A 72,089-nucleotide genomic window follows, 5' to 3' on the forward strand; every position below is an offset into this window, starting at 1 on the left:
CTAATATCAAAGACCCACACCGCCCTACCAGTGTGAAAAGCCAACAGAAGCAGGGAAACTGACCTCCATGTTTAAGAGCAGCTTCTTCCCAGCAATTACAAGCCTCTCGAACACTGCACAACATGAACCACAACGATGAGATATTATGGACTGTGTCTTTTGCTGCCCGACAGATATTTTTAACACTAGTATTTAATTTATAATTTCCTGTATTTTTATTTCATTAGTAATCTGTGTCGTTGCACTACGCTCCCATTATTTTGTTCAGAAGCTCAAAAAACGTGACCTCCAGGTTCAGGAACAGCTTCTTCCCAGCAACCATCAGGCTCTTGAACACTGCCCGACACAAACCACATCTATGAACTGTGAAGAACTATGGACTGAGTCTTTGGTTGCATTACAGACATGTTTACAGTAGTATCGTGAGTATAAATTTACCGAAATGTAAATTAATGCATTTTTGTGTTGTTGCAATTACAGACTTGTTAATCTACAGCAAGAAATACACCCCCCCCCCCCACACACACACCCTCTCCCCCACATATCCCTCCGCCCACCCCCCCCCTCCCCTCCACAACGCCCGCTGCCCCTTCTCCCTCCCACAGACCCCCTCACTACCAAACCTCCCGTCACCCACATCCTCCCTCCCCTGCACCCCTTCCCCACCCCTCTCCCCCCCCACACACACACTCTCTCAGTACATAAACCCCCCCCCACCACACACTCTTCCAGTACATAAACCCCCCCCCACCCACATACCCCACCCTCCCCCCCACACACCCACCCCCCCCCCCCCCACACACCCATACCCCCCCACACCCCCCCCCCCCGCCAACATACACTCCGCCAACACACAACAACCCTGCATTTACAGTGTCGCTTCTAGTGTGAAGATTCACTCCTTCTGTGTCAGTCGTGAAGGACAGAGGGCAGATAGGAAGATGCCAAACAACATGGGAGCTGGGACACAACCTTGCTTCAATAGGCAATAGGTGCAGGAGGAGGCCATTCGGCCCTTCGAGCCAGCACCGTCATTCAATGTGATCATGGCTCATCCACCACAATCAGTACCCCGTTCCTGCCTTCTCCCCATATCCCCTGACTCCATTATCTTTAAGAGCCCTATCTAGCTCTCTGTTGAAATTATCCAGAGAACCGGCCTCCACTGCCGTCTGAGGCAGAGAATTCCACAGACTCACAACTCTCTGTGTGAAAAAGTGTTTCCCCGTCTCTGTTCAAAATGGTTTACCCCTTATTCTTAAACTGTGTGTGGCCCCTGGTTCTGGACTCCCCCAACATCGGGAACATGTTTCCTGCCTCCAGCGTGTCCAAACCATAAATAATATGATATATTTTAATAAGATCCCCTCTCTTCTTTCTGAACTCCAGAGTGTACAAGCCCAGCCGCTCCATTCTCTCAGCATATGACAGTCCCTCCATCCCGGGAATTAACCTGGTAAACCTACACTGCTCTCCCTCAATAACAAGAATGTTCTGTTACCCCTGGATTTTGGAATGTTCAAAATCCAGGGGCAACATCTGGGTATCTCATCATATCGTGCACCCTGTCACATGGTGACGTATGCTGTCCTGTGGGTGACCCCCGGTTAGGGTTAGGTTTGGGGTCAGGGGCCACAGATGAGCTGTAAAATATTCTTCCTTCAATGCATGGATTTTAAACATTCATATATTAAAATTAATACAATAAAATCAATTGTGCAAATGAAAAGATGTCTGAGTCGTTCAGTTTTATTTACAGATGTATTGGTCCGCTTCCAGATCCAATCACCGTCTCTAACTTTTCACTGGGAAAGCCCGCTGCCTTTGGGGGTTTGGAGAGACCATTGGAAGAGAGATCTGTCCTCTGGGACAACTTGTGGCCAACAGTTTAGTTCCCATGAGGAGCCGGCAGAACATTGGGGGTTCGAGTCCAACCCCTGGGGCCCCTGTGTCACATTTAGTTCAGAGATACAGTGCCCTTCGGCCCATCGAGTCCGCACCGACCAGCGATCCCACGCACACTATCCCACACACACTAGGGACAATTTATACTTATACCAAGCCTATCAACCGAGAGTTAGGGTTAGTGTTAGTGTTAGGGTTAGGGTTAGTGTTAGGGTTAGTGTTAGTGTTAGTGTTAGGGTTAGGGTTAGGTTAGTGTTAGGGTAGGGTTAGGGTTAGGGTTAGTGTTAGGGTTAGGGTTAGGGTTAGTGTTAGGGTTAGGGTTAGGGTTAGGGTTAGGGTTAGGGTTAGGGTTAGGGTTAGGGTTAGGGTTAGGGTTAGGGTTAGGGTTAGGGTTAGGGTTAGGGTTAGGGTTAGGGTTAAGGGTTAGGGTTAGTGTTAGGGTTAGGGTTAGGGTTAGGGTTAGGGTTAGGGTTAGGGTTAGGGTTAGGGTTAGGGTTAGGGTTAGGGTTAGTGTTAGGGTTAGGGTTAGGGTTAGGGTTAGGTTTAGGGTTAGTGTTAGGGTTAGGGTTAGTTTAGTGTTAGGGTTAGGTTAGGGTTAGGGTTAGGGTTAGGGTTAGGGTTAGGGTTAGGATTTGTATAAATTGTCCCTAGCGTGTGTGGGATAGTGTGCGGGTATTTGCTGGTCACAGGCTGGGTCCACAAATGTGGGGCATTGGGGAAAATGGGGGGGAGGGGTTGGGGAATGGGTTAGGGGCGAGGGGTGGGGGTGAGGGGAGGGGGGAGGGGAGTGAAGAAGGGGGAGGAGTGGAGTGGGGAGAAGGGAGGAAGATGGGGGAAGGGAAGAAGGGGGCGAGAGGGGGGAGGAGGTAGTGGAGAAGGAGGGATCGGGCAGGAGAGGGGAGTTCCACTGAATTCATCCCTGTGAAAGGTTAGAGATGATGATTGGATCTGGAAGCGGACCAATACATCTGTAAATAAAACTGAACGACTCAGACATCTTTTCATTTGCACAATTGATTTTATTGTATTAGTTTTAATATATTAATGTTTAAAATCCATGCATTGAAGGAAGAATATTTTATAGCTCATCTGTGGTCCCCGAAACCCTGATCCTAACCCTAACCCTGACCCCAACCCTGACCCTGACCCTGACCCCAACCCTAACCGGGCATCACCCGCAGGACAACATACATCTGCGTGTTTGTGTACAACTTGACGGTTTTACGGACGTCAGTCACTGACGCTCGCAGTCGCCAAAACAAACACAAAGTGGGACGGGCCCTGTTACTGCTATCCAAATGTGCTGATAGTTCATCTTTTATAATTGACTCCAGCATCTTCCCCACCATGGATGTCAGACTAACTGATCTATAATTCCGTTTTCTCTCTCACGTCTTTCTTAAAAAGTGGGATAACATTAGCTACCCTCCAATCCACTGGAACTGATCCTGTGTCTATAGGACATTGGAAAATTATCACCAATGCATCCACAATTTCTAGAGCCCCTTCCTTAAGTACCCTGGGATGCAGACCATCAGGCCCTGGGGATTTATCAGCCTTCAGTCCCATCAGTCTACCCAATACCATTTCCTGCTTAATGTGGATTTCCTTCAGTTCCTCCATCACCCCAGATCCTCTGACCACTAGTACATCAGGAAGATTGTTTGTGTCTTCCTTAGTGAAGACGGATCCAAAGTACCTGTTCAACCCATCTGCCATTTCCTTGTTCCCCATAATTAATTCACCCATTTCAGTCTTTAAGGGACCAACTTTGGTCAACTATATTTTTCTCTTCACATACCTAAAGAATCTTTTACTGTCCTCCTTTATATTCCTGGCTAGCTTACCTTCATACCTCATCTTTTCTCCCCGTATTGCCTTTTTAGTTTTCTTCTGTTGCTCTTTAAACGTTACCCAATCCTCTGGCTTCCTGCTCATCTTTGCTATGTTCTATGTTTGCTTTTGTTTTTACACTGTCCCTGACTTCCCTTGTCAGCCAGTCGCCCCTTACTCCCTTTGGAATCTCTCTTCCTATTTGGAATGAACTGATCCTGCACCTTCAGTATTATTCCCAGAAATACCTGCCATTGCTGTTCCACTGTCATCCCTGCTAGTGTAACTTTCCAGTCAACTTTGGCCAGCTCCTCCCTCATGGCTCCATAGTCCCCTTTGTTCAACTGTAACACTGACACTTCCGATTTACCCTTCTCCCTCTCCAATTGTAGATTAAACATGACCATATTATGGTCACTACCTCCTAATGGCTCCTTTACCTTGAGTTCCCTTGACAAATCCGGTTCATTACACAACACTAAATCCAGAATTGCCTTCTCCCTGGTAGGCTCCAGTACAAGCTGCTCCAAGAATCCATCACGGAGGAACTCCACAAACTCCCAACTTGAACACTGCCCAACACAAACCACATCTATGAACTGTGAGGAACTATGGACTGAGTCTTTGGTTGCATTACATACATGTTTACAGTAGTATCGTGAGTATACATTTACTGACATGTAAATTAATGCATTTTTGGGTTGTTGCAATTACAGGCTTGTTAATCTACAGCAAGAAATACCCCCCCCCCCCCCCCCCCCCCCCCCCCCCCACACACACACCTCTCTCCCCTCCCCAACCCCCACCCACACCCCCTCTCCCACCACAACACCACACTCTCGCTGCCCCCATCTCCCTCCCCACAGACCCCCCTCACTACCAAACACCCCCACCCCCCCCGTCACCCCCTTGCCCCACACACACTCTCCCTCCCCTCCCCCCACACACACTCTTCCAGTACATAAACCCCCACCCACACACATCCCCCCGCCCACCATTCTCCCCCCTCCCCCACTCATCCCCCCCCCCCCCGCCACACACCCCACCAACACAACAACACAAGAACGCTGCATTTACAAACTGAGGCTTGAATAAAGGCACCAAACCTGGCCTCTGTGTCCACTATCTCAATCTACTAGTTATACACTTGTACCGTATCCGAGATGCTTATTTAAGATTTGTCAGTGATTATGTATGGTGATACATGTATTAAACTGTGTACAGAAATTAATTTCACTTTAGCTCGGTAAATATGACAAATACAGAACCATTGGACATTTATAAACACAGTTCTTACCTTGGTCTTGGCTTTCAGCGTTGCTGGAATGAAGAGGTTCCTGTCGCTTCTAGTGTGAAGATTCGCTCCTTCTGTGTCAGTCGTGAAGACAAAGGACAGAGGGCAGATAGGAAGATGCCGAACAGCATGGGAGCTGGGACACAACCTTGCTTCAATAGGCAATAGGTGCAGGAGTAGGCCATTCGGCCCTTTGATCCAACACCGTCATTCAATGTGATCATGGCTGATCTTCCCCAATCAGTACCCCGTACCTGCCTTCTCTCCATATCCCCTTGACTCTGCTATCTTTAAGACCCCTATCTAGCGCTCTCTTGAAAGTATCCAGAAAACCGGCCTCCACCGCCATCCGAGGCAGAGAATTCCACAGGTGTGGTCTCACCAGGGCTCTGTACAATTGCAGAACGACCTCTTTACTCCTTTACACAACTTCTCTTGTTATGAAGGCCAACATGCCATTCGCTTTCTTCACTGCCTGCTGTACCTGCATGCTTACTTTCATTGACTGATGACCAAGGACCCCCCAGATCCCGTTGTACTTCCCCTTTTCCCACCTTGACACCATTTTGATAATAATCTGTCTTCCTGTTTTTGCTAACAAAGTGGATAACCTCACATTAATCCACATTAAACTGCAACTGCCATGCATCTGCCCACTCCCCCAACCTGTCCAAGTCACCCTGCATTCTCATAGCATCCTCCTCACAGATCACACTGCCACCTAGCTTTGTGTCATCTGCAAATTTGCTAATGTTACTTGTAATCCCTTCACCTAAATCATCAATATATATTGTAAATAGCTGCGGTCCCAGCATCGAGCCTTGCGGTGCCCCACTAGTCACTGCCTGCCATTCTGAAAGGGACCCGTTTATCCCTACTCTTTGTTTCCTGTCTGCCAACCAATTTTCCATCCATGCCAACACTCTACCCCCAATACCATGTGCCCTAATTTTGCCCACTAATATCCTACGTGGGACCTTATCAAATGCTTTCTGAAAGTCCAGGTACACTACATCCACTGGCTCTCCCTTGTCCATATTCCTAGTTACATCCTCAAAAAATTCCAGAAGATTAGATAAGCATGATTTCCTCTTTGTAAATCCATGCTGACTCGGACCGATCCTGTTAAGGGCCAGTCCCACTTGGGAGACATTTCTGTGTTGTTGCATTTATAGGTTTGTTAATCTACAGCAATAAATAATTTAAATTGCCTGTTGCCTGTACATATGACAATTAAATAATTAGAACAGAACAGTAAAAGGACAGGTCCTTCAGCCCACAATGTTTGTGCTAAACATAATGCCCAGACCAACTGCACAAATTCAATATACCTCTATTCCCTGTGTATCCATATATGTATCCAAAAGTTGCTGAAATGCCACTATCGTGCCTGCATCAACCACCACCCCACCCCACAGTGTATTCTAGACACTCACAACTACGAGATATTATGGACTGTGTCTTTGGTTGCACTGTGGACAATGTTCTACAGTAGCATTTAATTAATAATACAGGACATTTTATCAGTGTGTTGTTGAATTTACAGGCCAGTTAAGATGCAGCAAGAAATAATTAAATAATGTGCCAGACATAATGGACTCGCCTGCACAAGTTCCATGTCTCACCGTACCCACACGCATTGTAAACGTCACTGAAATGCCACTCTGGTATTGGCCTCCAGCACCGTGCATTGGTGACCTCCCTGTACACCACATCTCTGGGGATGCATCCATTTCCCATCCTGTGGACATGTCCAAGCCAACGGAGATACTTCTGTTTGAGGGTCGCAGGGATGCTGGGCATGTTGGTCAGGCAGAGGACAGATTCAAAGATGGTTTTGTCCAACCGAGAATCTCCCAGGATATGACGTTGACATTTACAGTAACGTGTTCAACACGCACGCTTTGTAGACAGTTATCTTGGTCTTCATTGTGAGTTTCCTGTTCTTCCATACAATGGATTCCAGGCACTCACCACCTTCTCTGTTAAAACAAAACTTGCCTCACACATCTCCTCTGCTCAATCCGATACAACTAGATCTTCAATTTCCTCATCAGCAGACCACAATCAGCACAAACGGGCAACACCTCCTCCTCTATAACCAACACAAGACCAGCTCAAGACTGTGAGCTCAGTCCCCTGCTCTATGACCAGGGGTGTACACCCAGACCATTCCAATGCCTTCTTTAAATTTCACTGACGATACCACCGTTGTTGGACAAATGATGAGTAATGAAGAGTCATTGTACAGGAGAGAGATTGATAATCTGAGGGAATGCTGCCAGTGCAGACGTGTTGTTCTCAATGTCCGCAGGACCACAGAGCTATTTGTTGACCTCAGGAGAAAGCCGCAGATCCACAAACTTGACCATTGATGGGACAGTGGTGGAGAAAGTTATGTTCCAAGATCCTGCTTCAAGTTCCTGGGCGTTCATATCTCTGAAGACCTGCCCTGGTTCCGACGCGGGTCCCATTTTGTTCTCCACTTCACTCCTCGTCTGACCTCCGGCACCCACCGCGGGCCGGTCCTAGGCTGCCCACAGCCGGGTCCACTCTTGGTCCTCTCCCATTCATTTACCGTTCTTGATGGAGGTAAGTTGCCGGAGCTTCACTGCTGTACAGTAACGTGTTCAACACTCACGCATTGTAGATAGTTAGCTTGAACTTCATTGTGAGTTTCCTGTACTTCCATGTCCACTTGCTTGGTCTCCTGAAGGTGGGTGCTGTAGAGGAAGGTGGTTTACTGTACGTGAATTGGTTTCCTCATCCAGAGAGTGGCTGTCAGTCACCGTAGATCCTGGGTTGGTGAATTTAAAACATTTTCCAGCCCGAGTGGTGTTTATGGTGATTTCAGAGGGGAGCGGAGTGCCCTGACCCATGACAACAGTCATCTTAACGCTGATTGCCAGTTGGTCTTTGGTGCAAGCATGAGATCTGTCCATCAGCCCCTGAAGTCCTTCTTCTGTTGGGGAACTGAGTGCAGCATCATCAGCGGGCTGGAGTTCCCTTACAAGAACAGTTCTCATCTTCGTCTTGGCTTTCAACATTGCCACATTGAAGAGCATCCCATCACTTCTGGTTTGAAGATACACGTCTCCCATGTCTGTTGGGAAGGCAAAGGGCAGAAGGGCAGATCGGAAGATGCCAAACACCATGGGAGTTGGGACAGAGTCTTGCTTCACTCCACTTCTCATGGGGAAACTGTCTGATGTAGCTTCATCAAATTCCACTGTAGATGCATGTTCTCATGGAAGGACCAAGTGAGGTTTAGAAGACATGGTGGACATCTAATCTTCTCCAGTAGCTGGTAGAGGCCGTGTCTGCTGACAGAATCAAAAGCTTTTGTAAGATCCACGAAGGCGATGAACAATGGGGTTTGCTGCTCCTGACATTTTCCTTGGATTTGACGCAGGGAGAAGATCATGTCCATTGTGGATCTATCGCCATGGAAACCGCATTGTGCCTCAGGTCAGCGAGTCTGTGTAGTCTTTGTAGGATCACTCTGGCAAAGGCCTTTCCTGTAACACTCAGACGTGAGATGTCCCTGTATTTGTTGCACTCGCTGTGATCTCCCTTGTCCTTGTGCAGTGTGATGATGTTGGTGTTACACGTGTGTTGAGGGACACCATCCTCTCTCTGATGATTGTCAGTCGGTCTTTGTTGCGAACTTGAGACAGCCTGTCCATCAGCCCCTGGTCCTTCTTCTCTTGGGATGATGAGTGACCAATGTGGTCCCGATGGTCCCTCTTCCTTCTCAGCGGCACGTCCTCGACCGATGTCAGGTATGATGAAGCTTCTGCGGCCACCCCTGGTCCATGGCCGTCTCTTCAGATCTGTTTGCGAGGAACTTTCCCTCTGATCACCTGCAGGAAAATGAAACTGAGGCAGATGATGAGTCGGAGCCAGACGAGTTTGACAAATTTCTTAAACGCTGTGGATTCTCATGTGCAACAGATCGCTGCAAGTTGTACTGGGAAATGTTGACGATGAAATCCCAAATGCAGATGAGAGTGTGGGTGGGGAAGAGGTTGTAGCTCTTTCTAGAAGCGGCTCTTAAAAGGGCCTTTGTTGGACAGAGTGAGAAATTCTGGTGCGGTCCCCACCGATGTGGCTTCATATCCGATGGTTTTACACAAACGGCATTCGGGTTCCTGACATCCATTTTCAGGCTTTTCTTTCGTGCTCTCCAATCCCTCTTGGGGTCACACGGGAGAATCCACAGCGTTTAAGAAATTTGTCAAACTGATCCAGCTCTGACTCATCATCTGCCCCAGTGGCATTTTCCTGCAAGTCTTCAGAGGGAAAGTTCCTCGCAAACAGCTGGCGACCACATCAGTCGGCAGATGTTTCATTCTTTCCCCTTCACACTGTCTGGAGGATATCCGGGTTGACAAGAAGTCCCACCAAGTTGTTCCTCAACAGCTTCTCCAGCTCCAGGTGTGGAAGGTCACATTGAACATGGAGTAGGATTGGCCTTTGGGATCTTCAATGTTCTGTCATTCAAGTCCACGGTGATTATCAAACTTGGCCATTTCCTGTCGTCAGAAACCGACCTGGTAAATGGAGACAAGAATGGAGTCTTGAAGGATCCCGATCCAAACGTCATCTGTCCATTCCCTCCGCAGATGCCGTGGTCTCTCGGCGGCACGTCCTCGACCAACCTCCGGCACTCACACATCTTCATGTTTGTTCCTTCAAACAATCTGGAGGAGAACCATGGCCACAAGAAACCCCACCAAGTTGTTCCTCAACAGCTTCTCCAGCTCCCAGGTGTGGATGGTCACAGAGAACGTGGAGTAAGATTGGGTCTTCAGGATCTTCAATCATCTGTCATTCCAGCCCACGGTGATCATCAATCTTGGCCATTTCCTGTCATCATAATCCAACCTGGTAAATGTAGACAAGAATGGAGTCTTGAATGGTCCCGATCCAAACATCATCTGTCCATTCCCTCCACAGATGCTGCCTGACCCACTGAGTTCCTCCAGCAGTTTTCTGCTCCACCTTCGCTGACAGCCGAGCTCTATAAACACATCTCCATCACGGTCTTCCACTGAGGGCAGTTTACAGAGGATCAGCTCCACATTCCCAGTGACACCAGATCTTCCTCAGCAACACAGCAGGGTCAGGTGTGATGAAGCATCTGTGTGCCAGCCCTGGTCCATGGCCGTCTTGTCAGATATTGTCCTCTGGTCAATCACAGGAAACACGGCAGATGGTCGATGACCTCAGGAGGGGAAAGCCGATGATCCACAAACTTGTCTTCATTCATGGGACAGTGGTGGAGAACGTTATGTTGCAAGTTCTGGTTGTCCATGTCTCTGGAGATCTGTCCTGTGTCCAGCACATCAATGCAATCACACACAAAAACATGACCACCTCTAAGCTTTCGTAACATCCACAAAGGCGATGAACAATGGGGTTTGCTGCTCTTGACATTTTCCTTGTATTTGACGCAGGGAGAAGATCATGTCCATTGTGGATCTACCTCCATGGAAACCGCATTGTGCCTCAGGTCAGCGAGTCTGTGCAGTCTTTGCAGGATCACTCTGGCAAAGACCTTTCCTGTAACACTCAGAAGTGAGATGTCCCTGTAGTTGGTGCACTCCCTTGTTCTTGTACAATGTGACGATGTTGGTGTTACGTGTGTGTTACGCAGAAACTGCTCAGTCCATCACAGGTGATGATCTCTTCACCATCAAAGGGATCTACAGGAGATGCTACCTGCAAAAGGCAGCTAATATCAAAGACCCACACCACCCTACCAGTGTGAAAAGCCAACAGAAGCAGGGAAACTGACCTCCATGTTTAAGAGCAGCTTCTTCCCAGCCATTACAAGCCTCTCGAACACTGCACAACATGAACCACAACGATGAGATATTATGGACTGTGTCTTTTGCTGCCTGACAGATATTTTTTACTCTAGCATTTAATTTATAATTTCCTGTATTTTAATTTAATTAGTTATCTGTGTCGTTGCACTCAGCTCCCATTATTTTGTTCAGAATCCCAAAAAACGTGACCTCCAGGTTCAGGAACAGCTTCTTCCGAGCAATCATCAGGCTCTTAAACACAGCCCGACATAAACCACATCTATGAACTGTGAAGAACTATGGACTGAGTCTTTGGATGCATTACAGGCATTAATGCATTTTTGTGTTGTTGTAATTACAGGCTTGTTAATCTACAGCAAGAAATACACCCCCACCCCCCCATACACCCAGAGGGCAGATAGGAAGATGTAAAACAGCATGGGAGCTGGGACACAACCTTGCTTCATTAAACAATAGATGCAGGAGTAGGCCATTCGGCCCTTCGAGCCAGCACCGCCGTTCAATGTGATCATGGCTGATCATCCACAATCAGTACCCCGTTCCTGCCTTCTCCCCATGACTCCACTATCTTTAAGAGCCCTATCTAGTTCTCTCTTAAAAGTATCCAGAGAACCGGCCTCCACCACCCTCTGAGGCAGAGAATTCCACACTCACAACTCTCTGTGAGAAAAAGTGTTTCCCCATCTCCGTTCTAAATGGCTTACCCCTTATTCTTAAACTGTGGCCCCTGGTTCTGGACCCCCCCAACATCGGGAACATGTTTCCTGCCTCCTGCGTGTCCAAACCCTTAATAATCTTATATGTTTCAATAAGATCCCCTCTCATCTTTCTATATTCCAGAGTATGCAAGCCCAGCCGCTCCATTCTCTCAGCATATGACAGTCCAGCCATCCTGGGAATTAACCTTGTAAACCTACACTGCACTCCCTCAATAGCAAGAATGTGCTTCCTCATATTTGGTGACCAAAACTGCTGTACCTGCATGCTTACTCTCAGTGACTGATGAACAAGGACCCCCAGATCCCGTTGTACTTCCCCTTTTCCCAATTTGACACCATTTAGATAATAATCTGCCTTCCTGCTTTTGCTACCAAAGTGGATAACCTCACATTTATCCACATTAAACTGCATCTGTCATGCATTTGCCCACTCGCCTAACCTGTCCAAGTCACCCTGAATTCTCATAACATCCTCCTCACAGTTCATATAGCCACCCAGCTTTGTGTCATCTGCATAATTTACTAATGTTACTTGTAATCCCTTCATCTAAATCATTGATGTATATTGTAAATAGCTGCGGTCCTAGCACCGAGCCTTGTGGTACCCCACTAGTCACTGCCTGCCATTCTGAAAGGGACGTGTTAATCCCTACTCTTGTTTCCTGTCTGCCAACCACTTCTCTATCCATGCCAACACTCTACCCCCAATACCATGTGCCCAATTTTGCCCACTAATCTCCTACGTGGGACCTTATTAAATGCTTTCTGAAAGTCCAGGTACACCACATCCACTGGCTCTCCCTTGTCCATATTCCTAGTTACATCTGCAAAATATTCCAGAAGATTAGTTTAGCATGTTTTCCTCTTTGTAAATCAACGCTGACTCGGACCTATCCTGTTAAGGGCCAGTCCCACTTGGGCGACATTTTTGGCAACAGCCTGAAACGAGGTTGCCGGGTCGTGACGTGGCGTGATGCGTGGTCAGGCACGTAATGACGCACGGTGACGCGCGGTGTCTCCCTGTCGCCCCTGGATTTTGGAATGTTCAAAATCCAGGGGCAACATCTGGGTGTCTCATCATATCGTGCACCCTGTCACACGGTGACGTATGCTGTCCTGTGGGTGACCCCCGGTTAGGGTTAGGGTTGGGGTCAGGGGCCACAGATGGGCTGTAAAATAATCTTCCTTCAATGCATGGATTTTAAACATTCATATATTAAAATTAATACAATAAAATCAATTGTGCAAATGAAAAGATGTCTGAGTCGTTCAGTTTTATTTACAGATGTATTGGTCCGCTTCCAGATCCAATCACCGTCTCTAACTTTTCACTGGGAAAGCCCGCTGCCTCTGGGGGTTTGGAGAGACCATTGGAAGAGAGATCTGTCCTCTGGGACAACTCGTGGCCAACAGTTTAGTTCCCATGAGGAGCCGGCAGAACATTGGGGGTTCGAGTCCAGGCCCTGGGGCCCCTGTGTCACATTTAGTTCAGAGATACAGTGCCCTTCGGCCCATCGAGTCCGCACCGACCAGCGATCCCACGCACACTATCCCACACACACTAGGGACAATTTATGCTTATACCAAGCCTATCAACCGAGAGTTAGTGTTAGTGTTAGGGTTAGTGTTAAGGCTAGGATTTGTATAAACTGTCCCTAGCGTGTGTGGGATAGTGTGCATGTATTTGCTGGTCGCAGGCTGGGTCCACAAATGGGGGGCATCGGGGAAAGTGGGGGGGGGGGGGGGGGGTAGGGGTAGATGAATGGGTGAAGTGAGGGAGGGGGGAGAAGAGGATTTGAGGGGAAGGGGGGGAATGAAGAAAGGTGAGAAGAGTGGAGTGGAGAGAAGGGGGAGCGGAGGGGAAAAGGGTAGGGGGGGTAGTGGAGAAGGAGGGATGGGGCGGGAGGGGGGAAGAGGGTGGTGAAGGGGAGAGGGAAGTTCAGTCGACTCACTGAATCCATCCCTGTGAAAAGTTAGAGATGATGATTGGATCTGGAAGCGGACCAATACATCTGTAAATAAAACTGAACGACTGAGACACCTTTTCATTTGCACAATAGATTTTATTGTATTATTAATTTTAATATATGAATGTTTAAAATCCATGCATTGGAGGAAGAATATTTTACAGCCCATCTGTGGTCCAAAACCCAAACCCTAAACCTAACCCTAACCACAATTTCTAGAGCCACTTCCTTAAGTACCCTGGGATGCAGACCATCGGGCTCTGGGGATTTTTCAGCCTTCAGTCCCATCAGTCTATCCAACACCATTTCTTGCCTAATACAGGCCCTGTTACTGCTATCCAAATGTGCTGCTATTTCATCTTTATAATTGACTCCAGCATCTTCCCCACCATGGATGTCAGACTAACTGATCTATAATTCCGTTTTTCTCTCCCGCCTTTCTTAAAAAGTGGGATAACATTAGCTACCCTCCAATCCACAGGAACTGATCCTGAATTTATAGAACATTGGAAAATTATCACCAATGCGTTCACAAGTTCTAGAGCCCCTTCCTTAAGTACCCTGGGATGCAGACCATCAGGCCCTGGGGATTTATCAGCCTTCAGTCCCATCAGTCTATCCAACACCATTTCCTGCCTAATGTGGATTTCCTTCAGTTCTTCCGTCACCCCAGATCCTCTGACCACTAGTACATCAGGAAGATTGTTTGTGTCTTCCTTAGTGAAGACAGATCCAAATTACCTGTTCAACCCATCTGCCATTTCCTTGTTCCCCATAATTAATTCACCCTTTTCAGTCTTCAAGGGACCAACTTTGGTATTAACTATTTTTTTCCTCTTCACATACCTAAAGCTTTTACTATCCTCCTTTATATTCCTGGCTCGCTTACCTTCGTACCTCATCTTTTCTCCCCGTATTGCCTTTTTAGTTATCTTCTGTTGCTCTTTAAACGTTACCCAATCCTCTGGCTTCCCGCTCATCTTTGCTATGTTATACTTCCCTTTTATTTTTATACTGTCCCTGACTTCCCTTGTCAGCCACGGTCACCCCTTACTCCCTTTGGAATCTTTCTTCCTATTTGGAATGAACTGCTCCTGCACCTTCTGTATTATTCCCAGAAATACCTGCCATTGTTGTTCCACTGTCATCCCTGCTAGGGTAACTTTCCAGTCAACTTTGGCCAGCTCCTCCCTCATGGCTCCATAGTCCCCTTTGTTCAACTGTAATACTGACACCTCCGATTTTACACTTCTCCCTCTCCAATTCTAGATTAAACATGACCATATGATGGTCACTGCCTCCTAATGGCTCCTCTACCTTGAGTTCCCTTGTCAAATCCAGTTCATTACACAACACTAAATCCAGAATTGCCTTCTCCCTGGTAGGCTCCAGTACAAGCTGCTCCAAGAATCCATCACGGAGGAACTCCACAAACTCCCAACTTGAACACTGCCCAACACAAACCACATCTATGAACTGTGAGGAACTATGGACTGAGTCTTTGGTTGCATTACAGACATGTTTACAGTAGTATCGTGAGTATAAATTTACTGAAATGGAAATTAATGCATTTTTGTGTTGTTGCAATTACAGACTTGTTAATGTACAGCAAGAAATACCCCCCCCCCCCCCCCACACACCTCTCTCTTTACTCACTCGCCAACACCACCCCCCCCCCCACACACCCTGCCAATACCCCTCCTCTCCCCCTCCCACATCCTTCCACCCCCCCCCCAACCCATCCCCCCCCACCCCCCCCCCACAACGCTCGCTGCCCCCCCCCCCCACACAACCCCTCTCCCCTACACACCCACTTTCACGAACACCTCTCCTCCCCCTCCACATCATCCACCCCCCCCCAGCACCCCCTCACACACCCCTCCCCCACCACATACCCCCCCCCCCCCATCTCCGGCTCCATAACGCTCACTGCCCCCCCTCCCCTCCCACACACACCCCCCCCCCCCCATACACCTCACCAACACACACCCCTCTCCCCCTCCTAGATCCTCCCTCCCCCTCCCACCCACCCACATACCCCTCCCACACCCCTCCACCCTCCACAACCCCCCACTCCGGCTTCACACCGCTCGCTGCCCACCCACATACCCCGCCAACACAACAACCCTGCATTTACAAACTGAGGCTTGAATAAAGGCACCAAACCTGGCCTCTGTGTCCACTATGATCTCAATCTACTAGTTATACACTTGTACCATATCCGAGATGCTTATTTAAGATTTGTCAGTGATTATGTATGGTGATACATGTATTAAACTGTATACAGAAATTAATTTCACTTTAGCTCAGTAAATATGACAAATACAGAACCATTGGACATTTATAAACACAGTTCTTACCTTGGTCTTGGCTTTCAGAGTTGCTAGAATGAAGAGGTTCCTGTCGCTTCTAGTGTGAAGATTCGCTCCTTCTGTGTCAGATGCCGAACAGCATGGGAGCTGGGACACAACCTTGCTTCAATAGGCAATAGGTGCAGGAGTAGGCCATTCGGCCCTTCGAGCCGGCACACTCAATGTGATCATCTGCCATGCATCTGCCCACTTCCCCAACCTGTCCAAGTCACCCTGCAGTCTCGTAGCATCCTCCTCACAGTTCACACTGCCACCCAGCTTTGTGTCATCTGCAAATTTGCTAATGTTACTTGTAATCCCTTCACCTAAATCATTAATATATATTGTAAATAGCTGCAGTCCCAGCACCGAGCCTTGCGGTACATCACTAGTCACTGCCTGTCATTCTGAAAGGGACCCGTTAATCCCTACTCTCTGTTTCCTGTCTGCCAACCAATGTTCTATCCATGTCAGCACTCTACCCCCAATACCATGTGCCCTTATTTTGCCCACTAATCTCCTACCTTGGACCTTATCTAAAGCTGGAGGAACTCAGCGGGTCAGGCAACATATGTGGAGGGAACGGACAAGCCCTTGAAGACTCCATTCTATTCTCCATTCACCAGGTCAGTTGACGACAGTAGATAGCAGGAACATGTCACTGCGGCAGATGATGAGTCAGAGCCAGTCGAGTTCGACAAATTTCTTAAAAGCCGTGGATTGTCAGGTGCAACAGATCGCTGCCAGTTGTACTGCGAAATGTTGGCGATGAAATCCCAAATGCAGACGAGAGCGCGGGCGGGGAAGAGGTTGCAGCTCTTAAAAGGGCCTTTGTTGGACGCAGAAATTCCCGTGCGGTCCCCACCGATGTGGCTTTAAATCCGATGGTTTTACACGAACAGTTCTCGGGTCCCTGACGTTAATTTTATGTTTCAGTTTAGTTTAGATTAGTTTACTTTAGTTTAGTTTGGTTTATATTGTCATGTGTACTGAGGTACAGTGAAAGGCTTTTGTTGCGTGCTATCCAATCCCTCTTGGGGTTGCCCGGGAGAATCCACAGCGTTTAAGAAATTTGTCAAACTCGTCCGGCTCTGACTCATCATCTGCCCCAGTGGCATTTTCCTGCAAGTCTTTGGAGAGAAGGTTCCTCGCAAACAGCTGGCGACCACATCTGTCGGCAGATGTTTCATGTTTTACCCTTCACCATCTGGAGGAGATCCAGGTCGACAAGAAGTCCCACCAAGTTGTTCCTCAACAGCTTCTCCAGCGCCAGGTGTGGAAGGTCACAGAGAACGTGGAGCAAGATTGGCCTTTGGGATCTTCAACTATGTGTCATTCCATCCATGGTGACCATCAACCTCTGCTACCTGCTCTCGGAAACTGACCTGTTAAATGGAGACTACAAGGGTCACCATCCAAATCGGCGTCTGTCCATTCCCTCCACAGATGCTGCCTGACCCGCTGAGTTCCTCCAGCTCTTTTTCTTCTTACCGAGGAGATTGAAGCTCACCGATCTCCGGCAAGATCTCGGTCGCGGTCTCCCTCCCACGGCATCGTCTTCAAGGCTGCTCGCAGAGCGGTCCAGGGGCGCTGGATCTACTCGGAGCCAACCTGACCTGTAGATGTTTGCGCGGAGCTGGACTTGCGGGGACTTAGCGCCGGTGAGTTTTGTGTAACCGCGAACACCATCAATGGAGCAGAATGACACAAGAAAGAGACTCCCCGCCCTCACCCCCTTCATACTCACCCCTCGCTCCTCTGGACAGGGCGGGTGGGAAGGAAGGAGTGACCCCTGAGGGGATATTTTATTAAATTGGGGAAGAGGGGCGATGTCTTTGGTCTTGACCCTTGGTCGTGTCCGGAACGCAGATCCTGTCCGGCTGCTGACCAGTGGGATGACCACACCGATGGGTTGTCTTGAAGGATGCCTGGCGTGGGCGCGCGCGTCGAGGTTCTTCTCCGGCCACTGCGGACGCTGCCTGGACAGCGCCGCCTTTTATAGACACCGCCATGTCCCGCCCCCCTCGCTGATCATTGGACCTCGCTCCGGCCACGGGGTTGGGCCATGGGGTGGACAGTCCATCCGATTGGCGGAGACCGCTGTCCGTCAAACCCGCCAAACTTCAGCGCGCAAAGGACAGCTCGTGCCAAGCGATTGTCCGCTCGCTTCGGCCACGAGCCCCCCCCCCCAAATTGGCGCCAAGTCGGACACTGAGGAAAATGAGGGACATTTGAGGAAGTTTTGAGGGACAATTGGTCACTGAGGGAATGAAGGACACTGAGGGTCAGTTGGTCACTAAGGGAGCACTGGACACTGACCGATGTTGAGGGACACTGGAGGGAATGAGGGAGGACAATAAATGAACACAATAAGTTATCGTTCCCTTCAGAAACCAGCAGGACACGAAATAAAATGATTTCCTGCAGGAACCTCTTACATATTTCAATCACTGGTTTTCTCTCCATCTGGAATATATACACTTCTTCAGCGGTATGTTTTTCAGAATTAACCATACAGCATGGTGGTCATTTCTCACAGCCATTTTCCAACAAAGCCGCCCGCTCACTACAGGTGAATTCACTGTTCTAACCATCACAACAGCAGGCTACTTTCTCTTGCAGCAGGTGTTCCTAAACCATTAACTCTTGCATCCACTTCAAAGTTCAGTTTACTAAGCTATTGATTAAACTCCCTAATTTTGGTCACCTCGGTAGCTATAATGTTCACAAAGCTGTTACTAAATTCCAGTTGTCTTAGACGGCTAGATAGAGTTATATTTATATATTTTAAATCAGTCACCTGAGATTTCAGATTATCAAAAACTGAAACTTTTTGAGAATTGTGAAATTTAAATGAATCGGAAATTCCAGATAAAAATGAGCAAGTTTTACTCTGAGGAAGGGTTTCAACCCAAAACGTTGCCTATTTCCTTCGCTCCATTGATGCTGCCTCAACCACTGAGTCGTGCCAACCATCTTGGGCAGAGGTTGTTAAAGATTCCCATCAGGCTCTCCCTCGATGGGTGGTCTCAGAATCCAATTTACATTTTAATCTGATGACTCCTGACCTGAAACGTCACCTATCCATGTTCTCCACAGATGCTGCCTGACCCGCTGAGTTACTCCAGCACTCTGTGAAACGTCACCTATCCATGTTCTCCACAGATGCTGCCTGACCCACTGAGTTACTCCAGCACTCTGTGAAACGTCACCTATCCATGTTCTCCACAGATGCTGCCTGACCCGCTGAGTTATGGTGCAGCAGCATCTATGGAGCTAAGGAAATAGGCAACGTTTCGGGCCGAAACCCTTCTGGAAATAGGCAACGTTTCGGGCCGAAACCCGGAAGGGTTTCGGCCCGAAACGTTACCTATTTCCTTAGCTCCATAGATGCTGCTGCACCCGCTGAGTTACTCCAGCACTCTGTGAAACGTCACCTATCCATGTTCTCCACAGATACTGCCTGACCCGCTGAGTTACTCCAGCACTCTGTGCTTCTGTTTGTAAACCAGCATTTGCAGTTTCTTGCGTTTAACATTTCAATCTGCAGCTGATGGCTAAGGACAATTATAAATTCCTGAGAATATTGACAATTTGTCTGATGCACCAGAGGATAGAGAGGTTTTCAATGCTGCTCTTGAGAATATAACGATTGATAAAAATGTCTTGCGGACTTTGATTTGTCAGTGGCTGAGTAAAATGAATGCTTCAGTTCTGAGAACAATGATCTAATGATAAGACTGCTCTCTAGTAAAGGGCGCAGACTCCTATGGCAGTCCCAAGGGCACCGAGACAGTCACTCCAATGGCTCGGTGGGTATGCTATGTTATGGTACAATAGTTCTTAAACATTGGGGGAAATGTATTTGGTACTTTAAGAATTTTGACTTCATAAAGAGTGGCTGGCTGCCATTGGTCAGTGAGATGTAAATAATGTTTGAACATTTGATTAAACTTTTAATTAGGTAACATAGAAAGTCAGGCAGGGAATGCAGCAAATCCTGTCTGTGGGAATTTTCAGAATCACGTGAAAAGTTGTTTAGAAAAAGCTTTTAGCCAAGCTCCCACACGGCAGTTTCTTGTTAGGTCATAGATTCAGCCTGTTGGTTGGGTCATCTACCTTCACTGGCAATACTTGTTATTCCCACAATGTCAGTTTACCAGGACATTCACCAAGGATGGCACCAAGACCACATTATTATTCCCCATTAGCAAGCTTAATGCCTATGATGTAAAATAATCAATCACAGATTCTCAGCTTCATCAAGAAGGTCATATAAATGTAAAAAAGTTAAATTCCCAGCAAGCCAGGCTGGCGTGGCCCAATGGAGAGAACACGAATCAGGTATCAAATGATATTTGACAATTAACATTTTTCACCGCCATTCTACGCAGTAATTAATTAATCACCAAAACATCCTCAAGCAAAGCTGCCAGTGAGAGGACTCAGTCCCGAATGATGTTCTTAAAAGTAGTTTTGAACTTTACCTATTTTGGCAAACGGTAATAGGTAAAGTTCCAAACTTTATTTATTAAAATGTACAGGATACAGCAAACACACAAACCAGATTATAATAGAAAACACATCGTACCGTCAATGAATATCTGTCTTCCAATCAAATTATTGTAGTCAAACAAGTTCGGTCAGGTAACATAAGATTATTTACAGTTTAAAATATTATCTTATAAATAATCAAGGTTACGCACTTAAGCTTTCAAATCCTGGCTTTATATATGCAGCTGTAAACAGAATAAGTGGCAAATCACAAGTTAGTGACTATACAAAGTAAGGTGTACATTTAATGATTTTGCATAAACTTCAAAACAAATTCTGGCAACTTTCTAAATGATTTAAAATATTTTCAATTTAAGATATCAAATTAAGTACAAAAAAAAACAAATTCACATACCTCAGTAAAATACCAACCCAGTATCAATAACTACCAGGTGTCTGGTTGGCATGAAGCATTTCTGGTCCAATGCCGTATCAAAGAATGAGTTGAAGTAAAATTAGTTTGTACAAAATAGAGTTGATGCAAGGGATAAGTCTAAGGATAGCTGTCACTTGCATTGCCAGTTGTTGATACATGGCTTGGAGTGTAGATTGGCGATTGTCCAACAATGCCCAGAGATTAGGGCTGGCAACACACATTTCCGGGCATTTATTTCATTAGTAATAAGCAACAAAAATAAACTGACATCTCAACATTTGTTCTGTGAAGACACCTTCCTTTTTTTTTAAAAAAGGTACCACTGACACTTATTTTTAAAAAGTCAAGAGTTCTCAGCACAGTGCCTTCCTGTGGAAAAGTTCTTTCCTGGGGGGGAAAGTGATAGTTACAATTCCTCTTCATTCATGCTGTCCAGTTGGGCTCGGTGTACTTCAAGTTCCTCGGCACTCACCATTGCCGGGTCGATTGCAGCGTACCGCGTGCCGTGAAACTGCCGCAGGTGGATCTGAAAGCAGAGGCTAAACTTTAATGGATGCTGAGATGAAGCACCCATTTAAACCCCCTCTTCACTGGCTCACGTTACGACAATGTTCAATATGTAATAAGCTCATGTTCATAGAATACTAAGTACCTGGCATCATCCAAATTTAATATCAATAAGAGCACTGCTACTCCTGGGCTTTAGGGACTTTATCAAAGTAGTATTGAGACATCTGGCAGAATGTACACATTGGTGTATAGTGATATAGTGGTGGTGGATTAGATATCATGCCACAGGCTGCTTTGCATTGTATGACGATGAACATGGCTTATTAAATACAGATTGGACATCAATGTTACAAGATCCAGGGGGTTACAAAATCATGGGCAGGGGAAAAATGGTGAAAAGGCAGTACGAATTAAGGACAATATTCTACTATTGAGTAGAGGGAATGTCTGGTCAGAATCAGAGGATGAAGCAAGAAGGGAGCTTAGCACCACTGGAGGTATTCTATAGCCACCAAATAGCATGAGGAGATTCCAAGAGATATCTGGATAATTACCTCAATGGACGCCTGAATAATGTTTCCTAGGGAAAGGGTAGGTGTTTCTGAGATGACCTCAGAAGTTCCAAAATAGAATGTTTCTGATCTGATGTGTGGGAGAGATTATGGGATCTGGTTGGTGGGAATGAGATAGGCCATGAATCAACGGGAGAACATTTGGAGAGGTGATCATAGGATCATAGCGTTTAGGTTAATAACAGAAGCAAAAGAATAAATAAATAACAGAAGCAAAAATGGAGCTTCTGAAATAGAGGAGGATGACAAGGGCCATGGTCAAGTGGAACAGGTAGAATGTACAATGCAACAGAAATTGTAAAATATGTTTCATACACAAACTGAATACATCCCCCAAATAGAGAATCATATTGGTACTAAAGCTCTCTAGATAAACTATTAGATGAGATGATCAAAGAAACAGAACGCATTCATGTTACATGGATATCCTGAGAGCACCGGATTGATTATAGGTCGAAAGGGACAAGGAAAAAATGCCATAAGTGGGGGGCATGGACAGAGAATAGCAGTTAATGTGAAGTAGAATCCATAAGCCAACAGTATGTTTATAGTTAGCAGATGGAGGAAGTTAGGTATATGGTAAAGTTCCAAGAATTTGACATCCTCTGGATTTGGTGATTTGGACCAACAGTATGACCAGGCTGCTGGTGGCGACTCCACCAATGCTCAAATATAGAAAGAGCGTAGGATTCAGGGCACCTGCAGGTTAAAGGGGTGAAGGAAGCAGGGCCCTGGTGTATTTGAAGGATTCAGGGCACCTGCAGGTTAAAGGGGTGAAGGAAGCAGGGCCCTGGTGAATTTGAAGCAAGCTTGACGAACAGACCCCTAGGGAGTTTAAAGAAAGTGCAGGAAATGTGAGCTTGGTGAGTTAAAGCGATGCTGGTGAGTATAAACGGAGCATGTGACTTTGAGGGAAATGTGTAGAACAAAACCAGCTAAGCTAGATGCTAAAGAATCAAGATACAAAATTGTTGCAGTTTCACTGTAAAATGCCTGCAGGCAAAATGCCGCCTACTATCAGTCTGTATCAGGGAAGAGGATGGTGTTAAAACGAAATGCAACCAGAGACAATGGGATGAAAAATGATAACAAGACACTGGAAATACTGGTTATGCCAAAGAACTAAGCTGCACAAGACATGTCCTAGGTTGCTGAGAGAGATGGAATGATGCATACAGAGTTACCATAATTTCTTCCAATCTCCCAAAGATACAAAACTCTATCTGCAATTGTAGAATTGATACTTCTGTTGTTTCTTTGCCAAAGAAAACTTATGTAAAGATGTTTAAAATGCATTCATTGTTCCCGCCTCTTCATTTGCTCACTATTCATAGAAACATAGACATAGAAAATAGGTGCAGCAGTAGGCCATTCGGCCCTTCGAGCTTGCACCGCCATTCAATATGATCATGGCTGATCATCCAGCAATCACTTTGTCAAGAATTCCACCTAACTTCCTTATTTTCTTAAGTTTAAGGTAATTTTCTTAGCACACAAGACGGCAATCTGTTGCCACCTCACCTGTGCATAAAGGTTGACTTCAGCACTCCGACACAAGTAGGGAAAGTTACCACCAGTTTTCAGATGTGCCCGCCTTGCATTTGGGTACAATTTGTACATTTCTTCTTTGGCTTCCTGAGAAAGTGCACTGTGGTCAAAGACCTAAAACATGTGATAGAATACACAGCTTGAATTATTCCTCTACACAGTATTCATTGAGTACATTAACGTCAAGATTGTTGAGGGAAGGGTGGGACTATTTGAGGGCCAAAGTTACAAGTGAGTAATTTTGCACTTAACTTCATAATCGCGAAGACTGTTACCCTGCTACCTAGATGTACTGCATATATACCTTTTACAAATGTCATCACGGATACATTGCTCAGTGGATTACACTCTTGCAGCAGTTCTAGGGTTTGGCTTGATATCCAGATACCTTTGGGACACAGGTCCTGAGCACCACACCAGGTTGATGCCCGCTGTGATGTGTCTGGTACAATCAGGCCCCTATCAGTATCAGATGCATTGAATGCTACTGACTGATGACTGGCTTTTACTAACACTGAGCTCATGCAATCACCGCTGGGACTGATTGCAAGCACTGGACAAGTGTGGCGGGCCTGGCCATTGTTCAGAATGGGAATGATCATGAAGACATTGTCCCTGAAAACTAATTCTTCCAACAATTTAAATGGTTAATACAATGTTAGAGCTTGGACCTAAGCTACCACTTCTGCAATTAGATTATTGGTCTTTAAATGTCCGGACAGTAATAATATTTCCACACTCTAAAGAGGTGCAGGTATGTAGGTTAATTGGCATTGTATAAATGTAATTTGTCCCTGGTGTGTGTAGAATAGTGTAAGTGTGCAGGGATCGCTGGTCGGCGCGGACTCGGTGGGCTGAAGGGCCAGTTTCCACGCTGTATCTCTAAACTAAAGTTTAAGAGGCTTTGAAATAGGCCATGGATGTGCAGGGAATGAAGAGATCTGGATCATGTGTGCAGGGACGATTATTCTAACTTGGCATCATGTTCGACACGGGCGTTGTGGGCAGAAGGGACTGTTCCTGTGTTGGACTGTTCTATGTTTAAAATTCAGATTTGTAGAAAAGATATTAGCATAGCAACTGAAAGGGCATGTGAAGATTACAGGAACAGGCAGGAGTCTGATTAGAGATGGTCAAATGGACAAGGCTGGTGGACAAACAGGTCTCACAGTAATGTAATCAGATGTACGCTACAAGGAGCTGTGAAATAACACAAACATTCCATACATTGGAATCAAATATACTTACGTCCATTATCGTAACAGGAACTTCTTTAATCTTGTGAGGTTCTACGTACGAGTTCTGGCAATTAAGAGTGAGACGAGAGGCCAGCTCACCCTGCCCCAAACTTTCCAACTGGTTTTGAATAAAACGAGAGGTGGGAAATATTTGTCACAAACATTAAATAGCAGGGTTGCATCAGCAAGCTGAACCTTTGGATTCATTCAGTTAGAGTCCTGTACTTAACAAGTCTGCTTGCCACCACCACAGCTATTACCCAAGCACATGACAAGCATTCCAGACAGACACATTCAAACAGACACGGGGTAACACAGACAGATGGCCTGTACACAGCAGGGGAAAGTGACAAGATCAGAGAACAAGAGAGGGGAGGCAGGCAGACATGGGGAAGGAGGGTTTAGGCAACTGAAACCGGATGTAGAGTTATCAACTGAGGAGTGTGGATGGAGGGGGGGGGGGGGGGGGGGGGTTCAGACCGGGGGGACAGGGTAGCAAGACGGGGGGAAGGGAAGGTCAGGAGCAGAAGTGAACCAGAGGGAGGGGTGTGGGGAAGAAGCAGGAGGAAGGTCAATGGGAGGGGGTGAGAATTCAGGGGAGGGTGATGAGCCCCAGATGTAGTGTCCTGGAGTTTGATGGTAAAATGCAACCTACACAATGGCATTGCAGTTGCCCATCTCATCACAATGACTGTGGTGAACACTCAGCATTCCAGAATGTGGCCATGGGGAACATCATTGTCCCAATGTCGCCAACAGGAAGAAGGAACCATGATTTTGCAAGCACTGAACTACTGAAATTAACCACAGCATTATATTTGTAATGTAACATTACTAACTCTATCAAAGACTGTTTGACAACTGTACTGAGCTCAAATGTGCAGGAACTGCAACTTAACTGCATTTCTGGGGCATTTTTTGCCATCTGTTCTGGCTATAAGATCCAATACTGGCCATAATCAATACTTTTGGCCTTTTCCCTCTATATTTCATATTTTGTTGCTTCCCAGCTGCTGCGTTTTAATTGATTAATTCTCTTTTAGAAATCATAGTATTCAGAAAATAAGCTTCAATGAATTACTACACAGAGTTCAGTAGTGTTATAATTGAGGGCTCCAGCAGCCAAAGCATGGGACCATTGAATCAGAGACTCCAGTACATTTCCCATCTTAGCCACACACAAATACCAAAAGAAAGCTGCCTACCCGATCAACCATGAAATCAATTGCATCCGCCATTTTGGAATCCACAGGGCCAGTTGTAAAGTTTCCAAGAACAATCTTTTTCAGCATAAATCCAGGCATCAGCCAAAAGCTGGAGAGAAGTTTCAGTAAAGTTGATAGTCATTGAAAGAGAACATCAAAGAAAATTAGCATAATTAACAATCATATCTGAATGGCAAAACGAATTGAAGTTATTTTACAGATGTCCCAGTAACATGAAAGCCATCAAGAGAACCCAAACTGAGCAATCTGATCATAGAAGAAAAATATAGATTTGATAAATAAGGGAAATACTGAAGATGCTTGAAATTTGAAGTGAAAAGGGAAAATTCAGTAAAGACATGACAGATCACTAAGCACTTGTGGAGAGGGGTTCTACAGGCTGATGATGTTTCAACAAACTGACAAAAGATTACTGAATTGTTTGTGCTCCACATAAGCTGGCTAATCAGCTGCGGATTTATTAAATTTCCAAATTTTACAAACAAATTGATAATAAGATTGTGAGGAATTTGAGATATAAAAAAATGTATGATATAGGTAATTAAAGAACTTGCATTTTATTGAATTATGTGGAGCAGGTTAATAAATTGGATAGCTGAGATACAGAATATTTACCTACTGGAATATTTCTATCCAAGTTAATTTGGATAGCTGAGATATGGCCTATTTCGATTCCCTAAAAAGGCTCGTAGAAACATATAATATTTCTCCAGGATATTGCCCATTTACTGTTGGTCACCGAGTTTAAACTCCACATCCTTCACTTCTCATCTGCATTCCTCTTACAATGACACAGTGGAAACAACCAACCGTCTTCAGGAAGGATATTTCAGATCCTGACAACCAAATAAAATATTCTCATCAGCCCTCTGAGAACAATTTCAAATGTTAACCTTTATTTCTTGATTGTCCTGCAAGTAAAAAACCTTTTCAGTGTCATGAGCTTCAAAATCTCTGTACAGGCCTCTGTTCTCTTTTCAGAAATCAATAGCAACATCCTTGCTACCATTCAGGTACATGGCTGGTCATCAGAGGCATTTAATTTTCCTGGCACGGTGCTCAGAATGGCACACAATACTCCAGCTAAATCCGAAAATTGAAGAAGGATTCCTTTATCTTCATGATCTATTGCTCCATATATCACACTGTATCCTTTAAATCACTGCAAAGACGAGACAAAACCTGCCTGATGTTTCATCATTTGCAAGATTTCAATTGTCATTCTTTGACAGAAGCTGAAAAGATGACACCTGTTGTAGGGAAAGACAAAAGGAAAATATTCTCCTAAAGTACTATATTCCCTCACCACCACCATTTAGAATGGAGATGAGGACATTTTTTTCACCCAGTTGAATTGAGAATCTATGGAATTCTCTGCCTCAGAAGACTGTGGAGGCCAATTCTCTGGATGTTTTCAAGATAGTTAGATAGAGCTCTTAAAGATAGCAGTTTTAAGTCAAGGGATATGGGGAAAAGGCAGGAACGGGGTACCGATTGTGGATGATCAGCCATGATCACAGTGAACTGGCTCGAAGGGCCTAAAGGCCTACTCCTGCACCTATTGTCCATTGACAAGGGACGCAAATGAATGGAAACACCACCCCCTGCTGGTTTCTCTTGAAATCTGTTGTTGTTCCTTCACCATCACTGCCACACTGCTGTCACTGTGCCTATTGTTCCATCCTTCATCCTCATTTTGGTCAGTCTGATCATCTGCCCATGCTGTTCTGGCCGGCTTACAGACAGAATTCAAGCATGAGGCCCTAACACAGAGAGTAATCCAGCAGAGTCCGAGCGGGCATAGCGTTCATTGTAACTTGCTCAAGATCACTTCACCCAGCCTGAATGAGTTGCCATGAGATCCATCGAGAAATGTGTTGACAATGTGTTCTAACTATATCCCAGTTAGGGTCTAACCTGACCCAAAATCTTGGATGAACAGGTAGATTCACTTTCTGCCAAAGTCCAGATCCAAACCTGTACCAAGGATGATTCCACCCCCCAGGAAACCCAGGTATGATCTCAGCAAGGGTATCAGGAATGCCAAGAAAGAATTCTAAAACAACCCAGAGGCTCCATTCAATCAAGAGCATGCCAGGCAACTGTATTAGGGCAACAAGCTGAAATCAGGGGCAATCTGCACTGGATGAGCTCAATGACTTTTGACTTCTCTTTGAACAGGTAAACAAAGTTCCACGAAGACACATCCCTCCATCATCTGCTGGCTCTGTTGCATACATCTCATGCCAGAAGTCAGATCTGTTTTCATGAGGATAAATTCTTGGAAAGCAGCCGGCCTGGATGGAATCCTCAGGCTGGTTCTAAAATTGTGCGCCAATCAACTGTCCTTACCAACATTTCATTTCAGCAGTCTCTTGTCCCTATCAGCTACAAGGAAATCTCCATCATTCCAGTCCCCAAGAGAAATAAGAGACAAAAAGCTGCAGTAACTCAACAGGACAGGCAGCATCTCTGGAGAGAAGGAATGGGTGACGTATCAGGTCCATTCTTTCTCTCCAGAGATGCTGCCTGTCCTGCATAGTTACTCCAGCTTTTTGTGTCTATCTTCAGTTTAAACCAGCATCTGCAGTTCCTCCTTACCCAAGATAAATAAAGTGGCCTGTCTCAATGACAACTATTCAATGGATCTAATATCAACCACATGAACAGCTTTGAAAGACTGATAATGGCCCACATCTGCACCCATTTCTCCAGACAATCTAGACTACTTTGCAAGTTATGTAAAATAGGTCTATAGAGGGATCCACCTTAATACATTTTACAGAATGAGCTCATCTCTAAATTTCTGGCCCTTGACTTGAGGACTCTATCTGCAACTGGCTCCTGGACGTTCTGATCAATAGATTAGGATTGGCCATAATATTTCCTGCACTGTAACCTTCAATACTGGTGTCCTTCAGGATTGGGTGTTCAGTCATCGCTCTACTCCCTGTGTGGCCAAATATAATGTTAACTCTATCTCTATTGCCCATGATACAACTGTTGTTTGCTGGATTAACAACCGGCACATAAACAGATGTATTGGCGCTTGAGTAATGTATTGAGTAAAGATCACCACAGAATAATCTGATTTAAAATTCATGCTGGAAATAATAACGTAATTATATCAATGCCTAATTATTCAACTATTAACAAGCAAATCAGCCAGATTTTAATGAGGTAACAGGCAACCAACACAGAGAATTAAATGAGATCCAAGTAGTTCTGCTTTTCCAAAGTGATGCAATAACGATATCTCAACAAGAAGTTACATTTATTTAGAGATATGCACTAATCAAAAAATAGTTAGGGCCTATCCCTCTCAATATAAACTCACGCAGCAAATGGTGACAACAGGACCTGCTGTCAGAAATATTTCTACTATTCATCAGTTGTTCTATCTGATTCACCAATGGAAAACTATGATTAGCTTTCATATAATCATAGAACTATGTAGCAAGGAAACAGGCCCTTTGGCCCACCTTGTCCAGGGTGACCAAGTTGTCATTTGGGCTAGTCCCATTTGCCTGCATTTGGCTCATGTCCTTCCTACCCATATATCTGTCCCAATGTCATTTACATTATCTTTGGAGAGATGCAATCACTTGCAGCAGTCTACTCCAACAAACGGTGTCCCAAACATTATGGTGCCCTGAAATGGGGGGACTATGTATAAACACTGCCCTAATTTCTACATGGTGAAACCAAAATGTATAAAAAATACCCTTTAATAAAAGCTGATAATGTGCACTTTAACCACATGTGATTTTTTTCTATTACAAATCTCAAAATGTGGAGCACAGAGGCAAAAAAATAAATGATGGGACTTTATCCCAAACTGTACATGACCAACCAACCAATGAATCCAAAGACATATGTATCTGGGACACTGATTGGAGACCACACCCATTGATAATGGAATCTCCTGCACCAGCTCTGCTTTGCTTGTCTGTAGCGAACACTAGCTGCATAATCACCACTGCCTGCCTTAAGCAAATACATTTCAACAGTTTGTCTACCCTTGCTGAAATAACACCATCACAATTCCCAAAAAACGTGGACAGCTAAGGAGATGGGAAAATGCAAGTAGTAGCTGTTTATCCGTTAAACTGTTATATGTCTGCAGATGCAAATGGCTGAACTTGTGGCAGCTTCCTCATAATAATGTGGGTGGAAACACTGCCATTCAGTCCAGCACCAAACAACTGTGGTGGGCACGTCTTGTAGATCTTGGCAACAGGTTAGCAATGCCATCAGAGTGCTTCCTGCAGGATAATGGACCAAGTGGACTACCTCTGAAGAAGGGTCTCAACCCCAAAAGTCACCCATTCCTTCTCTCCAGAGATGCTGCCAATCCCGCTGAGTTACTCCAGCATTTTGTGTCTACCTTCAAGCGGACTACCTCATGCCCAAGTCAGCTTTTTGAGAGCCATTAGTGAAATTGGCCTTTGCTATAATTGAGAGCCAGAGTGAGGCCGACATTGAGGCTTGCAGGAGGTCACTCAACATCTTTTGATCTCCCACTATTTGAAGCAAGACGACAAGCAATTTACAATCTTCCCACAGTCAACAAACAAGCTTGGCATGACATAAGAAGAGTTTCAATCTATGCACTGTGAACCCCATTGTTAAGTTTTAGTTACTAAAGAATCTTTCTAATATTAGAAATTGACTTTCATAATTGTGCCTTTGGATTGTAGATTTATTAAATGTGAAAAGAGTAAGAGGATATTGGAATAAGAGGAAAATGGCAGGAGAAATTTCAAGATTCCACAATCTAATCAAATCCAAATGGATTCCTTGAGATGAATAGAAGTGAATAATTGTACCAGCAACAATGAAACATTGATCTATTATTGTCTTACCTATTGGCAGTCCAAGACTGGTTGAAGATAGATGTGTCACTGAATGAATTACACAAGATAAGGGAATGAACTCTGGGTGATTTGTGTGCATATTCTGCAAACTTCTGTGCCAAAAATCCTCCCAAGGAAGCACCAAAAATGTGAACCTACACAAGTGAGATTTGACTGGCGTTAGTTTGTCCACGACTTGTGGCTATTATGGCATTGAAAATCTCAGGTCAATTCTAAAATCTATTATTTGAAAAGAATTTTACTTTTTTACATCAAGATTTTATTTAAAGGCATTCAGCCCATCTGATCTTTACGGTGTTTATCTATTCTTGTCTTGCTGTACATGCCTTCTCTAATCCCTTTTACCTAAATAATTGGCATGCCCCAAGATTTCTTTACATTGAGTGTAATTCAGCTTCCCCTTCTGTATGTTAAATCTATTCATGTTGTCTTCTGGTTGAACGTTCCTTCTTCTTGAATCCCAAATGGATTTTTTTTTTTTTGCATGTCGCACTATTTAGGGGCAGCAAACTCACACGATTTTAACAATCTATCAGGTCACCCTCAGAAAACAATCAGCTTTCCTGGATGTGAATAATCTCTCGGTTCTGATATCAAATGGTAAACCGTTTTCACATCCCCTTTGTGGCTAGCGAATCCTTTCATTGGAGAAAAACTCTGCAGACAGCTTCAACAAATGTCCTGTGCAGGTCCAAGTGACATCACTACTTATGAATGCTATCCCGCTGAGAGTAAATCCAAGTGATGCGTTAGCAACTGCATTGCTGCCCTGCACTGCAACCTTTAGTAGGCCGTTCACCCATTTCCCTAAATCTTTTAGTCATAGTGTGATACAGTGCAAAACAGGTCCTTCGGCCCAACTTGCCCACACCAGCCAACAATGTAATGTCCCAGCTGCACTAGTCCCATTTGCCTGCGCTTGGTCCATATCCCTCTAGACCTGTCCTATCCATGTACCTGTCTAACTGTTTTGTTAAATGATGGGATAATCCCAGCCTCAACTACCTCCTCTGGCAGCTTGTTCCATACACCCACCACCCTTTGTGTGAAAATGTTACCCCTCGAATTCCTGTTAATTTTTTTCCCCTTCACCTTAAACCGATGTCCTCTGGTCCTTGATTCCCCTACTCTGGGCAAGAGACTCTGCATCTACCCAATCTATTCCTCTCATGATTTTGTACACCTATATAAGATCACCCCTCATCCTCCTGCGCTCCAGCCAACTCAACCTCTCCCTATAGCTCACACCCACTAATCCTGGCAACATCCTCGTAAATCTTTTCTGAACCCTTTCAAGCTTGACAGTATCTTTCCTATAACATGATGCCCTGAACTGAACACGATATTCTAAATGCGGTCTCACAAACGTCTTATACAACTGCAACATGACCTCCCAACTTCTATACTCTGACTGATGAAGGCCAATGTGCCAAAAGCCTTTTTGACCACCTTATCTACCTGCGATTCGACCTTCAAGGAACCATGCACCTCTACTGAAGTCTGAAGAAGGGTCTCGACCCGAAACGTCACCCAGAGATGCTGCCTGTCCTGCTGAGTTACTCCAGCATTTTGTGTCCACCTGTACTCCTAGATCCCTCTGTTCTACAACACTATGCAGAGGCCTACCGTTTACTGTGTAGGTCCTGCCCTTGTTCAACGTCGCAAAATGCAACACTTCTCTGTATTGAATTCCATCAACCATTCCTCCGCCCACCTGGCCAATTGATCCAGATCCTGCTGCAATCTTTCACAACCATCTTCACTATCTACAACACCATTATTTTTTGTATCATCAGCAAACTTGCTAATCTTGCCGTGTATGTTCTCATCCAATCATTGATGTAGATGACAATCAGACCTACCAAAGTGAATCGTTTTTCTCCCAATAGCAAATCATCCCTGGTTCTTTGTATCTACTTATTTTAATTGTTTTATTAGACGGAGCCACAACCGCTCATGCCTTCATTGGACATTTACACATCAGAGCCCATTCAATAAGTTCAGTAAAAATGAACTACTCAACACAATCTTATCTTCCAGCACAATCAATGTTCCTGCGAATCATAGCACATATACGTCAAGCACTTTTATAACATGGCGAGTTTTTTTGCCTTTACTACCTTTATGTCAGTATGCTGCTTTTTCAATGAAAGAGCAGTAACATTCATTTGCTTCTCTTTCTACAGATGATGCCTGACATATTGAACATTTCCAAGCACTTTGTTTTTATATTATAGGAGTGAGGGTATATTAATTATGGGTAAATTAGTTACAGCAGAGATTTAAAAGAGCTGGTGGAGGCAATGAGCTGGAGTTTAGAAGGATGAGGGAGGGGGATATCATTGAAACATAACTAATAGTGAAAGACCTGGATAGAGTGGATGTGGAGGGGATGTTTCCACTAGTGGGAGAGTCTAGGACCAGAGGACACCTCAGAATAAATTATGTATTTTTGAATGGAGATGAGGAAGAATTTCTTTAGCCAGCGGGTAGTGAATCTGTGGAATTCATTGCCACAGACGCACATTCATTGGATATTTTTAAAATGGAGATCATAGGTTCCGGATTAGTATGGGCACAAAGGTTTTAGGGAGAAGGCAGGAGAATGGGGTTGAGAAGGGGAAATAGATCAGCCATGATTGAATGGCGGAGCAGACTCGATGGGCTGCATGTCCTAATTCTGCACCTGTGTCTTATGAAGGAATCTACAGGAAGTGCTGACTCAACAAGACAGCTAATATCATTAAATGCCCACACCTGGCCATGTTCTCTTGCAACTGCTACCATCAACTAGAATGTACAGGAGTTTGAAAACCATTACCTCAAGGTTCAAGAACAGTTACTTCCCATCGACAAGCACCCTGCACAACCCTAACCACAACTCCACGGAACCACTATGGACTTTGCACTACTACGGTTGGTTTTCACTTTGTTTTTTGCACTCTCATGGTCTAGTTTACTTGGAATAATTAATAATTTGTTGTATATTTACCGTTGTTGTTTAATGTGTCTATAAAGCTTTTGCCAGTACAAATGTCATTGTTCCGATTGACATCCGGTACCTCTGACAAATAAACACTCCCAACTCTTGCTCAAGGTGGTGCCTCGATCTCCCACCTGAATCTGGTTCCTTGCACTTCTCTGCCCAACTGACTTCCTGTATCCTCCTGAAGTCAGAAAGAATCTTCTCCCCATATCAGACACATGGTCAACATTTGCATCATCTGCCACTAGCTCCAGGTCTGAATCAGTAGCATAAAGTACAAAAGTTACTGAGCCTTGTGGAATTCTACAGTGTAAAAATACCTGTCCATTGCTCCTCCCTGATTTCTGCCAACAAGCCTATCTTTGATCCAAATTGCCACTCTTGTTTGGATCTTTTACTTAAATCTGCGCATCTCTGCCAAGAGTCTTTTACTCCTCATTTAATTATCCAAGTGTGCAATTTTCTTAATCTCTAAAAACAGTTACATTTAGATACACTGCAAATCATTTGGCAGTTATATACACATTTGTCAATTCTCCAAATGCACTGTGACATGTTGTTCGCCTATAGTACTTACAGCTACAATACATTTAAAAATTGTACAGTAAATTCTGTTCATATCATTCATATACTGAACAAAACATAGTTTGTATTAAATACAATAGTCATTCACTGACCTTATCCAACTGCAGATGATCTAAAAGTTTCCTGAATCCATCACAAAATTCAAGGATGTCCCAATAAACAGGATACTGTAACTATAAGATATTTGAAAACAGTTAAAAACAAAGCATGTGCAATCCATGATTGTGCATATTATAACATTCAAGTACAAATGTTTGCCATGCCTCTCTCTCCTTTTCAACCTCCAATGAAGTTGGCTTTTCTCTTTTATTTGCATTTATCTTTCCTTTTAAACACCTATTCAATTTTCTCAAGAAACACATCAAGACTTCTGCATAAACAACAGGGAAATTATAAACTGGCCGCACACACAGTTGTTGCGATTCAAATATTTTACAGTAAATCAGAAGCTATATCTACAAAGATATATAAAACCAAAATGCCACAATTATAAGCTCTTCATCTGAATGTGTTCAGCAATTGAAACCTAACTGATGAATGGAGAATTAAAGTAGAAATAATTGCATCAGATCTGACAGCCACTGCAGAGACTTGCTTGTAGGATGACATAGGTTTGAAACTCAAAAGTGAAGGGTACACATCTAGAAAGGAGAGGAAGCTAAGAAACGATGTTAATTAATAATGGTCTTAGTGTTGTAAATTCAGGGAACTAGATTGTGAGCAGTTTGGCTGGAGATGAGATATGATAAAGGGAAGATGTCACTTGTTGGAATGGTGTCCAGGCCCGTCCAATAATAACCACATTGGATATGGTTGCTGCTATAGCACAACTGCCTGTATTTCAATCTGGAAAATTATCAGCTAGCTTAAATGTACTGAAAAATGTAGGCATTGGTCTATCAAAGTTCAGTAAATTACATCCAAGAACATCTTTTAGAATAGATTAAAAAAAGGTATAGTCTCAACCTTAAAGAAAAAACATAATTGCATAGATGGTATGTCAGAAGATGCACTATCATTTAAAAAAAAGCTAGCAATAACTAAAAGGAGGGAAATGTTGATTTTTGAAACAAAGCCAGTGAGAGGCATAAAAAGGGATAGTAAGAGATTTTACAGATATTTTTAAAGTTTACATGTGAGTGTTGATCTTACACAAAGCGAGCAATAGCATTTGACCTGCAGCTCATTCCTGACTTGTGAGATGTAACACCTAGGTGGAACATTCAAGAACAAGCTGGCCTGGACTCTAGCTGGTGGTCCTCCATAGAACGTTTGCCTAGTGAGCTGCAGTCCGATCCCAAATATCTAATACCAAAAGGGGCCATTCAGTCTCAAGTTCCACTGCACTGACCTTTCCCTTTATCCCTGCAGTGTGCTGGAAGGTTCAATGTCTGAATGCTTTTGCATTCAAGAATCAACTAACTCTTTTCAAAGGCAGAATGGGGTAAGCATTTTTGTATTATACCAAATGTGGCATTGTGACATACAGATAGGGCAAAGAGATAATGGACAGAGAGAGAAGTAAATGAACAATTATTGGTAGTTGAACCACTGTGATAGTGGAGATACTGGAACTGTTTCAGAGATATGGGTCAGGATCAGGCCGACATGAAAACAAAAGGCAATCATAGGAACCATTGCAAGATCTACACAAACAGAGGTAATATCATTTACAACATTACATTAGTTCAACTATTAATACCATAACATAGAACATAAAAAAATTGGTGCAGGAGTAGGCCATTCTGCCCTTCGAGCCAGCACCGCCATTCAATGTGATTCTGGCTGATCATCTAAAACCAGTACCCTGTTCCTGCTTTTCCCCCCATATCCCTTGATTCATTTTGCCCCAAGAGCTAAATCTAACTTCCTCTTTAAAACATCCAGTGAATTGGCCTCCACTACCTTCTGTGGCAGATAATTCCACAGATTCACATCTCTCTGGATGATAGAAAACAAGGCAAGAATGTTAAATTGTGGTAAAATGGTCATTTAAAGAAAGCAACAACATTTCTAATGTTTATCTACTTCAAGTTCCTGCTGGTTAGTCATACTTACAGTGATAACTCTGTAACCCCATCCAGTTAGGGCTAAAATCTGTTGGAAAAATACATCTGCAGTTCCACTGACTGGGGGAAGAAATATAATTGGACATCTTATGTTTCTGGGCCCAGCATCATAAAGGGACCACACTTTACTATCATCATCATCCACTATTATCTGTAAAAAAAAAAGGAATACAATTCAAAGTTAATTCAAAATCTGAACTAGAATAAACCTGAAATTATGAAGCTTTCGCTTAGCTCTGGGAATAAAAATGATGCCGGCATTCATTGCTGAGCATTGCACTGGCTAGTACCTCTCAGTCTGCTTCCTGAGTGACCCTTAAACCGAGGATTATAGCAGGTCCAGAACCTGTTTCTCCAAGTAAGAGTTAGATTTGGATTGTGGGAACAATTATGGGCAAAGAACCCGAAGCACTGAGACACTCCAGAATACAGACATCTGCCAAACTGCTGCTTTGGAGTCAATTCAGAGCATGGAGCCTCGGCACCCCACACTGAGCCCCGGCACCCCACTGAGCCCCGGCACCCCACACTGAGCCCCGGCACCCCACGCTGAGCCCCGGCACCCCACGCTGAGCCCGGCCACCCCACGCTGAGCCCCGGCACCCCACCCCCACCCCACTGAGCCCGGCACCCCACGCTGAGCCCGGCACCCCACTCTGAGCCCGGCACCCCCACGCTGAGCCCCCCCACTGAGGCACCCCACTGAGCCCCGGCACTGAGCCCCGGCACCCCACACTGAGCCCCGGCACCCACCCCACACTGAGCCCCGGCACCCCACTGAGCCCCGGCACCCCACTGAGCCCCGGCACCCCACACTGAGCCCCGGCACCCCACACTGAGCCCCGGCACCCCACGCTGAGCCCCGGCCCCACCCCACCCCACTGAGGGTCAGCACCCCGGCTGAGCCCCGAGCCCCGGCACCCACACTGACCCCACACTGAGCCCCGGCACCCACTCGGCACCCACTGAGCCCCGGCACCCCACTGAGCCCCGGCACCCCCCTGAGCCCCGGCACCCCACTGGCACCCCACTGAGCCCCGGCACCCACCTCACTGAGCCTCTGCACCCCCCACTGAGCCCCGGCACCCCCCCACTGAGCCTCTGCACCCCACGCTGAGAGCCCCGGCACCCCACACTGAGCCCCGGCACCCCACGCTGAGCCCCGGCACCCCACGCTGAGCCCCGGCACCCCACACTGAGCCCCGGCACCCCACACTGAGCCCCGGCACCCCACGCTGAGCCCCAGCACCCCACGCTGAGCCTCGACACCTCACCATCCCATCCTCCATTCCCAGCACACACAAGCACAGACATAATGTATTCATCAAGCACTCTGTCATTCATCAAGCACTCTATTACCATCAATCTCCTCCCTCCATCACCATCCATTGCTCCCCAACACCCACTGGCTTCACAACTAACAACTAACTATCTTGTAGAGCAATCATTTGAATAGTTTAGATTTAAAACATTTAGAGAAACACTTTCCACAGAAAATCTCTTTCTTTAATCCCAATATACTGACACAGCAACAAACAGTACTTGCCTTTTTCAATGGAACTGTACTCCGGAACCAATTATAATCAGGGGAGACCTTTATCTCACCCATTGCGAATAAAACATCTAATGTAATAAGTGTGCCTAAAGCGAACAAACAATTATGTTATTGAGATATTTACTTATAAATATTTGTTCAATTATTATTTTATCATTTGCAACATATTTTAAGGACAGCAAATTGATACATCACTTTTTTTCCATGCAAAAGAGTCGGTACAGGGAGAGAGGGCAAGTTCATGAGGCAATTACTGAAGAATAAGGAACTTTCCATGGAAGTACAGTGAGTACACTCGATTGATTTTTACTGCTGGTCAGCTGTGGCAGTGTGCGTGTAGGAACAGTATAAAAATACCTGTAGTAGAAATAACAGGAATCAGCCCTTGTGCCTCTTCCACCATTCAGTAACATCTAAAAATGATTTGGCCCTTGCCTCAAATATACTTAATAACTGAACATTCATGGGTCTCATAGGTTCACCATACTCAGGATGAATACATTTATGTTCTTCTCTGTCTTGAAAGACATCACCTTTTCTCAACCCCAAGTTCTAGACAGCTGTTGCCATCTATGATGCCAAACAAATGATGTATGTTTCAATGAGATTGCTTCTCAATCTTCTAAAATCTTGACAATTGAAGCCCACCTACGTAATTTCTCCTCATTGTCAACATCAATCCCACCCCACCTCCCCCATTTCTACTTCCCAATCCCAAGAATGGCACATAGCTGAAGGAGTTCCTTGAGGTTTGTCAGATTGATATCAAAGATGGGAAATGTTAGTTATATGGAGTGGAGAAGAGAGTTGCAATTGTTAGCTTCAGAAGGTTAATGAGAGACCTAATAGAAATGCACAAAATTGTGAGTTTATTAATCAAAGTCAGGGGAAGTGAGTTGGTATATCATAGGCAAAAGTATGGAGAAATAAAACACTTCATGCAGATGGTCAGTAAGACACAGAATGTACTACCTAAAAGGGCAGTGAAATAAGATTTCAGAAGGACCTACAAAAGGTAATTCAACATTTACTTTAAGAACCTATTTACAGAGTTATAGTGTTGTGAGCTCAAATTCAATACCTCCAAAGAGCCATAGCAGACAGGACAGATCAGATAGTCATGTGTAATATTGATTCAATAAAAGCAAGAGCTACGAAGGGTAGGCCATACAGCACCTTGAGCCTATTCCAACACTCAAAAGTTCAAGAATGATCTGATTATTGGCCTCAACACCACCCTGATTCTGACTCGGTATCCACAGCTTTCTGAAGTGGAGAAATCGCATTCACAACCTGCAGAATTCCTAATTTCAGTTATAAGTGTGTGTCCCTTTGTCCTGAGGCATGAACTCAATTCGTGATTCACACAACACATTCTCTCAGCATTTACCCTCAGGATCTTATATGGAATAATGGCAGAAGTATGAAAACCCCAAAAAGTAGTTGGCAGACTGCATGCTTCACAGGCTTGACTTTCTTTCATTCTATTCAACTCCAGCCTAAGCCTGTTCATTACCTACTTATTGGGAGGGTTAGGGGGGTAGAAACCAACAGTGAAAATATATTTTAAAATGTTTTGCAGCTGGTTTAAAACACATTTGCTTAATTAGTCTCTGTAAGGAATTGTAAGAATATTTTCTACTCTCTAACTCTCATTAACAGACTCATCCATTGCAGTGTTGCCTGTTTCTAGCTTGATGTTTTATCTAAGTGAACACTTTTCACACACAAGCAGAGGCATGAGGCCAAATAGCACCACTATTCCTTCCACTCCTACCATGCTGGGATCAACCATCGTGCCACATACTTGACAATGGCTACAGTCCTTTCAACTATTACCTTCCATATTCAATGATGAATATCATTCAGAATATGATGCATTCATGGGACTCCTGCACTATCCAACATTCTCCTAGTCTGTATTGCAGTCACCATTCCTTCTCTGCCTGATGATACTTCAATGATTGGATTAGTAACTCCTGGAACATGGTATCCACATAACATATCTTGGGCAGCTCATGAAGAAAACAGGGAGCTTCTCAAACATGTACAAATCTATGGGACTTCCCCTCAATGTTTACATTTAATTTCTTTATTCAAATTCCACCTATTAATAGTCACTGTTAAACCATGAAGAGTAGAACATCAGTTATTCATTAAAACCAAAAGAGATGTGACCACCGATATCATTGATGCAACAATACTGAGGAGGGTGTTCACACAAACCATTTCTCTATATGGCATACAAATAATGACTGAACTCCCACATTTAAACAATAAGTTCCTGAAGAACCATATTAACTTTTACTAATGAAAAAGCTACTAAAAAGAACATCTCCATTGTACAAGGTTAAGTAACAAGGAACATTTCAAACTCATTACATGGGTTAGCATGCATTTTTGTAAAGACAAGAAATAATCTTGTCAAACTGGAGTGTTGTTACTTTTGCCACACACAGAAAAAAACATTTAAAATGTCTTTATTACTCAGGTATGGCAGACTCAGTTCCAAGTTATTGACAATAATCTGTATATTTAAATAAATTCAACAAAGTAATACATTAATAGATTGCTACTAAAGAGCACAATAAAGTGCCACAGCGAAGTGAAACAGCAGCTAAATACAAGTACAGTGTGATCAAACTAGGGGCTCCTTGGCACTACAGATACTCGTGTTGCTTTCCAAACAAGGAGAATTACTCTCACCTATATGTTAGGCAGGTTGGTCATTGGTGGTTTTACTTGCGATGGACATGGATATCCCAATTCTGCCCGTGGTATGTAGCGTGGAAGAGCAGATACATCAGCTGAGAGAAGGTATCAGCCAGGAGGTTGCACTAAGCTCGACCTGAAGACGGAAGTTTTGTATAATGTATTTCTGCCTACTCTGTTGAGTATCTCCAGCATTTTCTGCTTTCATTTATATAAATATATTAATCGCCAATACATCTAGAAACGTTGGACAAATTTAAGGCCAGACCATGCATACCTTCGAGTGACATGCAACTTGTGTGCAGTGTGTTCATTGGTTAGTGTCGAATGAGTAATTTACATGGAAAAGCATACATTTATTATCTTTGCCATTGTAACATGTCCCAATACTTTGAACCAAAACAAAGCAAAATCTGATCCAAGAAACCAAACGCTCAGTCAAATCATGGTCAAAGATTTATCTTAAAAGTAGAAAGGGTTTCATGGAGTAAATTGCATTGCTTGAAGTCTGAGGCTGGGCAGCACAGTGCACAATTGGTAGAACCACCACTTCACAATGCCAGAGACCCAGGTTCAATCCTGATCTCAGGTGCAGTCTGTGTGAACTCCAGATTCAGATTCAACTTTAATTGTTATTGTCAGTGTACAGTACACTGTACTTTGTACCATGTACTTTGTACGTTCTCCCTGCAACCACGTGCATTTCTTCCCACACCTTAATAATGTGCATGTCAGTTGGTTATTAGGCTGCTGTAAAATGCCCCCAGCGTGTAGGCAAGCATTAAATCTGTGAGAAGCCAAGGAGGAATGCAATGAAAATATGGGATTGGTGAAAATGGATGGTTGATGCTCAGCACAGACCCAATAACCTGAAGGGCCCACGTCTGTGCTGCAGAGAAGTCAGAAAGTCATGGGATAACAAGGTGGGTTGTCAAGAACAGGAAGACAAATTGTAATAACAGGAAACTGCAGATGGTGGTTGATACCAAAGATAGACATAAAATGCTGGAGTAACACAGCGGGTCAGGCAGCATCTCTGGAGCAAATCTCTGAAGGTCTGTAGTAGGGTCACAATCCAAAACCTCACCTCGCCATTTGTCCAGACATCCTGCTTGTCTCGCTGAGTTACTCCAGCATTTTGTGTCTATCGCAGAAAGTTAGATGTTTGGATATAGAGAAAGCAGAACTTGAAAATGTGAAGTAACAATTTTAAAATGTAAATTTTGCTTGATCAGATATGGGTGCAAACTCAATGAACAAATTCATGGGCAGACAGGATGTGCAGGAGTAGGCCATTCGGCCCTTTGAGCAAGCACCACCATTCACTGTGATCATGGCTGATCATCCACAATCAGTACTCCGTTCCAGCCTTCTCCCCATATCCCTTGACTCCGCTATCTTTAAAAACTCTATCTAACTCTCTCTTGAAAGCATCCAGAGAATTGGCCTCCACTGACCTCTGAGGCAGAAAACTCCACCGATCTGGGTGAAAAAGTTTTTCCTCGTCTCCGTCCTAAATGGCCTACCTCTTATTCTTAAACTGTGGCTCCTGGTTCTGGACTCCCCCAATATCAGGAACATGTATCCTGCCTCCAGCATGTCCAATCCCTTAATAATCTTATATGTTTCAATACAATATCCTCTCATCCTTCTAAATTCCAGTGTGTACAAGTCCAGTCGCTCACATTAGGCCAACGGCCATAGAATTGTCATAAATTGATATTCATAGTAGCGGTAAGACACCATTTACTGAATCATCCCTAAACCTCTCATCCACTCAATAACTTAACCACACCATTCAATACCTCTATCCCTATTCCCTCTCCCAGATCCATTCCCCCAAACCCTCTGCCATTTATTTTACACCTCCTTTCTATTCCTCTTTCTCCCTCGCTATATCTTTAGCACCTCCCACACCCACTTTACTTTCCCCACCTTAATCCTTCCCCTGCTGTCAATGATCTAACTTGCGCGGTTCTGAACTCACTGTTTTACAGCTCCATATCCCACCACTAACCCGTCAGCCCAACTTCAAAATGCACTCTTCTGCGTAAAACCTTTTGTCAACCTGTCCTTACTTTTTGTTCAATTTCCTCCCATTAGCCTTAACACTGCCTACTATTGCAACCTCGGATATCTACCCTCAACTCCTTATCGTATCTCTCCCTTCCCTCTGACCACACTCTCCTTCCTCGTCAATTCCTTCCACAGATGTTGCTTGAAGTTCCTCCAGCAGTTTCGTACTCAAGATTCCAGCTGCTGCAGTCTCTTGCCTCATACATGCCCTCTTCCTGCTTCTATCCCCGAACCCCATCTTGTGCCCTCCACCCCCGCACACCCCACCCCCCCCCCCCCCACACACACACACACCTCCACACTACCCTCCACCCCCCCACCACCCACACCAGCCCCGACATCTCCCTACACTCACATCTTTCATACTCGCCTCACCTCCACTGTTCCACCTCACTCCCCTGCTGCCCCTCCCCCATCATAGCCCCCCCCACACACACACCCCCCCACACACCCCCCCTCACACACACAGTCCCCTTCCCACACACCCCCCCCACACCTCCACACACACCCCCCCCCCCCCCCCCCCCCCCCCCCCCCCCCCCCCCCCACACACACACACCTCCACACTACCCTCCACCCCCTCCCCCCCACACACCAGCCCCGACATCTCCCTACACTCACATCTTTCATACTCGCCTCACCTGCACTGTTCCACCTCACTCCCCTGCTGCCCCTCCCCCATCATAGCCCCTCACCCCCACACACACACACCCCTCTACACACCCCCCTCCCCTCACGCCTCCTCCCACCCCCCTCCACCCTCACCACACCCCCGGCCCGCTCCCGCTCCCGCTCCCCCCCCGCTCCGGCTCCGGCCCCTTGACCCACCCCCACACACACACCCCCCGGCCCGCTCCGGCCCCTTGACCCACCCCTGCCCCCTCACCCTGGACATCGGCGCCGCCATCATCTCCGGCCGGAAGTTGCCGGCTCGTGACCGTCAACGGGCGGCGCATCCGGGCACCTCCAGGGGGCGGGGTTTCCGGCGGTAGGTGGAGACTGAGGTCAATATAGTGGTGTAGAGTGTAGTGTAGTGGTGTATAGTGTAGTGGTGTATAGTGTAGTGGTGGTGTATAGTGTAGTGTAGTGGTGTATAGTGTAGTGGTGTATAGTGTAGTGTGGAGTCTAGTGTAGTGTAGTGGTGTACAGTGTAGTGTGGAGTCTAGTGTATGGTGTGGTGTAGTGTAGTGTGGAGTCTGTAGTGGTGTAGTGGTAGTGTACAGTGTAGTGGAGTGTAGTGGTGTATAGTGTAGTGGTGTACAGTGTAGTGGTGTAGAGTGTAGTGTAGTGTGTGTGGTGTACAGTGTAGTGGTGTACAGTGTAGTGTAGTGTACAGTGTAGTGGTGTACAGTGTAGTGTAGTGTAGTGTAGTGGTGTACAGTGTAGTGTAGTGGTGTACAGTGTAGTGTAGTGGTGTGTAGTGTAGTGGTGTATAGTGTAGTGGTGTGTAGTGTAGTGGTGTGTGTAGTGGTGTATGTAGTGTAGTGGTGTACAGTGTAGTGGTGTACAGTGTAGTGGTGTAGTGTATAGTGTAGTGGTGTACAGTGTAGTGGTGTACAGTGTAGTGGTGTACAGTGTAGTGGTGTACAGTGTAGTGTAGTGGTGTGGTGTACAGTGTAGTGGTGTACAGTGTAGTGTAGTGTAGTGTATAGTGTAGTGGTGTACAGTGTAGTGTAGTGGTGTACAGTGTAGTGGTGTACAGTGTAGTGTAGTGGTGTACAGTGTAGTGGTGTACAGTGTAGTGTAGTGTAGTGTAGTGGTGTACAGTGTAGTGGTGTACAGTGTAGTGGTGTAGTGGTGTACAGTGTAGTGTAGTGTAGTGTACAGTGTAGTGGTGTACAGTGTAGTGGTGTACAGTGTGTAGTGTAGTGTAGTGTAGTGTAGTGTAGTGGTGTACAGTGTAGTGTAGTGGTGTACAGTGTAGTGGTGTAGTGGTGTACAGTGTAGTGGTGTACAGTGTAGTGGTGTACAGTGTAGTGTAGTGGTGTACAGTGTAGTGGTGTACAGTGTAGTGTAGTGTAGTGTGTACAGTGTAGTGGTGTACAGTGTAGTGGTGTACAGTGTAGTGTACAGTGTAGTGGTGTACAGTGTAGTGTAGTGGTGTACAGTGTAGTGGTGTACAGTGTAGTGTAGTGGTGTGGTGTACAGTGTAGTGGTGTACAGTGTAGTGTAGTGGTGTACAGTGTAGTGGTGTACAGTGTAGTGGTGTACAGTGTAGTGGTGTACAGTGTAGTGTAGTGTGTAGTAGTGTAGTGTGTAGTGTAGTGGTGTACAGTGTAGTGTAGTGGTGTACAGTGTAGTGGTGTACAGTGTAGTGTAGTGGTGTACAGTGTAGTGGTGTATAGTGTAGTGTAGTGGTGTACAGTGTAGTGGTGTACAGTGTAGTGTAGTGTAGTGGTGTACAGTGTAGTGGTGTGGTGTGTAGTGTAGTGGTGTGTAGTGTAGTGGTGTACAGTGTAGTGTAGTGGTGTACAGTGTAGTGGTGTATAGTGTAGTGTAGTGGTATAGTGTAGTGTAGTGGTGTGTAGTGTAGTGGTGTACAGTGTAGTGGTGTACAGTGTAGTGGTGTACAGTGTAGTGGTGTAGTGTAGTGTAGTGTAGTGGTGGTGTACAGTGTAGTGTAGTACAGTGTAGTGTAGTGGTGTACAGTGTAGTGGTGTACAGTGTAGTGTAGTGGTGTACAGTGTAGTGGTGTACAGTGTAGTGTAGTGGTGTACAGTGTAGTGGTGTACAGTGTAGTGTAGTGGTGTATAGTGTAGTGTAGTACAGTGTAGTGTAGTGTAGTGTAGTACAGTGTAGTGTAGTGTAGTGTACAGTGTAGTGTAGTGTGGGGTCTAGTATATAGTGGTCAATGTGGAGTGTAGTGTGGGGTGGTGTAGTACAGTACAGTGTGGGGTGGTGTAGTGTAGTGTGTATAGTGTAGTGTACAGTGTAGTGTACAGTGTAGTGGTGTAGTGTGTAGTGTAGTGTGTAGTGTAGTGTAGTGTGTAGTGTAGTGTGTATAGTGTAGTGTACAGTGTATGTAGTGTACAGTGTAGTGTGTGTAGTAGTGTAGTACAGTGTAGTGGTGTACAGTGTAGTGGTGTGTAGTGGTGTACAGTGTAGTGGTGTGTACAGTGTAGTGGTGTACAGTGTAGTGGTGTACAGTGTAGTGGTGTATAGTGTAGTGTAGTGGTGTATAGTGTAGTGTAGTGGTGTGTAGTGTGTACAGTGTAGTGGTGTACAGTGTAGTGTAGTGGTGTACAGTGTAGTGGTGTACAGTGTAGTGGTGTACAGTGTAGTGTAGTGGTGTATAGTGTAGTGGTGTATAGTGTAGTGGTGTACAGTGTAGTGTAGTGGTGTACAGTGTAGTGTGTAGTGGTGTACAGTAGTGTAGTGGTGTACAGTGTAGTGGTGTATAGTGTAGTGTAGTGGTGTATAGTGTAGTGGTGTACAGTGTAGTGGTGTATAGTGTAGTGGTGTACAGTGTAGTGTAGTGGTGTGTAGTGTAGTGGTGTATAGTGTAGTGGTGTAGAGTGTAGTGTAGTGTAGTGGTGTACAGTGTAGTGTAGTGGTGTACAGTGTAGTGGTGTGGTGTGTAGTGTAGTGGTGTACAGTGTAGTGTAGTGTAGTGTAGTGTAGTGTAGTGGTGTACAGTGTAGTGGTGTAGTAGTGTAGTGTGTAGTGTAGTGTAGTGGTGTACAGTGTAGTGGTGTACAGTGTAGTGTAGTGGTGTACAGTGTAGTGGTGTACAGTGTAGTGGTGTGCAGTGGAGTGGTGTGTAGTGGAGTGGTGTGTAGTGAAGTGGTGTGCAGTGGAGTGGTGTACAGTGTAGTGTAGTGTAGTGGTACAGTGTGTGGTGTACAGTGTACAGTGTAGTGGTGTAGTGTAGTGTAGTGTACAGTGTAGTGTAGTAGTGTAGTGTAGTGTAGTACAGTACAGTGTGGGGTAGTGTAGTGGTCAGTGTAGTGCAGTGGAGTCTAGTGTAGTGGTACAGTGTAGTGTGTACAGTGTACAGTGTACAGTGTAGTGTACAGTGTAGTGTGTGTACAGTGTAGTGGTGTACAGGGTAGTGGTGTACAGTGTAGTGTAGTGGTGTACAGTGTAGTGTAGTGGTGTACAGTGTAGTGGTGTACAGTGTAGTGTGTACAGTGTAGTGGTGTATAGTGTAGTGTAGTGGTGTATAGTGTAGTGTAGTGGTGTACAGTGTAGTGGTGTATAGTGTAGTGTAGTGGTGTACAGTGTAGTGGTGTACAGTGTAGTGGTGTACAGTGTAGTGTAGTGTGTACAGTGTAGTGGTGTACAGTGTAGTGTGTACAGTGTAGTGTAGTGTAGTGTGGTGTAGTGTAGTGGTGTACAGTGTAGTGTTGTGCAGTGTAGTGTAGTGGTGTACAGTGTAGTGTAGTGTAGTGGTGTATAGTGTAGTGGTGTAGAGTGTAGTGTAGTGGTGTACAGTGTAGTGGCGTACGGTGTAGTGTACAGTGTAGTGGTGTACAGTGTAGTAGTGGTGTACAGTGTAGTGGTGTACAGTGTAGTGTATAGTGTAGTGGTGTACAGTGTAGTGGTGTGTACAGTGTAGTGTGTGTACAGTGTAGTGTGTGTGTACAGTGTAGTGTGTGTGTACAGTGTAGTGTAGTGTACACAGTGTAGTGGTGTACAGTGTAGTGTGTACAGTGTAGTGGTACAGTGTAGTGTAGTGTAGTGTAGTGTACAGTGTAGTGTAGTGGTGTACAGTGTAGTGGTGTGTACAGTGTAGTGTGGTGTGCAGTGTAGTGTGTGTACAGTGTAGTGTAGTGGTGTACAGTGTAGTGTGTGTAGTGTAGTGTGTACAGTAGTAGTAGGGTGTACAGTGTAGTGTGTAGTGGTGTACAGTGTAGTGTAGTGGTGTACAGTGTAGTGGTGTACAGTGTAGTGGTGTACAGTGTAGTGTAGTGGTGTACACCACTAGTGTAGTGGTACAGTGTAGTGTAGTGTAGTGGTGTACAGTGTAGTGGTGTACAGTGTAGTGTACAGTGTAGTGTACAGTGTAGTGGTGTACAGTGTAGTGTAGTGGTGTGTAGTGTAGTGTAGTATAGTGTAGTGGTGTACAGTGTAGTGGTGTATAGTGTAGTGTAGTGTGTAGTGTAGTATAGTGTAGTGGTGTAGTAGTGTAGTGGTGTAGTAGTGTAGTGGTGTATAGTGTAGTGTATAGTGTAGTGGTGTACAGTGTAGTGTAGTGGTGTATAGTGTAGTGGTGTACAGTGTAGTGGTGTGTACAGTGTACAGTGTACAGTGTAGTGGTGTGTACAGTGTAGTGTAGTGGTGTAGTGTAGTGGTGTACAGTGTAGTAGTGTAGTGTGTACAGTGTAGTGTGTGTAGTTGTACAGTGTACAGTGTAGTGTGTGGTGTACAGTGTAGTGGTGTACAGTGTAGTGGTGTACAGTGTAGTGTAGTGGTGTACAGTGTAGTGGTGGTGTACAGTGTAGTGGTGTACAGTGTAGTGTAGTGGTGTACAGTGTAGTGTAGTGGTGTACAGTGTAGTGGTGTACAGTGTAGTGGAGAGGTGTACAGTGTAGTGGTGTGTGGTGTAGTGTTGTGTGTTGTGTGTTGTGTAGTGGAGTACAGTGCAGTGGTGTACAGTGCAGTGGTGTACAGTGTAGTGGTGTGCAGTGGTGTACAGTGTAGTGTAGTGGTGTACAGTGTAGTAGTGTAGTGTAGTGGTGTACAGTGTAGTGGTGTACAGTGTAGTGGTGTAGTGGTGTGTAGTGTAGTGGTGTACAGTGTAGTGTAGTGGTGTACAGTGTAGTGGTGTACAGTGTAGTGTAGTGGTGTGTACAGTGTAGTGGTGTACAGTGTAGTGGTGTACAGTGTAGTGGTGTGGTGTATAGTGTAGTGGTGTACAGTGTAGTGGTGTGTACAGTGTAGTGGTGTACAGTGCAGTGGTGTACAGTGTAGTGGTGTGTAGTGTAGTGGTGTAGTGTAGTGGTGTGTAGTGTAGTGTAGTGGTGTACAGTGTAGTGGTGTACAGTGTAGTGGTGTGCACAGTGTAGTGGTGTACAGTGTAGTGTAGTGGTGTACAGTGTAGTGGTGTACAGTGTAGTGGTGTACAGTGTAGTGGTGTATAGTGTAGTGGTGTACAGTGTAGTGTAGTGATGTGCTGTGTAGTGGTAGTGGAGTACAGTGTAGTGGTGTACAGTGCAGTGTAGTGGTGTGTACAGTGTGGTGTACAGTGTAGTGTGTGTGGAGTGGTGTACAGTGTAGTGGTGTACAGTGGTGTAGTGGTGTAGTGGTGTACAGTGTAGTGGTGTAGTAGTGTAGTGTAGTGGTGTACAGTGTAGTGTAGTGGTGTACAGTGTAGTGGTGTACAGTGTAGTGTAGTGGTGTGCAGTGTAGTGTAGTGGTGTGGAGTGTAGTGGAGTGCAGTACAGTGGTGTGCAGAGTAGTGTTGTGGGGTGCAGTGTAGTGGTGTAGTGTAGTGGTGTACAGTGTAGTGGTGTACAGTGTAGTGGTGTACAGTGCAGTGGTGTACAGTGGAGTATAGTGGTGTACAGTGTAGTATAGTGGTGTACAGTGTAGTATAGTGGTGTACAGTGCAGTGGTGTACAGTGTAGTGGTGTACAGTGTAGTGGTGTATAGTGTAGTGTAGTGTGTAGTGTAGTGGTGTAGTGTAGTAGTGGTGTAGTGTAGTGTACAGTGTAGTGGTGTAGTGTAGTGTAGTGTAGTGTAGTGGTGTATAGTGTAGTGTAGTGTAGTGTAGTGTAGTGGTGTATGTAGTGTAGTGGTGTAGTAGTGTAGTGTAGTGGTGTACAGTGTAGTGGTGTACAGTGTAGTGTAGTGGTGTACAGTGTAGTGGTGTACAGTGTAGTGTAGTGGTGTACAGTGTAGTGTAGTGGTGTATAGTGTAGTGGTGTACAGTGTAGTGGTCTACTGGTGTAGTGGTGCGGTGGTCTACTGGTGCGGTGGTCTACTGGTGTAGTGGTGCAGTGGTCTACTGGTGCAGCGGTCTACTGGTGCAGCGGTCTACTGGTGCAGCGGTCTACTGGTGCAGCGGTCTACTGGTGCAGCGGTCTACTGATGCAGCGGTCTACTGGTGTACTGGTGCGGTGGTCTACTGGTGCGGTGGTCTACTGGTGCAGTGGTCTACTGGTGCATCTGGTGCGGTGGTCTACTGGTGCAGCGGTCTACTGGTGTACTGGTGCGGTGGTCTACTGGTGCAGTGGTCTACCGGTCGATAGCTAATGGTGTAGTGCTCTACTGGCCTGATGGTCTACTGATCAACAGCTAGGATGCGTCAAAGACCTGATGGCCGAGGGTCTGAGACCTTTAACAGTCTGAGGAAGGGTCCCAACCGAAAAGTCCGTCCTTATCCTCCAGTGTAGCTGCCTGACCCATTGGGTTACTCCAGCACACAGGAGCGTCAGTATTATTTTCCCTGCACTAGTTCCTCCTCAACCTCTCCACTACACACATACATGCACAAGTTGATTCCCTTAATATGTAAACATCGATTGATCTCTATTTTGGATACTCGAATCAGGTCAGTTGGAGTTTATTGTCATAAGTATGGTGAGATGCAATGAAAATCCTGTTTGCAGCAGCATCATAGACACTCAGACAACACTCAAAAGCACAAATTATCCATAAATCGTACATTCAATTCTGCAAGACAATGAAACAGAGTGCAAAAGAACAAGATATTAGGGTGGAGCACTATTGGAAACAAAGCAAGGCTATGGCAGTGCAAGAGGTGGTGCTTAGAGTTCCATTGCTTGGGTTGTGCAGGTTGATTCAACATCCTCATAGTTGTTGGAAAGTAACTGTTCCTGAACCTGGTGGTGTGGGACTTCAACCTTCTATACCTGGTGCACAGCCTGGATGGTGAGGGTCATTGATGATAAATGCCAACTTCTTAAGGCAATACCTCATGTTGATGCTTTTGTTGCTGGGAGGCTGTGCCCACGATGGACCTGGCCCAGTTCACTATTCTCCGTAGCCTCTTGCATTCGTGTGTGTTAGAATGGCACTGAGTATTTTTGTCGCGTTGCTAATGAATTCCAAACAGTCAGTACTCTGTGTGAAGAAATATCTTTTCATTCTCTCCAGAAAAGCCACTTATTTTGAGATCATGGCCATCCACCCTAAACATCCTAGAATGGAAACAATGTTCAAGCCCCATCAGAATTTAATATGTTTCAACAAAAGCACCGTTACTTTAGACTTTACTTTAGAGATACAAACAGACCCTTCAGCCCACCGAGTCAGTCAGTGGCGACCAGCGATCACCTCATACACTAACTCTATCCTACAGAAAGCAGTGGAGGCAGATTCTCTGGATGCTTTCAAGAGAGAGTTAGATAGAGCTCTTGAAGATAGCAGAGTCAAGGGATATGGGGAGAAGGCAGGAACAGGGTGCTGATTGTGGATGATCAGCCATGATCACGTTGAATGGCAGTGCTGGCTCGAAGGGCCGAATGGCCTACTCCTGCACCTATTGTCACACTGGGGACAATTTTTTTACCTAAGCCAATTAACCTCCAAACCAATTTCAATCCTGCTCCAGCCCAGTGCCTGACATTTTTTCCAGAAGATGGACAGATATACTGGTGCTGCCTCCAGCATTCGTCCACTGCCAGGACTAAAGGCATCATCTCATCCCTTGGTCCCCATAGAATTGCTGGTCTTCTTGTTGCCAAACCTAATCTGGATGACTCATGTTAGCAAGTCTCAGAGGGGTATGGAAATTACTTAGGCATCCATTTCTTTAGTTTTTAGTTCATAGCTTGGGGAGTAATTCTGAAGTTACTACCTCTGAGGTGCTGCTTTTTAACCTTATTATCTACGTGTGTGCTGTATTGAGCTCCATGGGGCACCTGAATGGCTTTATATCATAATAAGGAAATAGATCCTTGGTCATTCATGGACAGGAATGGAAATCAAGTTGGGAGGTTTAGTTTTAATCTTTCATGTATGAGTTGTTCCGATAGGACAAACTGGAGATAATATTTTTGTTTCAGGCATAATGAGGAAACAGGTTTAGCTTTTGACCCAGTGAATAGTTCCATGTGGTGAGACTAGTTTGCCTAACCATGTGTAGACAAGATTGTGACTGTGGCTGGATTATGGTGAGATTAGGGGAAGTGACTGTAAGGATGGAAACCTAGCAGCTTATGAAGCAATTTCAGGCAGGGTTTGCTACTCAAGCACCATTACGGTAGAATCCTAGGGAACGTGTTCCTTAAAGGACCAGATCAATGGCCCAGAAATGGCATGGACTCTCCAAGTTGGTAGAGGCTGACCTCTTCCAGCACGAAGACCACAGTTTCCACTGACAATTCTCCGACGTGGTTTGCCCAAAGACCCAGTCTCCAGGAGGCTGATTATTAATTAGCAAAATTACTGAAGAAGGGTCTCGACCCGAAACGTCACCCATTCTTTCTCTCCAGAGATGCTACCTGTATCGCTGGCCAACATGATAATTAACCAACTTCCTTGCGCAAAGTGGTTTATGGTATTGTACATACAGTAAGTAATGGATTTTGTTAGCTCAAACATTCTATGGCCAACTTATTCTAGCAACAGCAAGTCTGAAGAAGGGTCTCGACCCGAAACGTCATCTATCCATGTTCTCCAGAGATGCTGCCTGGTCTGCTGGGTTACTCCAGCACTTTGTCCTTTTGTGTAATAACCAGCATCTGCAGTTCCATGTTTCTACAATATAACCTTTCGCCAGTGGCATTAATGTGTCTCAAATAAAGTGAGAATTCTACTTAGTGGCAGCACCTCATCTCCTGACCAGGCACTTTATAGCCTTTTTCGTGACCAGTGAGATAGACATGTACTTTTCAGGCCTTCCATGGCATGAGGATCTTTATACCCAATAATAATGTACTTAAGTGCATAGTTGCTGCTGTAATGTAGAAATGTAGCGGCAAATTTCACATAACAATATGTGTCTAAGTTCACAGTCTAAGAATAAAGAAGAGGCCATTTAAAACTGAGAAGCGAAAAATCACTTCATCCAGATAGTTGTGAATTTGTGGAATTCTCTGCCACAGAAGGCAGTAGAGGCCAATTCACTGGATGAATTTAAAAGATAGTTAGATAGAGCTCTAGGGGCTAGCGGAATCAAGGGATATGGGGAGAACTGAGAACACAGGTTACTGATTGTGGATGATCAGCCATGATCACAATGAATGGTGGTGCAGGCTCGAAGGGCCGAATGGCCTCCTCCTGTACGTATTTTCTATGTTTCTAAGATCTCACAAACAACAACAGGCCTGTAGTCTATTGCAATCATGTTAGTCAATGGATAAACATTGCCCAGGAATCAATAACCCAATCACTCTCCTCTCCTCACCTACACAGTGGGTTCCCTCCCTCCATGCTTCCCCTCTGCCCACTATCTCTCTAATTTTGTCCCATCAGATTCCATCATCTGCAGCACCTTTTGCCCCCATCTCTCAGCATCTCTCGCTATTTCCACCCTTCCCTCCCCCCACCTGACTACCAGCCAATCAACCCCTCCTCTCCTCAATCTGCCTATTGGTTAGTAGAAACAAGGAATTGCAGATGCTGGTTCACTGAGAAAAGACACAAAATGCTGGAGTAACTCAGCGGATCAGGCAACATCCTTGAACAACAGATAGGTGATGTTTAGGTCAGTTCTGAAGGAGGGTTCTGACCCTAAATGTCCTGTGTCCATGTACTCCAGGGATGCTGCATGACATGCTGAGTTACTCCAGCACTGTGTCTTTCCATCTATTGCTTGCCAGTTCTTGCCCCACCCCCATATTTCTTTATATTGGCTACCTCTCCTTTACTCTTTCAATCCAGGTGAAGTCTCCCCACCTAAACGTACCATGCTTTTTATGAGTGCCAGGAAATTGTCCAAGAACTCGGAAGTTTCAGGCATGGCAGAACATCCATTCCAATGGGGTGAGGTCTGTACGTTTTATGACTGTTTCCCTTTGGAAAGTAATTGCAACAAATATTAATTTAACTGTCACTACAGTGTAATTTGAGGGACTAAAAGGTTTTCATTTCATGTCATCATTTATTAAACTGGTCTCAATGGATATCTGTAAATTACACAAACACATTGCAGCAAAACCTTCTAGCTTTTCCGTTGACGTTCAGTGATCACAATGAAACAGTTTGAAAGAATTTCTGGGAATTGGCCAAATGCTTTCAGTACTTTAAGAACTGGGAATAACAATTGGTCTGGGATGCCATAGCTGTGAGGAAACCAGGAAAACATTCCTTTTTAATAGATAGACAATCTGAAAAAAAAGAACTCACCATAGCATGCTGTATAATTGTAACAGGATGCTGGACGTGGACTAGACACCTCCTGGAGTTATAGAGAACTACAGCATGAAAACAGGCCTTTTGGCCCATTGAGTCCATGTCAATCTTCAACTAATCCTATATTATTCCCATTTTCCCGACATTCCCCCCAAGATTCTATCACTCACGAAAACACTAATGATAATTTACATTGGCTCATCAGCCTACCAACCCTCACGCCTTTGAGATGTGGGAGGAAACTGGAGTACCTGGGCTATAACGTGTGATCACAAGGAGAAAGTGCAAATCCCCCAGACACAGCCTTCAAGGTCAGGATTGAACCAGCATCTGTGAGGCAACGGCTCTACCAGCTCTGCCACTTGAATATTATTAGGTGATCATAAACTATAGGACTTTGTTATTAATGATCCTTTACCTTCATCGCAGTTTATGGAGAAGAGAAGCTGTAAGATCAGGTAGACCTTGTTTACAGAGATCGCCCCGTTATTATAATAATATTAAACACACCAACTATAAGGTTGTACCATTGTAAAGCTACATTGCAATAAAATATGTTTTGCCCACTTGATCTTCCTTTTGCTGGGCAGAGCCTGAAGCACAGGAAAGCATATCACTGCCTTGGCTTAGATAGATGACCTCTAATGAAGTTAGGGATCTAGAGATGCTTAAAAGGATGGTAATGAAACATGATTTCATGCTTAACCAAAGATCAAGCTATTGAGGTAAATGACTGAAATGTTCAAGGTGCTTGTTTTGGAGAAATAGAAAGAAAGGGAGAGGGGGGAAAAAGAATGAGAAAGAGAGGGAGTTGAAGATGCAAGTAATAAATTCAACAGCTCTGAGTTGAGTTGGACTAGCAATCTTTTTACATGCCATACTTCCATTGGTATCAAGTCATTCCCAATGACACTTCCATTGGTAAAATCTAATATCGTGCCTGCAATCAACATCAGTAAAACAGGTGGTCTTTATCATATCACTGTTTGCGGAACCTTACTGCATGTAAACTGGCAGCTGTATTTCTTTCATTACAACAGCAAACACCTTTAATAAAACAACATTATCTACAAACTACCTTGGAAGGTCCCAATGTTCTGAAAGGTATTATCCAAATGCATTCTTCTCTTCATTTTCTTAAAGCAGAATGGACAGTTGCAGTTTTGTTGGTTTCTGGCTTTAAGGGATCACTGACATCCACTGAACAATCTTGGTGCAGGCTTTATTGAAGATCATCAGCATAAATTCTGCGCTACATCAGGTACAGTTATTGTTGAGAACAATATTTGGATTCAAATGAGGAGCTCCATATAGAGAAGCGCCATCTGGGGATCCACAAAACACCTGAGATCATTCAAGAGGAAACAGAATGTAAATGGCCAGGTAGGCATGTTCAAGGACGGGAGTTTTGAAGGCTGATTAGATAGGGGAGGGTGAGGGGAGACTGGAAAGAACCCATCAGCCATATCAACTAGTACAAAGCCAAAGAGGTCTGTTAGGTGTTTGTTAACGAATACTGAACTACTCAAGTCTCTGTGCTTAATATTTTGTAACTGGCCTTTGCAATAGATGCCAATTATCCTGGAAGGTGATTAATGTTATTTGCCCATTGGGACACAGCAGATGCTCATAAGTTCATAACGATAGGAGCAGAATTAGGCAATTCGGCCCATCAAGTCTACTCCACCATCCAATCATGGCTGATATATCTCTCCCTCTCAACCCCATTCTCCTGCCCTCTCCCCATAACCCCTCACACCCTTACTAATCAAGGATCTGTCAATCTACGCTTTAAAAATATCCATTGACTTGGCCTCCACAGCTGTCTGTGGCAATGAATTCCACAGATCGCCCTCTAACTAAAGACATTCCTTCTCATCTTGTTTCTAAAGATATGTTCTTTTATTCTGAGACTATGGCCTCTGGTCCTAGACTCTCCCAGTAGTGGAAATATCCTCTCCACATCCACTCTATCCAGGCCTTTCACTAATCGGTAAGTTTCAATGAGGTCCCTGCTCAGCCTTCTAAACTCCAGCGAGTACAGGCCCAGTGCCTGAAAAAGCTCATCATATGTTAACTTGAAGGCTTGAAGGGACTGCACCTGCTCCCAACACACAAAGCTCTGCAGTAAAATCTACGCTGTTCATTTAGTTACACGTTATTAAAGCGTTATAAAAAAATGACTAAATTACCCATGTTTGTAGTCAGGTTTATGGTTTTAACTTTTATTTTTAAATCCCATGAAATTTACCAGAGTTCCTATAGCACTGCCTCAATCTGTTCAAACTAGTTTTATTTCTTTGATTTATTTTTTACCAGCCATATACAGTAAAACATGGTAATCAGAGATTGCTAACAGTTACTAAGGCAAAGGGCAGGGATTTTTATTTTACATTGCTCTTCATATTAAAATGTTACTCATTTCTCTGGAGGTAATTAAAATATTTGAAACAATGATTTCACAGTCCCACACCATATCAATTTTAAAATTAATTCCACATCCTTTACTTTCTGTGTTACTTAAAATAAGGGAGCAGTTTCTAACATTTAGTGAGTGGTGAAGGTCAATGTTTTAAAGTGGTGCATGAAGTTGTTGCCTTGGTCCACTTCTTACATTCAATTGAAACCATGTCTATGAATGTGAAGGTGTATACTCATTTACAAGAACAGGCTGCAATGCAAAAGCTAAACATATTAGGAGTCAAGAGTGTTTTATTGTCATATGTCCCGGATAGAACAATGACATTCTTACTTGCAACAGAATATATAAACATAGAACACTGTAAATATAATAAATTAGAAAAAAAAGGTTCAGTGTGTGTACACACACACACACACACATACTTGCATATACCAAATGTATAGGAAGGAACTGCAGATGCTGGTTTACACCGAAGTTGGACACAAAATGTTAGTGTAACTCAGCGGGACAGGCAGCATCTCGAGATAGAAGAAACGGGTGATGTTTCGGGTCGAGACCCTTCTTCAGACTGAAGAAACGACTCGACCCAAAACGTCACCCATTTCTTTTATCCAGAGATCCTGCCTGTCTTACTCCAACACTTGAGTTGTTTTCCTGTCTTCTCAATGTTGCATGGGCTTAGCAACAATCTAATAGGTACAGAATATGAAGAAAGGGCTGGACAGCACCTACAGCAGATCATTTCAGCTTGACAGATGGGGAATGGTTAGAATGTAATCTAATTTAAGAGAAAGCAGGAACAGGATGTTCCATGTTTCTTCTTTATTCTGCCAGTATTGAATCCCTTTGTCAGAAAGCAGTATATTCTCTCTCTGACCCATTCTCTCTCTCTCTGACCCATTCTCTCTCTCACTGACCTACTCTCTCTCTCTCTCTCTCTCTCTCTGACCCACCCACTCACTCTCTCTCTCTCTGACCCACTCCCTCTCTGTGCACACCAACACTAAGTTGAAGTGGTCCAAAGACTACAACTCAATGAAGGCAGGTGAGTAGTTAAGATATGCTGCGCATAATCTTCCGGATGTTGTTCTGGACAGTTCTGATTCCGTGAATGGGATCAGCGAGAAAGTCGCAACTAAAAATTGTGTTTTTTTCCCATGGCCTTGGATGTTATTTTTTAATTCTCCTTTCAGTGATGCTGGCTGCCAGGCGTAGAGGTGACTACGAAGGAGTGTAGCCACTCTAGGTTACAAACTATCTTTGCCCTGAAGCTCCGCGCATCACAACAGTAAGCACCTTATCCACACTTTTCATACGGTTTCATTAGTCTATGGCACTGCAAAAAAAGCTCCTGTTGTTGGCTACACATTGAGTGTAAGAGAGATCTAGTGGGAGTGAGAGGTTTGACCAGTTGCTGCCTTGTTCATGTTTCACACCAGCCTTCACGTGGCTGCAATTCTGCTACAGTTACAAAAAGAAAAACATTTCCAGATAGTACAAAGCATTCTCTGGATAAGGCCCAGTGCAAACATATTTATAAAAGTCCACAAGGCCATAAGACATAGGAGCACAGCTAGGTCATTCAGGCCATCTAGTCTGCTCCTCCATTCGATCATGCAGGATCTACCTTTCCCCCTCAACCCCATTCAACTGCCTTCTCCCCGTAACCTTTGACTCCCTTGCAAATCAAGAAATTATCAATCTCTGCTTTAAAAATACATAATGAATTGGCCTCCACAACATTTGTGGCAATGAATTCTACAGATTCACAACCCTTTAGTTAAAGAAATTCCTCCTCTGTTCTAAAGGTGCGACCTTTATTCTGAGGTACACAAAAATGCTGGAGAAACTCAGTGGGTGCAGCAGCATCTATGGAGCGAAGGAAATAGGTGACGTTTCGGGCTGAAACTCTTCTTCAGACCCCACAGTCTGTCAAAGTGAGAATATCACCCATCCTTTTTCTCCAGAGATGCTGCTTAACCCGCTGAGTTGGTTCAAGACTCTCCCAAGTCTAACGTGTGAGTCTTAAAATCTGCTGTTGTTTAATCTATGCCTCCCATTGGTTACATATGTGTTGTATAGAGAAATAGATCTTCCGTTTTCACTTTGCTTTTTATGTCTCAGAATATTGAGCTTTGAGAAGAGTGTGAATCCACAGCCGACAAAGGACTAGTTGATTAGATTACTGGATTAACATGCCTCCATGAGGATGAAAGATCAGGATGGCAAAGTTCAGGAATCTTGGATGACAAGAGATATTGGAAGTTAAGTCAGAAAGAAGAAGGAAGCATATGTAATGTTGAGAATAAATCAGACATGGCGTTTGAGGAATATACAGGAAGCTATGAAATGTTAGGATTAGTCAATATGGTTTGTGCTAATTACATTTTCATCCAAATTATGAATGTATATTACAATAACAGGTCCCAGCACTAGTTCCTGCAATCACCAAGTTATTTTGTGTAATATACATTGATGCAATCCTAAACGTAGCGGGTTCATCTGCTAGTAGGTTTGTAGGTGATGCCACGAGTGGCAATGTCATTGAACGTGAGGAGGAAAATCACAGACTATAGGAAGATATAGATGGTCTGATCAGATGGGCAGAAAAACACCAAATGAAATTGAAACCAAGAAATGCGAGATCATGCATTTGGGTGGTGCAACAAAGCAAGGACTTAAATAGGACAACACTTTGTGACGTGATATTTCCATATATCACAAAGGTAGCAGCATAGGTCTAAAGGTATCTGGATGGTTTGCTCAATGAGCCAAGGCATAGAATGCAAGACTAAGATTCTCATTTTGACAACACTCTGAAGAAGGGTGTTGTCAAAGTGAGAGTGTCACCCATCCTTTTTCTCCAGGGATGCTGCTTAACCTGCTGAGTTACTCCAGCACTTTTGTAAACAACAATTGGCTTGAGCACCCTCTACAATTCTGGGTCTTGTCACCGGAAAGCTGTGATTGTGGGGAGATAGTGTAGAAGAAAATGTCGCCAGAATTGGAAAACTATAGCCTTTAGAAAAGATTCAGTGGCCTTGAATTGTGTTTCTTTTGGACATTGGTAGTTGAGGGGAGACTCAATGGGACATAGATAGAACAAACAGGAATGAGGTATTCCTCGGTAAAGATCTGTAAAAAACTGGCAGCGTAAATTGAGAAGTACTGTTCGGGTGAAGAAAAATAATTTCACAGAGGATGGGAGGGGAGTGGAGCCCGCAGTGGAAGCAGAACGCTGGCCACAGTATCTGGATATGTGCTTGCAGGGCTGGGGCCCAGTGGTTGAAGACGGGATGGACGGGTGGATCTTTCTTAACCAGCAGACATGATGGGTCGATTAGCTTCCGTCTGGATCAGAACGTTTCAATATATTGTTCATTTTAATATGTTTATGTCAATTCCCCCTCCTCTCCCAAACACTGAAACTTGTTTGAAACCCGTTTTGTTGTTACATTTGAGCGGAATGCCGTATAATCTTTGTTTGGGGAGGAGGGTGGAAACTGTGACATGAACGATGACACATTGCAACTCGCTCACCAATCATGTAACTACACACACGGATTTAAAAATAATTGCAAATGGTGAAACCGAAAACAGCAGAAAATGCTTCGTGATGACCAGTAACGTCTTTAAATCCACCATTTCTTTTCGAACTTCGCTGATGCCCAACTAGTTACCAGGAAAATAAAGCAGGTTTTATGGCAAGTTTTGTTCGAACCGGCACCGTAATACGCCTTTAAATTTGGGTTCAGATTCAGATTCAATTTTGATTGTCATTGTCCGTGTACAGTACAGAGACAACGAAATGCATTGACATGAACGATGACAAAGTGACCTGTGTAACTTGGACGAATTACTACAATTCCTCGGTATAACAGAATTGCTCGCAATTCACGCGTCCCAACTCCCTTTGCCGGACAGGCCAACATCCACATCCACATCCCACCACAAAGCCCGTCGTTCGGAAGCGCCAGGGATGACTGGGGCGCCGCGGCTGCTCGCAAACTGCTCATACACAGCCCAGGGAAGGGAGCGCCGCGGCGCTGCACTCGCCCGTCCCCAGCCCCACCCGACCCCGGGAGTGGTGGCGGTAACCAGCCCGTGAATGGACACCGCGGGTTCCACCCAGCCCAATGTCAGACTTCAGTCTGAAGAAGGGTCTCGGTCTCTCTGTGTCTGTCTCTGCCCCGCGGTTACTCCACCACACACCGTGGCTGCCATTGGCGGGCGCGATGTATCCACCCTCCATGTGGCAGCTTGTCAGTGACGTCGCGCCCGCCCATTGGCCGCCGGCCGCTGTAACAATCTCACTGTATCCGTTCCGCCAGCGCCGCCGATTGATGCCGGAGCCGGGTGGGGGAGAGAGGGAGAGAGGGATAGGATACAGCGGGGAGAGAAGGGCCAGAGAGAACGGCCACAGCGGGGGGAGAGAGAGAGAGGGTGGCCAGAGCGGGGCTGACCGGACCGGGGTAGAGAGAGCGGCCAGAGCGGGGAGAGAGAGAGAGAGACCGAGAGCAGCTCACACAGTGACCACACCCTCGGCCCCAGCATGGTTGCCCGTGGATCAACATGAGCGCTCTGCAGCAGCCGTGTAACCCCGAGCTCAGGCCGGCAGCAGCTGGGAGCGCCCACGTTGGGGCCTCAGGAAGGATCGCAGATCACGGCGCGTTCATGCCGAGCGCTCACTAGGAAGGCGAGGCGGGTTTTTCCCCGCTTGTGGAGTGAAGGAGGTTGATGAACCGGATGCTTCCGATGGGCACATCCTGACCGTTCGGAGCGGTTACCCTGTGGCGCTGAAATTGGAAAACTTACCCCTTAAACTACCGTTGGCTCTTTCGGCGCTGAACAGGCGGCCAGTGCGAGAACAGCCACACCCTCCGTGAGCTTCCTGATAGGAGATGCCGACTCCTGGCTGATTCTGCCATTCCAACTCAACACGACCCGACCCGCTGGAATTAGTGCTGCTGCCGCCGGGTCTATATTTTTGCAACTGACGCTAACTTTTTGGGGGTTATTTTTAAGTTGCCCTTTTCACCCTCACGTAAAATCTGAATGATCGAACGAGAAACGCTTGTGACAAGAAGGAACAGGAGGTTTTCTGCATGGGAGTTTTAATTCTCCATGAAGTCCGGATTATTGGCGAAATAAGGCCTGTGAAAAGTGGATCGCTGCACCTTTGGAAAGGCTGCTTTTAATTCCCTTCCGCTGAAAGCAACGCGAGGGTGAGTGAGTGAGTGAAGAGGATTCTCGGCGTGAGACAAGGTACCCAGCAATGTCCAAGGGCGGGAGGTGGTGGGCTCCGACTCACAGGACACGCACGTCTGACTGTGCAGCCGAAAGGAACTGAACACTTGTTTGCGAAGCATCCCTGCTGGCTGCCATCGCTTCTGCTCGTCTCTGGGTGAAAGAAGGCAGCGATTTTTTACCGGTTATTTTCTGCCCCGATTCTGCCCCTTTGATGGAACGATGATGCGGGCAGAGAGGGATACTGGGCTGAATCGGAACTGTGCTGGCGACAGAAGCGGCATGCGAGGTGCCGCCCCGCACCATGGCTAACAGCGGCTCGGCCAAGTCGACAAGTAGCAGCGGCGGCGGCGGCGGCGGATTCAACTCGCAGCAGCGGAGGAGGCTGGTGTTCATGTGCGACATGTGTAAGAGCAAGATGCAACTGGTGGCCGACCTGCTGCTGCTGTCCAGCGACAACCGGCCGGTGCACAGCGACAGCCTGAGTACCGCGTCGGGCCAGTCGTTCGACAAGAGCCGGGACGCCGTGATTGCCCGCACCAAAGGGCTGTCCATCCTGACTCACGACGTGCAGAGCCAGCTCAACATGGGCAAGTACGCTGAGGTGGGCGACAGCTTGGGCGAGATGTGCGAGCTGGTGGTGGCGCTGGTTGAATCGTCCGCCCATGCAGCCTACCTGGCAGCAGCCGAGGCTCCCGGCTCGCAGGCGGCCGTAGCCGGCTTGGTGGACCGCTACCGCCTGAGCCGGGCTCGCCATGAAGTGGAGCAGAGCTGCGGGTTGCTGAGGACGGCGCCCGTGTGCGAGCTGAGCCCGCCGCTGCTGCTCGAGTTGTCCCGCAGCCTGTCCCGTGGTCTACGTGGGCTGACGGACGCCTGTGTACTGGCGGCAGACAGTAGCCGTGACCGCTTCTCCCGGGAACAGTTCAAGCTGAGTGTCAAGTGTATGAGCTCCAGTGCCACGGCGCTGCTGGCCTGTGTGCGGGAGCTGAAGGCGAGGCCGTGTGAAGCGGCCCGGGCCCGATGTGTGTTGTTCGGAGGGCCGCTACTGCAGGCCGTGCATGCCCTGGTCGGCTTCGCCACCGAGCCGCAGTTCCTGGGCGAGGCAGCGTCCGTCAGCGCCGAGGGCCGCGCCGTACAGACAGCCGTGCTGGGCGGTGCCATGAGTGTGGTGTCGGCCTGTGTACTGCTCACACAGTGTCTCCGCGACATCGCGCTACACACGGACAGCAGCAAGGTCCCTGACTACCGGCAGCGCCTGCACAACTCCGCCCTGGCCGTGTCGGACGGCTGCAACCTGCTGTCGCAGGCGCTGCGGGATAGGACATCGCCCAGGACTCTCCCGCCACTCAATTGCCATGCTGTGAATTAACCACCTACCCGCTCAGAACAAGACACCCTGTTCCCTCCTGATAACAACGCATCCTCGGGCACAGGCGGTGTGTGTGTGTGTGTCCATGGGGCAGGGGCAGAAGGGGGGGGGGGGGGCATTCACAAAAACCGGCGCAGCAAGCGGCCATTCAGCCCATCGTGCCTGTGACAGCTCTTTGAAAGAGCTCTCTCCAGTTCATTCCACTGCCCTGACCCATACAGTATAGACTTCTCAACTTTCTAGAAGTCGTAGGTAATTAGGACAGACAATTCAACGAATCACAAGGACTAAATCGTGCTGGGTACGGTTCAAAGTCAGTCTTCCGTATGTTTCATCTTCATTGCAAAGACTGAATGATAAATCATATCAACTCAATGGCCATTATGGTTTAGAAAGGGTTTTTACCTCAATTTACATTTTAAACACACACTCGCACATTGACAGCGGGATGGAATGTAGCTCCGTTGGGTATGTGTGTTCTGTAGAATCAAGTGGTAAGAGCGAGCGAGAGAGAGAGAGAGAAGTGAATCTGGTGTTAATGAAAGGAAGTGTGCAGTTGTGATCTGGATCTTTTCACGTCCCGATTCTAAAAGTTGGGATGAAGCTGCTGTGAGTGTTATTTTTCCGAGTTTTACACTATTTGCCAGACATGGAAGTCGATGTCAAGTTTTCTTGCATGTGCTGGAGTATTTATTTCAACATTAAAATGTTACGTTTCTCATGAGCTTTTTATTGTCAAATGTGTTTAACAGAGTTTTTGTTCTATGGTGTAGCCCCATTCCCTGTCAGAGAACATATTGTGAAATGAGTTTTGGGGGCAAGGGTGTCTGGTGCATTGTTCCCGATGGTGAACTGAATCTATACCAGTGTGTTTATATTCCAGGTAATATACAAGTATTATTTGTGACAAAACCTATCCTCTGATGATAACATGCAGTGGCAGCATGTTGGTTAATCCCTGCCTTGCATTTACTCATTGAATCAGTGTGTTAACACAGCTGCACTATAACCATATAACGATATATAAACATATTTTTAAAATCACTTTTCCTTTCTACTACTGTTTCGCCTGGCTCCATAAACTGGCTCTGTTGGTACTTTGCTTGAAAGTGTAGGTCCATAAATCGTAGGAGCAGAATAAGGCCGTTCAGCCCATCGTGTCTACTCTGCCATTCAATCATGGCTGATCTATTTTCCCCCCTCGGCCCCATTCTCCTGCCTTCTCCCCGTAACCTTTGACACCCGCACTAATCAAGCACCTGTCAATCTCTGCTTTTTTTAAAATACCCAATAACTTGACCTCCACTGCCCTCTGTGGCAGTGAATTCCACAGATTCACCACCGTCTGGCTAAAGAAATTCCTCGTCATCTTTCTAAAGGTATGATTTAGCTCCCTTCATCTCTGGTATCTCTATTGCAGTTTAAACCAGCTGATGTGTTAAGGAGTTAAAGATTGTTTTCCCTTTATTCAATCTCAAGTTGTTGGTATATCCGATAAGGCTGGCATTTATTCCAGGATATGCTTCCTTTTGTGTATGTCTTTTAGCTTAGCATGAGGTTTACTGGGCTAATTCACTATTACCCAGCCACCACTGGGTAATAGTGAAAGATTTCCTCCTCTGACCACATGGATAACATCAGTGTCACCCAACTAATGCTTGCTTTGTATTTCCAGATTTATTAAAAACTGGATCATTAAATTATTTGGTGAGCTTGGAAATTTCCTCGTGCCCACTTCACTCCCTCTAAAGTCCGCACCTTTCTTACTAGTTTATTTAGAGATCGCGCATGGAAACAGGCCCTTTGGCCCAATGAGTCCGCTCCGACCAGCGATCCCCGCAGACTAACACCGTCCGACACACACTAGGAATAATTTACAATTTTATCAAGCCGATTAACCTGCAAGCTACTGAACTTTGAAGATTCTGTGACCCAAGTCCACTGTAGAACCTGCCCATGTAGCCAGCACTCACACTCACCAGTTGCAACCTGTCCTCGTTACATCATGGCCTGACTTAAGATTTCAAGATTCTTGTTTATCTCAAACCCTTCTGTGTGTCTGCATCTTCCCACCTCTATAATCTCATTACCTGCACCTCTGGAATCACAGAATTTAACACAACCAATGACATATTTTCTAAACCTCTCAACTTCACATGGATCCATTCTTTGTTTAAAGCAATTCTGCCCCCCTCTGCTCGTGCTTTTAGTAGAAAGGCACAGTCCTCCATCGGATAGCATTCTCCCTTTCAGCCCTCAAACTATTTAAATCAGGTCACCTGTCATTCATCTCAATGTGAGACATTAAAGGCTGGGCCTACTCGATTTCTCCTCGCAATAGACCCGCTTTCTCCCCCATCCCCCCCACCTCCCAGCAACCAGTCTGCTGTATGCCTGTGGTACATCTTTCTGTAGATAAGGAAACCAACATTTCCCACAATACAAGGTGCGGGCTCACTAATCCCTGTATTACAAGTTGACCTCATGCTTTTGGGGTCACCTTTTATGGCTGCAATGCACTTTACCCATTGGCACGAGGCCACGAGTATGTGTTCAGAAATGTGTAATCGTCTAGAAACAAAGAACTACAGTTGCTGGTTTACCAAAGGAAGACACAGAGAGCTGGGGTAACTCAGCGGGTCAGGCAGCATCTGTGGAGAAATTGGATAGGTGGCGTTTTGGGTTGGGACCCTTCTTCAGACTCTCTCCAACCTGAAACGTCACCTATCCATGTTCTTCGCAGATGCTGTCTGAACCACTGAGTTACTCCAGCACTCTGTGAAACGTCACCTATCCATGTTCTCCACAGATGCTGCCTGACCCGCTGAGTTACTCCAGCACTCTGTGAAACGTCACCTATCCATGTTCTCCCCAGATGCTGCCTGACCCGCTGAGTTACTCCAGCACTCTGTGTCTTTCCATTTTAACATTCTAACTTTCCAGGTGCGAGCCATGTGTGATCCGATGGAACAATTGTATTACTCCGGTCTATTCTGTAATATTACTTCAATAGGATACAAAGTTCTATTGTAATAAATTGTTTTCCACTCGGCCAGTCAACATCCGTGGAGGAGAGTTGATGATTCTGATCGGTACCCATCTTCACAATGAACATGTGTCCTGATCTGAAGTGTTATATGTCTGTTCCTCTTCACAGATGCTGCCTGTAGATTTCAAGAGTCCAACATCTGCAGTCTCTTCCAATAAATGTAGTTAAATGGTTTTCATGTTTATTTGCTCAATTGTAATTATGCTTAGTGAACTGTGGCATCAGTATAGAATGGGGGTGTGGCAGGGATTAGACTGGCTTTGGCTGCTGGCTGCTTGGATCAGGAGAAAACAGTCGCTCCATTACTTGCCCATGATTCAGACAGAGAGTGGTGAATCTCTGGAACTCTCTGCCACAGAGGGTAGTCGAGGCCAGTTCATTGGCTATATTTAAGAGGGAGTTAGATGTGGCCCTTGTGGCTAAAGGGATCAGGGGGTATGGTGAGAAGGCAGGTACGGGATACTGAGTTGGATGATCAGCCATGATCATATTGAATGGCGGTGCAGGCTCGAAGGGCCGAATGGCCTACTCCTGCACCTAATTTCTATGTTTCTATGATTCACCTGGAAGCCTCAGATCTTCCAACCAACCAACCAGCTGGAACGTGTGAATGTGGGTGTTACGACAGCATTTATAGCACAACACTTGTGTAATATAAACCCGCTATTCAATGGACTTGCACTATTTAATTTCCTGTGGACAATTGGGATCCAACATTACAAAAGGCAATGTTGATGTGACTGACCTGTTTGAACCATGCCATGCTATGATGGTGCAGTAGTTAGTTAAAGTATCAATGGGACAGTGGGTCTCCTGTGGGTGCTCCAATTTCCCCCCACATTGCACAAATGTGTGGATTTGAAGCTTAATTGGCCTCTGTAAATTGACCCTAGTGTGTAGAGAGTGGATGAGAAAATCGGATAACATAGAACAAGTGGCCGGCGTGGTCTTGGGCTGAAGGGCCTGTTTCCATGCTGTATCTCCATCTGTTTTGGGTACATGTGCAATATTCTAGCTCACTGAATTGAAGAGGAGTCCTTTATCCTGGACAGTATTCATCCCTCAACATCATTTAAAAACATGTGGTGGATCTTGCTCTACACGAAAACAGAGAGACAGGAAATACTCAGCAGGTCAGGCTGCATGTGAGGAAAGAAAACCAGAGGCAACATTTGGGTCAAAGACCCTTCGTCAGACCTGAAAAGCATTTTCTGTTTTAGATTTCTAGCATTTACAGTTTGTTTTGATTTGCTCTATACTAATTGGCTGTTGCATTTCCCATAATTATAGGACAGTAAAACTATTAGTGTCTACTGCTATTAAATGTAATTTATATTCTTCCTAAGTTGAGAAAGGTGAAAGAAAAACGTATATGTTCATGGCTGATAACGGTTTGATGATTAGGCATCTCCGTGATAGGAAATGATTTGTCTTAGCAGATAAATCACAGGACAGGAGAAGGCCACCTGCTCACAGTGGCCATTGAGGAAGAGCTACATTGCCTAGTCACAGCCTCCAGCCCTGTAGGTGGTTGGGGCCTAGACCTAGAGTGTAGGTCTGTAGCTCCTAGATCCCCAGTACACCACCCACTGCTGTTTAAATGCCTCCACCACCACGACAGGCAGTAAACTCCAGGAACCCTCCACCCTCTGGCTGAAAATATATTTCCTGATGCCCCCTCCAATCCATCTACCTTTTTATTTATTTATCTATTTATTTATTTATTTTTTTAATTCCTCTTGTGAGCAGAATTGATCTGTGTAATTTTATACATAAATTGTCGGCTTTGAGACTCGGTTCCAATCCCAGTTTATCCAATCTCTTTTGCAACATCCTAGTTAACCACTGCACCCTCTCTTGCGCACTCGTACCTATCCTGTTCAGTTTATTATTGTAACGTGTACAGTGAAAAGCTTTTGTTTGTGTGCTATCCAATCAACAAGAAGGCCCTCCGTGCACAGATAAAGGGGACAATGTTTAGTGCAATATAAAATCCCATTAAAGATAGTTTGAGGGTCTCCAATGTGGTAGATGGGAGGTCGGGACTGCTCTCTAGTTGATGATGGGATGGTTCAGTTGCCTGATAACAGCTGGGTAGAAACTGGTATCTGAATCTGGAGGTGTGCGTTTTCAAACTTCTGTATTTCTTGTCAGATGGGAGAGGGGAGAAGATGGAGTGAGCGGGGAGAGACTGGTCCTTTCTGAGGCAACGTGAGGTGTAGATGGAGTTAATGGAAAGGACAAAATGAAAAGGAAGGGACAAAATGTGTAGACGGGAACTGCAGATACTGGTTTGTGCCGAAGAGAGGCATCAAGTGCTGGAATAACTCAGCGTGTCAGGCAGCATCTCTGGAGAAAATGGATATGTGTGATGTTTCGGATCAGAACCCTTCTTCAGACATCACCTATCCCTTTTCTCCAGAGATGCTGCCTGACCCGCTGAGTTACTCCAGCACTTTATGTCTGTCAATGGAAGGGAGGTTGGTTTGTGTGATGGTCTGGGCTACGTCCACAACTCTGCATTGTGATGATGAGACAGTGGTCAGTTTGTGATTTAACCAGCATAGTGGACAGTTCCACTGTAGCTTTGCTACTTTTATGCTCTGGCTAATTACAGAAAGTATCCTGTGAAAATAACAAAAAAACTGCAGGTGCTGGAAATCTAAAATGCAGAAAATTCTGGAAATAGTCAGTAGGTCAGGCAGCATCTGTGGGAAGAGGTCTTCAACCTGAAACGCACTCTGTTTCTCTCCCCACAGATGTGGTATTTCTGGCATTTTCTGTTTTTATTTTAGTATATCTTGTATGCCTTCGTCACCTTAAATATATATCGAGCAACCTATAGGAATCTGGGCATATATTGCCAAGTCCCTGTGTTTCTCTATAATCACTTAATGCACTCAGTTATATTGTAGACGAACAAGGAACTGCAGATGCTGGTATACAAAAGAAGACAAAGTGCTGGAGTAACTCGGTGCACCAGACAGCATCTCTGGAGAACATGGATGGATGATGCTTGGGTCAAGATCCTTCTTCGGGCTCTGAAGAAGGGTCCTGACCTGAAACATCGCCCATTTATGTTCTCCAGGGATGCTGTCTGATGCGATGAGTTACTCCAGCAATTTGTGTATTTTTCAGCTTATATTGCGTGTCCCCTTTCCCAGAATCATTTCATCAAATGCATGACCATTGTTTGCGTCAAAATTCCATTCATCACTTTTCTCCTCAACCGGCCAAAACTGTCTGTATCTACATGATGTATAAGCGTTGCTCCTCACAATGCTGCCAATTTGTAACATCTGTTAACGTACAATACATTGTGCACATTTCAGTCTAGATTATGAATTCACACTAGTACGATGAACAGAGAGATGTAGCTCGCTGTTTTGCCAATTCCCTTCATCTAACATGTACACTTGCGCTGTGAGTGGGTGTTGTTTATCCCTTGGCCATTGGTGCAGTGTGTGAACTGGAAATTAAGCCACATCTGAAATTGGTTGGACTTTTCCTTCATTACGAACAATATCTCTGAGTTTTAGTCAAACTGGTACATTTACAAAGCCTCAAGAATAACCTTTGAGGTACATGAATAAATAGACTGTGAAGCATAGGATATAAAACATACAAATCAGGATTGTTCTTCACGTTTTGTTGTTATGGTTTGGACTGCCAGCGGGTATAATCATCCTAAATGGATGCCGATTTTTCTGTGGCCCTCATTCAAAGCTACTTACAACCATAACCAGTATTTCACCAGCTGTTTGAGACTTGACTCGGATTTGCTGTATTAGCTAAGAGGAAATTGTAAGAGGCCCATTGTGTCCAACTTTTAATGTGGCTTCTGTGTGTGTTGGTGTTTCTCTGTGAGAATAATGAGATTGCTCAGCTTGTCTTTTGGCAGTCAATTTAAAAAGGAGACCTGCCCTGGGGACATGTGACCTGTGAGCAAGTAGCAGAGTTATCCCTGGGGAAACAACAAAGTCTCAGACGTTACACCACCGCAAATTCCCTTAAACTTGGGAAACATCAGGGGTGGTTTATCCTTCAGTGACAGGTCAATAGAAAGGCCACGCCCCAACGCCCTTTATTATTTCAAATAGGCTGACCTCGCTCAAGATGCAGTCAACTTTTAACACTTCCTGTTTAAAAAAAAAAAATCCATTGGAACTATTCTTTTTACAGACTAATGTGCAACCACCCAGTTTTAGGATATGGGAAATGATATCGCAACTGGAAACCAGGCAAGGAGCAAGCAGCTTCCTGAGAAGCCACAGCCTCTGGGGAGACCTGGAAGTCGATGACAGCAGAAATGCACTTGCAGGGCATTTAACACACAAGAGAACTCGGTGTCTGAGGCTGCCTTTCATTTGTGTGATGTAAATCTCCATCTGCCTCCACATTCTTCAAGCTTGCATCTCAATACTCCCTCTCATCTGATACAGAAACTGAGAGAAGCTACTGTCTGTTAGTCCAAACCAACCCTGCTTCTGATTGCTGTTTGCTGATGGAGTGGGTGGGAAAGTTTATCTGATACAGTGCAACTTGGTGAACAACAGAAGTTGTGTAATTGGAATATAAATGTCACGGCCAGTTGCCGGTTAGGTGGGCAGAAATAAGAATCTTGGAATTTGGAGCAGGAGTGGCTCCTGAGCCCACGTTCCCACTCCACATCATGGCTGATCCACCATACTATCATTTTAATACACCACCCACAATGTTAATATTAAATCCTTTAATATTAATGTTTTGAACATAATCACTAAGTGAGCTTCTGCTGCTCCCAGAAGTGGGGAATGCCAAAGTTTCATCTACTGAGTTAGAAATTTCTCCTTCAGTTGCCCAGCCTCTTACAGAACACGAGACTGTCCAGCACAGGAATGAGCCATTCGGGTGGCAATATTTATGCCGTACATGCTGCCATGTTACACTGATCTCATCTGCCTGTACATGATCAACATCCCTCTATTCCCTGCTCTTCCATGTGCCTGTCTAAAACACCGGTATGGTCTCGGCCACAATGTTCTCCAGGCCCCACCACTTGTAAACAAAACCCTTCCCCACACATCATCTATTTTGAGACTGGGCCCTTCGTTCCAGACTCCTTCCCCAGGGAATACATTCACCTAGTTGAGCCTCAATGATTTTGTATGTTTCAACGAGGTCACCTCTCACCACTCTAAACGTGAGAGGATAAAGGCTGAGCCTGCTCGATTTCTCCTCACAACAGACTTGCCTCACAGTAGCCAGTCCAGTGCAAACTCGCTCTGCTCCTATGGGGCATCTTTCCTTTGACAAGGAGACCAAAATTGCACGCAGTACTTAGGGTTTGGCCTCGTGAAGCTCTATATAATTGAGAGTTTGAGGAAACTACACCGTACGTATTCACCAGATGGTCACAGAGTGCTGGAGTAACTCAGCGGGTCAGGCAGCATCTGTGGAGAACATGGATAGGTGACGTTTCACAGAGTGCTGGAGTAACTCAGCGGGTCAGGCAGCATCTGTGGAGAACATGGATAGGTGACGTTTCACTGGGTGCTGGAGTAACTCAGCGGGTCAGGCAGCATCTGGAGTAAAAGGATAGGTGATATTTTGGTTCGGAATCCTTCAGACGAGAGCATCTGCAGTTCTTTGTTTCCATACCTTGGGGATTGTAGTATAAGTATTATTTAGGAAGAAAATCTTAATTTTTACCTCCAATCCTCTTGCAATAATGGCCAACATCCAATTTGCTGTCTAATTCCTACTTGCCCATTAAAAAAAATATGCCCTGAACATCTCCCTTCAACTTTGCACCTTTCACTATAAAACTATTCCCATTATTATTTGATATTTCCATTCCAGGAATTAGGTTGTGACAGTTTATCCTATCCAGGCCTCTTATACTTCTATGAGGTCTCCTGGCATTCCAGGGAAAACAATGCAAGTGTCCAACCTCCCTGTAGCTAATACCCTC

The 72,089-nt window shown here is 45.2% G+C and overlaps 2 protein-coding genes across 4 annotated transcripts; one reads left to right on the plus strand and one right to left on the minus strand.

The window, feature by feature from the left end:
• Positions 1–20,359: 20,359 nt before the first annotated feature.
• On the minus strand, positions 20,360–43,756 carry spg21 (SPG21 abhydrolase domain containing, maspardin). 3 transcript variants are annotated; one of them, XM_055660991.1, is made up of 10 exons: positions 43,674–43,756; positions 40,706–40,847; positions 37,991–38,085; positions 36,434–36,595; positions 34,468–34,548; positions 30,793–30,938; positions 25,907–26,015; positions 24,712–24,819; positions 23,437–23,577; positions 20,360–21,359 (listed from the first exon to the last, which is right to left on the minus strand). In XM_055660991.1, the coding sequence occupies exons 3-10, from the start codon at positions 38,051–38,053 to the stop codon at positions 21,240–21,242; spliced, it is 930 nt and encodes a 309-aa protein (XP_055516966.1). In that variant the 5' UTR covers positions 38,054–38,085; positions 40,706–40,847; positions 43,674–43,756; the 3' UTR covers positions 20,360–21,239. The 3 variants fall into 3 exon arrangements, with proteins under 3 accessions (XP_055516966.1, XP_055516965.1, XP_055516967.1); XM_055660990.1 differs by lacking the exon at positions 40,706–40,847 and having other exon boundaries at positions 43,674–43,751; XM_055660992.1 differs by lacking the exons at positions 40,706–40,847; positions 43,674–43,756 and adding an exon at positions 38,195–38,356.
• Positions 43,757–60,757: 17,001 nt separating this feature from the next.
• Positions 60,758–63,806, plus strand: tlnrd1 (talin rod domain containing 1). Its single transcript, XM_055660993.1, has one exon. The coding sequence runs from the start codon at positions 62,023–62,025 to the stop codon at positions 63,085–63,087; it is 1,065 nt and encodes a 354-aa protein (XP_055516968.1). The 5' UTR covers positions 60,758–62,022; the 3' UTR covers positions 63,088–63,806.
• The last annotated feature ends 8,283 nt before the right edge of the window (positions 63,807–72,089 follow it).

The sequence above is a fragment of the Leucoraja erinacea genome, chromosome 33 (assembly GCF_028641065.1).
Source record: "Leucoraja erinacea ecotype New England chromosome 33, Leri_hhj_1, whole genome shotgun sequence".
Classification (NCBI taxonomy): Eukaryota; Metazoa; Chordata; class Chondrichthyes; order Rajiformes; family Rajidae; genus Leucoraja; species Leucoraja erinaceus.

Coding starts and splice junctions, on each gene's coding strand:
- spg21 (XM_055660990.1), bottom strand. CDS start 43,743: ATGCGCCGCCCGTTGACGGTCACGAGCCGGCAACTTCCGGCCGGAGAT. Junction 23,578..24,711: donor TTCCTGTTACGATAATGGAC/GTAAGTATATTT, acceptor CACATGTTTTAG/GTCTTTGACCACAGTGCACT. Junction 21,360..23,436: donor AAGTCAACCTTTATGCACAG/GTGAGGTGGCAA, acceptor CTCTGCTTTCAG/ATCCACCTGCGGCAGTTTCA.
- tlnrd1 (XM_055660993.1), top strand. CDS start 62,023: ATGGCTAACAGCGGCTCGGCCAAGTCGACAAGTAGCAGCGGCGGCGGC.